The 70,594-nt window shown below is 47.1% G+C and overlaps 3 protein-coding genes and 5 pseudogenes across 4 annotated transcripts; 6 read left to right on the top strand and 2 right to left on the bottom strand.

Moving 5' to 3' along the window:
• The first annotated feature begins 11,501 nt into the window (after positions 1 to 11,501).
• LOC133283043 (olfactory receptor 5F1-like) lies at positions 11,502 to 12,443 on the top strand (annotated as a pseudogene).
• Positions 12,444 to 15,929: 3,486 nt separating this feature from the next.
• LOC133283026 (olfactory receptor 5J3-like) lies at positions 15,930 to 16,869 on the top strand (annotated as a pseudogene).
• Positions 16,870 to 22,041: 5,172 nt separating this feature from the next.
• On the top strand, positions 22,042 to 22,996 carry LOC133283030 (olfactory receptor 8U3-like; annotated as a pseudogene).
• Positions 22,997 to 32,421: 9,425 nt separating this feature from the next.
• LOC133283042 (olfactory receptor 5G25-like) lies at positions 32,422 to 33,349 on the top strand (annotated as a pseudogene).
• Positions 33,350 to 41,526: 8,177 nt separating this feature from the next.
• Positions 41,527 to 42,561, bottom strand: LOC133283041 (olfactory receptor 9G19-like; annotated as a pseudogene).
• A 3,172-nt stretch (positions 42,562 to 45,733) lies between these two features.
• Positions 45,734 to 48,925, top strand: LOC133283025 (olfactory receptor 5AR1-like). 2 transcript variants are annotated; one of them, XM_061479458.1, is made up of 2 exons: positions 45,734 to 45,760; positions 48,029 to 48,925. In XM_061479458.1, the coding sequence occupies exons 1-2, from the start codon at positions 45,734 to 45,736 to the stop codon at positions 48,923 to 48,925; spliced, it is 924 nt and encodes a 307-aa protein (XP_061335442.1). The 2 variants fall into 2 exon arrangements, with proteins under 2 accessions (XP_061335442.1, XP_061335443.1); XM_061479459.1 differs by lacking the exon at positions 45,734 to 45,760 and having other exon boundaries at positions 47,984 to 48,925.
• A 3,791-nt stretch (positions 48,926 to 52,716) lies between these two features.
• LOC133283040 (olfactory receptor 5AR1-like) lies at positions 52,717 to 53,646 on the top strand. Its single transcript, XM_061479471.1, has one exon. It carries the CDS (start codon positions 52,717 to 52,719, stop codon positions 53,644 to 53,646), a length of 930 nt encoding a protein of 309 aa, XP_061335455.1.
• Positions 53,647 to 56,111: 2,465 nt separating this feature from the next.
• LOC133283039 (olfactory receptor 8U3-like) lies at positions 56,112 to 59,851 on the bottom strand. The gene is made up of 2 exons (XM_061479470.1): positions 58,968 to 59,851; positions 56,112 to 56,277 (listed from the first exon to the last, which is right to left on the bottom strand). The coding sequence occupies exons 1-2, from the start codon at positions 59,849 to 59,851 to the stop codon at positions 56,112 to 56,114; spliced, it is 1,050 nt and encodes a 349-aa protein (XP_061335454.1).
• Positions 59,852 to 70,594: the final 10,743 nt, after the last annotated feature.

Below are 70,594 nucleotides of genomic sequence, written 5' to 3'. Positions count from 1 at the left end.
CTGCAAAGAACTGAGACTTTTGGACTGATGCAATGATCTTCTGATTGTACCTAGGAAGAAGCCTCAGCAGTGTAATGACATCACTTGCAATGACGCTGAACGTCTCCTCTCCTGCTAAAATGTGCTCAGTTGTGAATGTGTAAACTGAACTTCTGTATCTGACATCCCTCCTGTCCTGACCTGTCACTGCCTTTTTCTCCTCTGACGGTGCCCCATGCCCAGAGGCAGCAGATGTCCAACAGCAGCTCCATCACCCACTTCCTCCTCCTGCCATTCGCACACACGCGGGACCTGCAGCTCTGCCACTTCTGGCTCTTCCTGGGCATCTCCCTGGCTGCGCTCCTGGGCAACGGCCTCATCATCACCAGCACAGCCTGCGACCAGCGCCTCCACACCCCCATGTACTTCTTCCTCCTCAACCTCTCCCTGCTGGACCTGGGCTGCATCTCCACCACTGTCCCCAAATCCATGGCCAATTCCCTCTGGGGCACCAGGGCCATCTCCTACACAGGCTGTGCTGCACAGCTCTTTTTTGTTCTCTTTTTCATCTCAGCAGAGTATTCTCTCCTCACTGTCATGTCCTACGACCGCTACGTGGCCATCTGCAAGCCCCTGCACTATGGGACCCTCCTGGGCAGCAGAGCTTGTGTCCACATGGCAGCAGCTGCCTGGGGCACTGGGTTTCTCAGTGCTCTGCTGCACACGGCCAATACATTTTCACTGCCCCTGTGCCGAGGCAATGCTGTGGAGCAGTTCTTCTGTGAAATCCCCCAGATCCTCAAGCTCTCCTGCTCACACTCCTACCTCAGGGAAGTTGGGCTTCTTGTGGTTGGTGTCCTGATTACTGTTGGCTGTTTTGTTTTCATTGTGGGGTCCTATGTGCAGATCTTCAGGGCTGTGTTGAGGATGCCCTCTGAGCAGGGACGCCACAAAGCCTTTTCCATGTGCCTCCCTCACCTGGCCGTGCTTTCCCTCTTTGTCAACACTTCTGTCTTTGCTTACTTGAAGCCCCCCTCCGTCTCCTCCCCATCCCTAGATCTGGTGGTGTCAGTGCTGTACTCGGTGGTGCCTCCAGCAGTGAACCCCCTCATCTACAGCCTGAGGAACCGGGAGCTGAAGGATGCTGTGAGGAAGCTGGTGACCAGATGTGTTTCAGCAGATATACGCTGCTTGTTTTACCCTGGAAAGGGTTTCCAGTGTAGGTCATGACAGGCCATGCCTGTCTTTCCTGCTTTACATTTGTTTTCCTATTTCAATTTGTGATGATGTTGTGTTCATAGAAATGTCAGGTTTCATTTCCTAATTAAGTTGCCACTCGTGCTGTGTGACCCACAGACTTTGTGTCACTCTGGTCTCTGATTGTACTTAAGGGAAATAAATGATCCTGCAGCAACTTCTTCTCTGTGATACGTCCTCACATGTCAGGAATGAAGGGGAATGAAAGCAGCTTTCTGGCTGCTCCAGCTGTGGGATGGCTGCTCTGTGCCTGCAGCAGGAAGAGCTCTTGGGGAGCCCAATGAATGGGGCTGTTGTGCTGGTGTGGGGATATGGGAAGGCATGGGGGGGCTGCAGAGCTCTCAGTGTGTCCTGGGCAGGGGAGCAGGGGACACAGGGGTCCCTGCAGGGAACTCCCCTGCAATGGCACAGGCTGGGGCTGCCTGGCAGGGAGCAGCCCATGGGAAAGGTCTGCGTGGGCAGGAGCTGGACAGGAGGCAGCGTGTGCCCTGGCAGCAAGGGAGGACAGCAGCATCGTGGGCTGTATGAGCAGGAGCACGGCAGGAGAACAAGGGAAGGGATGATCTGGAATCCTCCATCCAGGTTTCACATTCCCAACTCAGGAACGCTATTGGCAAGCAGGAGTGGGTTTAGTAATGAGCCCTCAGGTCAGGAGATACTGGAGCACGGTGCCTGTGGGGAGAGGCTGGGGAAGCTGGGCTTGTCCATCCTGGAGAAGGGAAAGCTGATGGGGACCTGAGATCTTGGGAAGGGAAGGCTGTTGGGGACTGGCCTCCTGTAGCGGCAAGGAGGACATGGAGAATACAGAGCCAGGCTCCTCACCGTGGTGCCTGGTGGGAGGACAAAAGGCAGTGGGGGATAGTGACAGAGGAGAGGTTCAGCCAGGACAGAAGGAAACCTTGCTCCCATCGGCTCAGGCAAGTGCTGCATCAGGTCACCCAGAGAGGTTGTGCAGTCTCTGGCCTTGGGGATTTCCAACTCAGCCTGAATCAAGCCTTGAACCACTTGCTCTGACCCTCTTCATGATGGGTTGGACTTGAGACCTCCTGGGGTCCCTTCCAACATCTGTTCACTTCTGATCCTACAATGATGGGCTTAGGAAAGGTCACAAAGATGCTCTAAGGGCTGAAGAACGTCTCCAATGGAAACGGACTGAGAGATGTGGGTGTTCAACCTGGAGAAGAGAAGGCTCCAGGGAGATATCTTAGCAATCTCTCCATATCTAAGCAGGGCCTACAAGAAATGTGGAGAGGGGTTTTTGCAAGGGCCTGCAGTGACAGAACAAGGGGGAATGGCTTTATGCTGAAAAAAGGAAGATTCAGCTTGGACATTCAGATGAAGTTGTTCCCTTTGAGAGTGGTGCAACACTGGCACAGGGTGCCCAGAGAAGCTGTGTCTGCCCCATCCCTGGCAGTGGTCAAGGCCAGGTTGGATGGAAGTCAGCTTTGCTCTGAAGCAGTGCTTTGTCCACCTCTGATGTTCACAAGGAATGACAGATGAAATCCAACTTCATTGTAAAGTTCACTACTTGTACTCATGACTTGAGTGAGTCTGGGCTGCACAAGAGAGGCTCAGCATGGCCTTAGAGTCATTTGGACTGTGCTATGTATTTACTGGCATAACACTTTTTGGTGGGGGACAGGGCTATAAAACATTCTTTGTATGACATAAAATCAGAACAATATTGAAACAGGGAGAAGTTCTCAGCTCCTTATAGCTTAGTGCAGAGCAAGGAGGGCTGCAGTGTCCATCAGTCCTTTCCCATTTGCCCTGTGCTTACAGCACTTGTATATGATGCCTTCACACACAAATTGATCTTAAGAACCCCCACAAACACCTGTCCTGTGCTGAAAGCAGGGGAGCACGGTTTCAAAGAGAAGATCACGGAGCTCTCATGGGGAGAAGCAAAGGGCTGTGTGCAGCAGAGCACGGCCAGCAGCCACCTCCAGTGCCAGACCCCAAGTGAGCTGCCTGAACGCACCCTTCCCAGGGCTGGGCTGCACTTTCAACCCACTCCCTGCCCATCCATATCTCTGCTGCCTGGAGCCGTCCCTGCCAGGAGCTGCTGCTCTGTGCCCAGCTCTGCTCCTTCTTAGTGCTCCTGGAGCCCATGCCATGGGCTGTGTGCTCAGCTCTGCCCTGCACACCCCTCCTGGCAGCAGGGCTCTACCCAGGGGCATCTCTGCCTCTGCAGGAGCCTCACACCTGGCAATCAATGGATCCATCAATGGTGAATGGAGAAACATGGTCAGCCCCTGAGGAAAGCCTTGAGAGCTTCTTAACTCTTCAGTTAGTTACTGGTGGCAATGAGCAGTGTGTAGGGAGGTGAGAGAGATGGAGGGAAGTCAGAGAGGAGCAAGGTGGTGGTTCAGGGCTTTAACAAATCCTTACAAGCAGGACAGAGCCCAGCGATGGGGAGCAGTTGGTGTCTGTAGGTGGAGTAGGAGTAGGTGTTCCTGGAGCGTGGCTGCAGGCCCTGGACAAACCAGAGGCTATCTGAGAACTTTCCCTCATGGAACATGCCTCAGTGTGGCACATGGGGAACCCACTGCTGGGGGTGCCTGAACGCTGCTCATCATGCCCCATGAGCCCACCTTCCTGTCTCCCTCTCCTGCACTACCCAAACTTGCCTGGAATGCAGCATCCATCCCTGAGCCTGGGGATTGCAGGAACCTCCTGCAGTGAGGAGTCGCTGCTGCAGGGGAGGTGCAAAGCTTCTGTGAGACACTCGTGAGTGCGGGCAGAGAGCGGGGTGTGTGCAGCAGAGAGGGTGCTACAGGCAAGAAGGTGTCCCACATGAGGTGCCCTGTCCCCAGAGCATGGGGTACCTTGCACCCAAGGACACCACCTTTCCTTTTGGCTCTTGCCAAGAAGTTCTCAATCCAGACCATTGCCTTTTCCCGCTGCTCTCCCATGGTGCTTAGTTCTCTGTACTGATGGCATCACCCATTCCTCTAGAAGCCTCCTTTAGATCAGCTTGCAGAGGGATATTCAATGCATCTCTTGAATTGACACTGTAGTAGCAGCCTACAACTAGGTGAAATGTGGCTGCAGAGGTGATGGAGGTTTTCTTGCTAAGAGGAAGAGAAGGAAACCTCTGCAAAGTGCAGCCTGGAAGGTTCAGACTCAAAGTTAGGAAAGAGAAATGTCTCTCAAAAGGTGGACTTGTGGTGACTTGTGGTCACCCAGAGGGAGTCTGGCTCAGCCCATGGCTTTGTGTTTCAAGGAACAGACAGCAATGGGTGCAGAGATGGGACTGAAGGTACAGAAATGCCAGGTGAGAGCTAGGTGGGAAAGCAAGATGGGTGTCAACAGCCTGAAGGGAAAGAGGTGCAGGCATGGGCCAGTGTAGGACAGCCTGCAGCAGAGATGACAGGGTTCTGGCATGGCTGAAAGGCCCAAAAGAGCAAAAGGCCTCCGTGCCCTGGGCTATGGCAGTTGCCTCTTTCATCAAGGCCTATGAGGAGAACCTTCATTCTCAGGATTTCAGGCTCTTCCCTAAGGGCTGCAGTCAGGGCTTGGCCTTCTCACCATCAGACACCTGCACTTTGCCTTTGTCTCCCTGTAATCACAGCCTCCAGTTACTTGCTTTAACGAGTCCCTGGGGAAGCATCGTCAGTAACAGCCCTCAGTGGGGCCCATTAATGCTGAAGGCACTTGGGGCTTTGTTTCTGACTTGGACTTCCTGAGAGGTTTCCTCAGTCTCCTCTCAGCCCCTGAGGTTCACGGACTCAGCCCAAATACACCATGGGGCTCATTAAAACCTCTGCGTTTTGTCAAGTCTTTCAGGTTGCCCAGCACATTGGAGGTTTCTGAGTGCAGGAAGATTGCAAAGAGCAACTGATAAAACTTATTGACAAGTGTTTGTTTTCATACTTTTCAGTTTAGAAATTCCTGTGCCTTCTGGAATGCCCGGCACAGGGATCACAAGAACCTGCCAGGGCCCGGCCGCCTTCCGCAATGCCTGGTGAGCTTCTGTGATCCTTGCCAGAGCCAGGAAGGTCCCCTTGTGCTCAGCTCCCAGAGACAGCACCAGCAGCTGAAGTGCCCAGGGGCTGCTCCTGCCCTGACACCTTCTCAGCACCTCTGACACCAGCAGCTCCTGCACGCAGAAGGCTCCGGCTTCCACCCCAGCACCTCTTCAGGCAGAGCTGTGCTCCAAGCACATGAACAAGGCCAGTGCCTCCTCCTCACTCCTCCCCTGCTCCTACAGCTGGGATGGCACCAGCTCATCTCCTGACAGCTTCTCCTCCCTTCCCAGCACGCACCCACAATGTGTTTGAGGCCAACACTAAAACAGGATTGCAAAGTCAAAGAACACGGACCTGGATGCACAGGGCAGCCACGGCAGATGCAGCCTCCTGAGGGAGGGGTCTCCTCCACACTGGTTACTGCAGGGCTCTGGCAACTTAAAAAGCCCACGCTCACCGTGGGGGCCCCGTCACAATGGGCGTCTCCACAGTGACCGCCACGGCTTTGTGATGGCTGGAGAGTGTGGAACTGTCTGGGGACAGGTGAGCAGCCAACAGAGAGTTTGTGGGTGAGAGATAAAGGGAGAAAAGCGATGGGGGACATTACTGTGGGGACCTGTTACAGACTGCCTGATCAAGGAGAACCTGCGGATGAAGCACTCTATAGACTGATAGGAACAGCCTCACACTTACAGGCCCTTGTTCTCATGGGTGACTTCAACCACCCTGACATCTGTTGGAAGGAGGGTATGGCCCGGCACAAGCAATCCAGGAGGTTCCTCCATTGTGTAGAAGACAACTTCCTCCTGCAAGTAATAGAGGAGCTGACAAGGAGAGGTGCCATGCTTGACCTCGTGCTCACCAACAGGGAAGGGCTCGTTGGAAATGTGACGCTCCAGGGCAGCCTTGGATGCAGCGATCATGAGATGCTCGAATTTGAGATCCTCAGGACTGTGAGGAGAGTGTGCAGCAAGCTCACTACCCTGGACTTCAAAAGAGCAGACTTTGGCCTCTTCAGGAACCTGCTTAGGAAGGTTCCATGGGATCCAGCCCTAGAGGGCAGGGGGACCCAAGACTCTTGGTTGATATTCAAGGATCACCTGCTACAAGCTCAGGAGTGCTGCATCCCAACTAGAAGGAAGTGCAGCAGGAGGGCCAGGAGACCTCCTTGGATGGATAAGGAGCTCCTGGGGAAAATTCAAATGAAAAAAGAGGCTTATAATAAGTGGAAGCAAGGACAAGTGGCATGGGAAGAGTACAGGAATGTTGTTTGGGAAGCTAGGGACCAGGTTAGGAAAGCTAAGGCCCAGTTAGAATTAAACCTAGCTAGAGGTATTAAAGATAACAGGAAGGGATTCTACAAGTACATAGCAAATAAAAAACAGACTAGGGAAAATGTAGGCCCCCTCAGGAAGCTCTTGGGAGAACTGGCTACACAGGATTTGGAGAAGGCTGAGGTTCTGAATGACTTCTTTGCCTTGGTCTTCACTGGCAAAGGTTCTGACTGCACCACCCAAGTCTTGGAAGGCAGATGCAGGGACTGTGAAAATGAAGAACTTACACCACTGTAGGAGAGGAGCTGGTTCGAGACCATCTTAATAATCTGAATGAGCGTTTGACACTGTCCCACACAACATCCTTGTCTCTAAATTGGAGAGACATCGATTTGATGGATGGACCACTCGGTGGATAAAGAACTGGCTGGATGGCTGCATGCAAAGAGTTGTGGTGAATGGCTCAATGTCCAGCTGGAGACCAGTAACGAGTGGGGTCCCTCAGGGATCGGTATTGGGACTGGTCTTGTTTAACATCTCTTTCGCTGCCATGGACAGTGGGATTGAGCGCGCCCTCAGCAAGTTTGCCGATGCCACCGAGCTGTGTGGTTCGGTTGATACCCTGGAGGGAAGGAATGCCATCCAGAGGGACCTTGACACACTTGTGAGGTGGGCTGATGCCAACCTCATGGAGTTTAAGCATGCCAAGTGCAAGGCCCTACACCTGGGTGGGAGCAATCCCAGGCACAGCTACAGGTTGGGCAGAGAAGAGATTCAGAGCAGCCCAAGGAGAAGGACTTGGGGGTGTTGGTTGATGGGAAAATGAACATGGGCTCGCAGTGTGCGCTTGCAGCCCAGAAAGCAACCGTATCCTGGGCTGCATCCAAAGGAGCGTGACCAGCAGGTCGAAGGAGGTGATCCTGCCCCTCTGCTCTGCTCTTGTGAGACCTCACCTGGAGCATTGTGTGCAGTTCTGGGGTCCTCAACATAAAAAGGACATGGAACTGTTGGAACAAATACAGAGGAGGCCACGAGGATGATCAGGGGCTGGAGCGCCTCCCGTATGAAGACAGGCTGAGGAAGTTGGGGCTGTTCAGCCTGGAGAAGAGAAGGCTGCGTGGAGACCTCATAGCAGCCTTCCAGTATCTGAAGGGGGCCTATAGGGATGCTGGAGAGGGACTCTTCATTAAGGACTGTAGTAACAGGACAAGGGGTAACGGGTAAAACTTCAACAGGGGAAGTTTAAGTTCGATATAAGGAGGAAATTCTTTCCTGTGAGGGTGGTGAGGCCCTGGAATGGGTTGCCCAGGGAGGTTGTGAATGCTCCATCCCTGGCAGTGTTCAAGACCAGGTTGGACGAGGCCTTGGGTGATATGGTTTAGCATAAGGTGTCCCTGCCCACGGCAGGGGGGTTGGAACTGGATGATCTTAAGGTCCTTTCCAACCCTAATGATTCTATGATTCTATAAAACAAGCCAGGAGGTGAGAAAATCAGTTTTTTCTCAAGATAGAGATGATTCTGTGTAGTACAGTCATGCAGATCCACACATTGAGTCCAAGTCTGTTTGTGTCACATTATGTCTAATACCAGTTTTGTACATTTTATTTGTATTCCTCTGTCACACATACGTATATTTACACACATACACACATAGTACGCATATAGGAGGTGAGGGACAAGGTCAAGAATCTTGCAAGAAAAGTGTATATTTATCAGTGACAAAAGTGAGAATTGAATAAAGCTGATTGGTGTTTCCTGTGAGGAAAAAGAGGCCTGGGATAATTCAAGGTAATCTGTTCCTACACGCTGGTGGCTGAGAAGTGAAATGAAGTTTGAAGTTGCTGCTCCTCTTGGCGTCCTTCCTAGGAATATACGATGGGGGTTCTATTTCTCATTAAATGCTCTCATTGACTGTTGTGCAGGAACTGTGAAAGAACCTACATAAAGTCATGAGGATTAGTGGAAAATCCCATTAGTTTAGGCTTTCTCACTTGATGTATTCATGTCCTGCATGATACAAGTCTTGCATGTTGCCAGTGGTTGAACAACCTCCTCCTGCACTTCAGCAGAGGGCACTTCACCTCCTTGATCCTCAGGGTGTAGATGAATGGGTTTAGCATTGGGGTGTGATTTCCTCTCATGACCAGGTGTTACCTACCAAGGCAAAAGGAAGGAAAACGTCAAAATCATTGCAAACAGAAATTCACTTTTGGACCATATTTGTTGATGTTACAATGTACTTATTTATTAGTGACTATATTCTGCTGACAATCTGCAATGCTGCATTTCTTTATAACAAAATAAGATTAATCCTTATTTAACTCTTGAATAAATTGGTGCATCTTTCTTTTGCTGCCTATGTGAAAGAAAACAACCTGCATTCACCATTGCTCCCTCTAATTATAAAGAAAAAACACACTGGTAAGGTTGATTTCTGATGCAGCTTTCCCAAAGAGGACACAAGGACATGAAGAAGGAATACCACTGCTTCATTGAAGTTGAGGCTCTGCTTTGTGTTGGCATTACCTCCTGTGACTTCCTTCTGCCACCGAGTGATGGGAGCCACGGGTTAATCCACAACGCAGCAGAGAACATCTGTGTGCCAGCATCAGCTCTGTTAAGCACCTGATGTGAAGAGAGGTGAGCTCCTGCCAGACTCCAAGAGCCCAGCTTGTGGTGCTGGGGCTGTAAATACAGTTGCATGTGCTCTCCTGGGAGGAAGCCTCCAGGGCTGCTCATGCTTTACCAAAGGAAAACAAAGAGAAGGAAAAAGCAAAGGGTGTGAAATCACCTCTGAAAGGCATTGTGGTGCTTGGGCATCTGAGACATGATGTGGATGAGCCATTCCTGAGCGCAGCTACACAGCAGCAGTGATGAGCAGCTCATAGGATGCTTCTGACATACCTGTGGACCATACAAAGTTTTCAGTTTGACCTTGTCAACAGAATGAGAATGGGTTTAGAGACATTTCAGATCTTGCAGAGGGTCCCTAAATGCAACATGAAGTACAAGTGACTCCATCTATGGAGCTGCTGCTGCCCCTCTGCACACTTGAGTGCCCAATTTTCCATCCTCTGTGGGATTATCCACATGTAGTGCCTGAATGTCCAACACCTGAGCTGGTGCTTTAGGGCTTCCACTGTATTCAAGGGTGAGAAATGGGCATTTGAGGCAGTGATGAATTGTCCCAGGGTGAGCTAATAGGCCTTTATCCCCCTGAGCAGACTCAGCTGGGGCTCCACTCCCACCCTCGGCCCATTTGCCCCCATCTCTGTTTAAGCTCAGCCCAAGGTGGTTGGACTATATTTGAGTTTTTGTTTCCATTTTAGCAGGAGTTGTGCACATCTATGGAATACTTTGAGGGTGATCTGAGGTTTCTTATGGACTTTCCTAGCAATTGCTGGACCTAAACCTGACCAGGGGATTGACTTGACCTGTGTTGGCTTGGATTTGGACCTGCCTCATAGTCCCTAACTTGCTTGATGCTCTGGAATCTTGGCTGAACTTGGCCTAGGTCTCTGTTCCTGCTCTGTTTCTCTTGCTCAGGTACCGTGGGATGGTCCCTGCACACAGTGGTGTTCTCCTTTGGTTCAATTTTGATAGATTGAAGAGACAAACCCCTATGGCACTCCCCATGTTCCTGCAGAGTAGAACACATTACCCTCTGTCCCCAACAGCCCAGCCGCTGCTCACTGCTCTGGCAGTCCCTCTCCATCCAGACCATATCCCTGCATGGGCGCAATAGGAGATAGTCTATTCAGTGAGGGAATTAGAGTGATCAATTGAACTTTATACTCGAGTGTTATTCTCCAGTCATTATTATCACCTCCATTTTCCAAATATAATTGTAGAATAATGTTTTTGAGTAGGTGAGTAACACTGTGGTTTGGTAATGGGTTCTCAGTCTTAGTAAAAGCTCATAAAGCTGTCCAGCTTGAGGGTTTCTGTAGTTACAAGGTGCTGAGATGTCATCACTAAGAGATGCTCTTTGTCAATAACCTCACAGCAATTTCTGATTTCAGTGCATTCTGGCTCCCAGAAGACAGCCCATCTCAGGGGTTGAGGCAGTAATAGCTCCAGATGCCTGACTTGTGAAGTCCCTTAGGCAACTTTCCAATTATATTTAAAGGGGAGAGAAAACAAGACTGGAATGGGGTGATGTGCCCAATGAGACTGCTGGCAGCTTATGTCAACCATCTAAGCTGGAAAGCAATAAATAGTGAAGACAGGAGCCTCTGGGAGACACAGCCATACATGGACAGGCAACACCATGTAGAACTAAACAGGGAAGGAATGGAGACTTGGAGGATTTCATGGAATGGTGAAGCACAGCATCATAGAATCACAAATTTTCTTCTCTGAAGCTCTGGTATATAAAGCAAGCTGGGAGGTGGAAAAATACTATCAAGACAGAGATGTTTCTGTGTAATAGTCATGCAAATGGGCAAGGAAGATCTGCTTAGAGGCAATGCCGAAGGAATGTAGCAGTGATTGTCACAGGAGCTTAAATTGCCTTTTCTCTTTGCAAACATCTCCTTGCTTAGTGGTAATGGTTATACAGGGACAAATATAAACATGTACATAAGAAATGCCTAATATCTTATGTATTTACCCCCTCTCCTGACACAATCCTTTTTGGGGATGTATTTTATCCTATTTAAGAGATCAGCATAGACAATTTCAATAGGATATGCTCTATTTGTCTGCATTGTGGCCTTTCTAGTTCCCCTAAGCAATGATAAGGTGTAGGTTCTGTCTTTGAATGATTTCCTTGGAGAAAGGAATAAGAGGTAGGCACATACCAGTAGTCAATAGCAGTGACTCCCTGCATGGGCAGGTGGTTGTGCACCACCTAAGCATCCTGCCAAGGTGCCTGGCTGTGTTTCATTAGAGAATGTCTTCATTATCTACAGAGTACAGGATTAAACCCCACTAATAGTTCAGCAAGGGATTAAGCCATCATAACCAAGCCACAGAAACCACCCTGCTGCCTGGGAACTGGGAGCCTCTTGGACACTGATGGCCTGGGAAAACTGGACTACGGTGACAGAGTTTGTTTTCAAGGGGTTCACAGATTGCCTCGACTTCCAGGTTACCCTCTTTGTGCTTTTCCTGCTCATTTATGTCACCACCGTGATAGGAAACCTTGGCATCGTTGCTGCAGTCTGGCTCGATTCCCAGCTTCAGAGCCCCATGTACCTCTTCCTCAGCCACTTGTCCTTCTTGGATCTGTGCTACTCCTCCGTGGTGACACCCAAAATGCTGCTGAACCTCTTGTCTGAAAGGAAGACTATTTCTTTTGCTGGCTGCTTCCTGCAGCTCTATTTTTATGCTGCTTTTGCAATCACAGAGTGCTACCTCCTGGCTGGGATGGCGTATGACCGATATGTTGCCATCTGCAACCCCTTGCATTAACTCATCCTCATGTCCAAGAAGGTCTGTGTTTCCCTCTTAGCTGGGTCCTATGCAGTTGGGCTTTTTAATTCAGCCGTCTTCACAGGCTTTGCATTAAGGGTGTCTTTCTGTGGCCCCAATGTCATTGACCACTTCTTCTGCGATGGGCCACCGCTCTCAAAGTTGGCTTGCTCTGATACTTCCCTCAACCAAGTGTTGCTGTTTGATTTTGGGGGCTTCAGTGAGGTCACCACAATATCAGTCATCCTCATCTCCTATGGCCACATCCTCTTCACCGTCATGAGGACAGGCTCTGTGCTGGGCAAAGCTTTTGGTACCTGTGCATCCCACCTAGTGGCTGTCACCATCTTCTATGGGACCCTTATCTTCATGTACCTATGGCCCAGCTCCAGCTACAACGTGGGCAGGGACAAAATAGTTTCTGTCTTTTACACCACGGTGACCCCAGTGTTGAACCCTTTCATCTACAGTCTGAGGAACAAGGAGACAAAGAGTGCTCTGAAGAGAACAGTGGGGAGAACGATTATTTCCCTGCCAAAGTCGTAAATGGTTTGACACTTAATGATGGGAGTGGGTTTGGTGTTTTTGAGTCTTTTTGAGGTTGGAGAGAAGCTGTGATAATACTTCTGTATATTATTGTTCATTTTGTAGACCAGCTTTATCGATGTGGGAGTAATTTGCTATACATTTGCCTCTTGATAGTGTATTTCATAACAGGAGAAACACATACTCACTGAAGAGCCACCAAAGGTTGATTTGTGATGAAACATGCTAAAGTGTCCAACTTGTTCCTGAATATTTGAAGACAAGAATGTGTTGGGTTTTCCTATGTACCTGCCATTGCTTAAGCAACCCCAAATCGCTTCTTTCTTGAAGGGAAATATGATGACAAGGCTCGGTCCTGTTAAACTAACCCATTTATGAGATTTCTGCTGAGGACTTGGACTAGTTTCTCAGCTGTCTTTTCAAGAGCCCACTTGTGGTCTCTTACAGCTGGGACATCATTCACCAGTATGGTGGACACTCTACCAAGTGCTGTACCTCTTCCAGCCATGAGATGTGTTCTCTGGACTTAAGGTGAATTTCAGTGCTTCCAGGTAATCCCCATGACAGATGGGAGCATGCAGGAGAACACACAGAGCAGACCAAGGAGGCTTGGAGGAGAGAGGCGGAAGAAAAGTTCCCTAAAGCTGCAGGAAACAGGGAAGCTGGAGAGGAGCTTCTCGGAATTTTCTTCCCTGATCAACGACCCATCAAAGAATGTTCAAAGGTATTTGAAGATTTCCCTGCTGCGCTTTAATCCTTCAAAGTGCTTTTTATAGTGAAGAAATACTTCAAATGACTTTGTTAATATACAGAGCAAAGGATTGTACAGTGATGGTTCCTAAATGTGCTGTTGAGTGGAATTGTTTAGTACATATATTCAAACTTAATGTACATTAAAGCCATGCTGCATTAGTTGCAATAAAACACATTTTTACTGTTATTCTCTTTTTTTTTTTTTTCTCTAAGCATGTAGTTCTCTGTATCCACAAGAGCATTAGTTGTGGGATTTAACTGGCCAAAAGTGAAGTTTAATAAGTAGACATTATATCTGATCTCAGTCTCCCTCCTTAGAAGGAACTCAAATGGCTCAAGTGAATGATGGTGCATAAAGATATAATAAAGATATATAAAGATATCAGCTGCATATAGAATGTATATCATGATTCTGATATATTTAACTTCAGGACATCTGAATTTCAGGTGGATAAGGCCCACCCAGCCTATGGGTCATGGTACTTCCTTAGGTTAGATTTCAGTTCTACGTAACTTCAATGTATTTTTTATTTGAAACTCCCCCTTTCCATTACCACCTTCATTATAAGAGGAAAATTATTAGGCTCAAAACATCCTTAGACACAACAGAGCTGATACAAGACAAGGAATTTAGTGATAAACACTTTGAAGGTTTAGACCTAATAACCTGAAGACTGTCTACCTGCTTTCTACAAGTTGTTTTTCCTCCTTGTCATGCTGTTGTAAGAAGCAAAATAAGTTTATTCTGGCAATAACTGGAATATGTGTTTTTATTCACCTTTTCAGGGAAGGGGAGGGTGTTTTGAGCTGTACCTGAAGGATTGGTGATACAGTGGGAACAAACAGGAACCACTGGTGAAAGTGTTGGCACAGAAACTCCCCAAATATAAACCTTGCTGTTAAAATATTGCCATTTGTAGAAGCTAAACCCAACCAGGGGTCAACACAGCTGTCTGCATTGCTCTTCTCCATCCATATTTGGGTTTGTTGGTGCAAATTGTTGCTGGTTGTGCTGGTGACATTGATGCTTTCCTCCAGAAGCTCATGGGTTCCAGTGAGTCCTGCAGCATTTCTCAGCCATTCCTTTGGCCAACTGAATGGCACCACTGGAGTTCACAGACTGGAAGATAACCTGGGACACCTATAGCTCATGTGTTGGTCTGTATGTCACGCTGATGTGGAGCAAGGTGAGCCCAAACCCATCTCATTTGTCCATCTCTCAGCCAGTCCTCTAGGCTCTCAGTGATACAAATCAGTAGCTCAGTGACAGTCTCCCCAGGGAAGTGGTGGATTCCCTACCATTGGACACTTAAGCTTCAGCTGGAGAAGGTGCTGGAACATCTAGCTTAGATCAGGCTTTGCCTAGAAAGGTTGGACCAGATGATCCTTGAGGTCCCTTCCACCCTGGTGTTCTCTGGTTCTGATGGAGAACTTAGTCTGTCATGGGACCATGTGTGGGTCTTCTCTGGACATGGCAAATCCTCCTTTGGGCTACACAGACTCTATTGATCCATCCAATTCCCCCTGAGATATCATAGGATGTATGGACACAGGTCTGGCAGGCATGGCTTGTGTCCTTTAGGGTAGCCAGAGGGATGCATGGTAAGTCTCTGATAGTCCTGGACACCCACGTCTGAACAGCTGAGCCACCGCCTTCATTTCTCCTGACTGCAAAGAGACTCTTGGCAGTTAGCTCATATACCAATGCTTAATGCTGTTGGCAACTGATGGATGAATAAATCCCACTTATGGATCAAATCTGATCCAAATATGACTCTGTTCATGCTGTCAGTCTGATCTCAAAGCATGGGCTTCTAGTATTTAAAGGGAAAACTCAGCTATACTGAAAGAAACAGTGTGAATTGTAACACCCAAAAAAGTTCCAGGCACTGGAAAAATCTGGTGTCTATTGAGTGTGTTGAGCAGAGGCAAACGACACTGAAGTTACCATGAATATACTATCAATTTGCTGCTACACCCCTCCAAAAATGTTATAGAAAGAACTGGATTACCATCATCCCTTTTCAAAAGAGGTTGTAGTGGAATGGGTTTGGTCTTGCAATAGAGGTGGAGCAGTGGAATGACTTGTCTCTGTGCAAAAAGGAGTCAAGAATGGGTAGCTGAAACACTCTGGAAGTACCTGGAGCACAGTAAAAAGGTCTAATGGACCATCAGTCATGTTCTGACAAGTTGGTCCTAGATAGACCCCTGTGTTCCTAACCATCAGTAGCCTTTCAGGCTCATTTAGTGCTTGGAGGCTTGGGTCAGCCTTCATCTTCTATAATCCCAGCTGTCTTCTCCAGGCATCCGTCCAGAGGTAATTACCTAAGCTGCTTGCAGCAGGTGTTTAAGATAATTGACATAGACTGCCCTTTGGCTGCACCTTCTCACCTGCCCCTTGATTCTTCAAAAGGGCTTGTGAAGAACAACTTGTGCTTGCTTGGATCTCTGCTTTTCCTGTCCCTGGAGGCTGCTGAATGTTGTTACAGGTTAGAGATCTTTGTGACAACAATTAGAAGAGATTTTCCACCAGCCTGTGTGGGCAAGCTTGGAGCAAATGGCCACAGAGCAGTCCATTCCACTCTAGCTCCCTGGAAATGAATAGTGGGGATCCCTTGATGCACAGGGTGCTAATTGTCAAGTTATCCCATTCCAGTTCAAATAAAGGCATGGTTAACACTGTCCTTTGTTTTCCAGACTTTTTTCCTTCCTTGCCAGATACAAAAGCCCTGAATGGCAGAGCAGAATCACACCTCAGCAGCAGAGTTCATCCTCAAGGGTCTCAGTGACCAATTGGAGATGAAGGCAGCCCTTTTTGTGCTGCTGCTGCTCATCGACACCGTCACCCTTCTGGGCAACACAGGGATAACTGTAGCCATCCGAGGTCACCCACAGCTCCACACATCCATGTACTTCTTCCTGGGCAGCCTCTCCATTGTTCACATCTGCTTCTCCTCTGTGGTAGCCCCCAGGACTTTGGTCAACTTCCTATTGGAGAAGAAGACCATTTCCTTTGCTGGCTCTATGGGTCAAGCGTTCTTCTACATCGTCTTTGTGACAACTGAGTTTTTCCTGCTGGCTGTCATGGCCTATGACCGGTATGTGGCCATCTGCAACCCCCTTGCTCTACTCCTCTGTCATGACTCAGAGGTTATGTGTGGGGCTGGTGGTTGGGTGCTATATTGGGGGTGTCCTGAACTCCATCATTCAGATGACCTTCATCATCAGGCTTCCCTTCTGCAGCTCCAATGTCATCAACCACTTCTTCTGTGATGTTCCTCCTCTCCTGGCTCTGCCCTGTGCCAGCACGTACATCAGTGAGATGATCCTCTTCTCCTTGGCTGGTGTCATTGAGCTCAGCACCATCTCTGCCATTCTGGTCTCCTACCTCTTCATCTTCTTTGCCATCCTGAGGGTCCGTAATGCTGAGGGCAGGAAAAAAGCCTTTTCCACCTGCATGTCCCACCTGATTGTGGTGACCATGTTGTATGGAACAACCATCTTCATGTATTTACGCCCTAGCTCTAGTTACTTCCTGAACACTGACAAAGTGGTCTCTGTTTTCTACACGATGGTGATCCCCATGCTCAACCCCCTCATCTACAGCTTGAGGAACAAAGAGATGAAGGATGCTCTGTGGAGAACTGCAGAAAGAATCACCGTGAGGCTTTGAAAACCCTGATCCAGGGATGTGGGTAACATGAGGCTTTGTTCCAGAGGCTGTGGAGCCTCCACCCATGGCCATGTTCAGAAGCTGCCTGAATGAGGCCAGGAGCAACCTGATGCGGCCATGACTAGTCACTGATGTGACTATGACCAGCAGGACACAGTTATTGCTCAGAAAGGACATCTAGGAGGTCTCTGTTCCTATGACTGGCAAATTATACACATAAACATATATGTATATGTGTCTATATATACAAAAACACAATATTAAATGCGTCCTAAACTATATATTTATATATAACACAATATATTCTTATGTTAAATGTCAACACCAACACCCACGATACTGATTTTCCTTGCCTCAGTTTAGTTGGATTCTCAGTGGGTGGGGAGGGTCCATCTGCTGTGGGCTTTTCCCAGGAAGGATGGAAACCCAAGATCTAAATGGATGAACTGATCTTTTAATGCAGTTATGGAGCAATGGGATATTGTGCGTGAGCCAAGTGAGTGAAATGCAAATTCTACAACAGGTCTGTGTTTGGAACCAGGCTGCTGAGTTAAATCACAGTCAAATTGGGCTTTGCCACCTCTATTCCGGCAGCTGTAGAACTTCACCCTTTCAGTTTTCCTCCTCAAGTTCTGCCTTTCTCAACGCCTTTAAGAGAAGCTCTAAGGAGTTTTCTAATTTATACCCAGAGTGGTTTGTTAAAAACAAAGGCAAGAATGTTATCAGTAGAGTTTGCTGCAGGAGAGTTGCACTTTGGTTTGAGGCAATGGGGATTAAAGAAACCCAAAGCAAACATGGAAACACACCAACACTCTGAAACAGCCGGAAAATCGAAGGTAATTCCTTTTCCTATGTGATTTTTGTTCCTTCTTGGTACCTTTGCTCTCTGTGGTCACCTCCAAGAGGTGCAAAATGGTCACAGGAGTCCCTGTAGGTATCAAAAGGCAGTAGTTTTGAAATAAGTGGCTAGAAACTCATGGATCAGGATTTCTTATACAACACCACCATCTATTGGACGTTGCTGGGAATAGCCACTCCTTTTTCTTTAAGATAAAAACTTTTTCTTACGTGCTGGGAAGCTTTGGGTAGCCAAGTGGCTTGTTCTTACCCAAGAAACTGAGAAATAATAGATAAATAAACTAAGCCCATCATGTTGCCTCTACAGTTGGCTGATCCTATGTAGACAGTTTATTTCCTGACCCTGTTAAAGCAATGTCAGATAGTTTAAAAGCTTCAAACAAAGTCCCCTCACATTTAGAAATGATGCTTTAAAACCCACATTTCCTAATGCAGTTCTTGGCTGAGGCTTCAGGTTGTATGAAATGTAGATTATTGTAGAATCATAGAGTGGTTTAGGTTGGAAAGGAGCTTGGTTCCAACCCCCTGCCATGGTCAGGGACACTACACACTAGACCATGTCATCCAAGACCCTGTGTACAACCTGACCTAGAACATTGCCAGGCATGGGGCAGCCACAGCTTCTCTGGGCACCCTGTGCCAGCGCCTCAGCACCCTCACAGGGAACAGCTTCTGCTTTACATCCAACCTGAACTCCCCCTGTTTCACTTTGAACCCATCACTCCTTGTCTTGTCACTCCAGTCCCTGATGAAGAGTCCCTCTCCAGCATCCTTGTAGCCCCCTTCAGACACTGGAAGCTGCTCTGAGGTCTCCACACCGCTTCTTTTCTCCATGCTGCACAGCCCCAATGTTCTCAGCCTGGCTTCATACAGGAGCTGCTTCAGCCCCTAATCATCCTCATGGCCTCCTCTGCTCTTTATCCATGTCCTTCTGTTGTTGAGGATATCAAATTCACGCTGCCTTTTAAATGTTTTTTCCCTTAAATATTCTGTGCTATCCATACACAATTTGAAGTGCTAATTCATGGTGTTTTAAATGATTCCTTTCTCCATCAGTTGTTTCCTCTAGATCCACAGATCCCTCTCAGAAAGTGTCCCCATTGCACATCTTTACTCCTGACAAAGCCATCCCAGATTTTATAATGAAACAAACGAAAACACATCAGATCTCAAAACAGGTAAGGTCTCAACCTTTATCCCATGGAGGTGAAGGATTTAATTCCTTGCTGTTGATGTATGTAAATCACACCCATCACCACCTAAATAATCCCAGGGGAGCAGCTGGGCTTCTTTAGGTGCTCTCTGATGCTGAATTAAATGGGTGAGGATGCCTATACAGTAACCAAGTTCCTGGGCTACTGGTGGATCCATCCTGGTAACCTGCAGGGGGTTGGAAACCCATCTTTTGTTACAGAGCATTAAGTTCTAGGCAGGAATAGCCAGGGTCATTCCCTACTAAGGCTTTCGGGGAGTAAAGTGGTGACTTCTGTCCTTTCCTGGAAGGCCCTGCAGCCCTCTCTTATCTTTGGGAGCACAGTAAGGGAAGTATTTCTGATTGAAAAGTAAAGGCAGCTGCATCAAAATGAAAAGGAAGTTGTGCTTTTATATTTTCATTCTAAGTAGCAGCATGAACTGAGATAAAGGAGAGCTGGATTGTAACTACACTGAGGGTTGAACGCATCTGAGAGTGCTTCCCAAGAGGTAATCTTGTTTTTGAATACGGATATGAGACAGTACATACTGCTATGTACTAAAAAACTACCTTTGCGGATGTTTGAAGGCTGGATAAAACTCTTAAAGGCAACGATTTTGGGCTGGTATTGTTCAAATAAGACCTTCTGGTGCCATTAATTTTAAAACCTGTTGGGTGTATCCTGACCTGGCTCTTGGGAGCCCTTTGGGCTGACCCTTGCCTGGTCTGACAGCTCCCCCGCAGTTAATGTGTAATCCCCTGACTTGTTTCACCCCTGGCTCTGTGAATACCACAAAGGACAAGGCTCTGGAAGGACGGGTAGATGCTGCATGGGGGAAGACAGAGCAGCATTACCCTTCTAGCTGGAGCCTGGAGAAGCTGGGAGTATTAAAACCCATTTCAAGTGGATCTGAGAGCAAAGAGGAAGAAATCCCTGATATGAAAACCCTGCTTTGTCCTGTGGCATCCACAGGATCCACAGGCCTTGTAGCAAAGCTTAACACCTCTGCTTTATATCAGGGCAGCAGAAACCATCCCCTTGAGGAACCAGAGGGATGCTGGTGCTGTGAGCATGGGGCTCTTTTGCTTCCTATTTTAAACGATCCTTTTCTTCACTCATTTGATAGTTTCTGCTGTATGACTCTCGAAAGAGCAGCTAACCAGTGCGTTATAACTTTATATATCTGGCACCTTCCCCTTGTGCCTGTACTGAAATCTTGAGGATAACATCCACCATGATGGCTTTGGACTGCCTGAGGGGAGACTGAGATGAGCTCTTAGGCAGAAGCTCTTCCCTGGGAGGGTGCTGAGGCGCTGTCACAGGGTGCCCAGAGAAGCTGTGGCTGCCCCATCCCTGGCAGTGTTCAAGGCCAGGTTGGACACAGGGGCTTGGAGCAAGCTGCTCTAGTGGAAGGGGTCCCTGCCCGTGGCAGGGGCTGGTGCTGGATGAGCCTTAAGTTCCCTTCCAAAACAAACCTCTCTTGGATTCTATGGTTCTATGAGAACAAGCTCACTGCTACCTAACCAGGAGGTTGTGCTGCAAGGTTTTTCTTTGCTGTAGGATCTCAACAGCAGTCGGTTGTTCCCTTATCCATGTCAAGAGTTACATCTTGGATAACACTAGCAACAGTCTGCTTGGTGAGTCCTAGGGCAGCTTGTTGAAAGCTTGGCCAAAAAGCAAGATGTTGCCAAATCGGAGTAGGAAAGCCACAAATGGAGCTCCTTTCCCCAGGAATACAGGGATAAATATTCAGTTAACTCTTCAGCAGAGTGTGGACCCACAACCTGCATGGATAATATCTAAACGAAGGCAGCAAGGTATGGGTTTTCAGATTAATTTATCTCCATTCCAGTGAATGTGCTCAAGCTGCAGGGAGATGTGATTGCTGGGGGAAGCTGTCGTGTATAGCACAAGCTGCAGCCTTAGAAACATCCCAGCTTTCATATCTGCACCTTGGATCACTTCAGACCAAGCACTTGGTTTGTCAAGCAAGAAAAAGCGAGGGTGAGCCTTTGTTAATTGTGAGCTTCAGGTCAATTGTCCCCTGGCAGGAGATGTGTGTGTCTGGGCAGGTGGATGCTGCCTCAGGGGGAGGATTGAGCCCCAGACCCAAACAGTTCGATTTTCATTACTTGGGTCACATTTTCCAGCTCCGTGGTGATGTTTCAGGAGCTGCTTTGCCTCCGGCATGTCTACGTGAGCAGTGAAAAGCAGCTCTAAATCCCAATTAATAACACCAGGAGACCACATGCGTTGCTCACAGGACATCTGAAATGAGGAGACTGGCTCTGGAGGTGGACCTCACCCCTTCAGCAAAGGGCCATCGAATAATGATGACTCTTAAGCATTGGTCTGCTTGTCAGATACCAGCCACGCGCACTCCTGCTTTTCTCTCTGGTGTAACTCTGTCAGGTGATGATTAATGTTAGGCAAGATAAATCAATGAGGTTTTATTCTGCCTGTTGTAAGCTGTGATATTAGGAGCTGCTGATTTCTCCCTGGGAGAATTTATCTTTGCTCAACCCTTAATTTATCATTTGTCTCCAAGTTAGGCATTGTGTCTAAAGCAAAGTGAGGCGAGAAATCCTGGCTCTGCACCATCCTACCCTAAGGAAAACCACATTTGCTCTCAAAGAGCTCCTCCTGGGTCACAGAGAACAGCTATTTATTCCTCATGTACTCACCCTGGACTGGCAGCACCCAAAAGATGAGAAATAATTCCCTTTTCCCAGCAGTTACTGGGGAATTCAAGGACTTCCATGTGTCAACGGCTTGAGAGGAACTATGAGGAACCCTGCAGTTTATTCGTTCTGGTGTTGCCCTCCCTCCTTGCCTTAAAATATCTACTTGCTTCCAAGTGTGTTGGTGGTGGTTGTGGTGTTCAGCCAAGACTGGCCTTGGGAACTTGGTGTTTTCCTCTCTCAAAAAGAATTTACCTCCTATTGACTTATATATATGTATGTGTGTGTATATATATGTATATATACACACTATACTTACTTAAAGTGGTGTAACTGACTGATAGACAAAACATGACATTCTTAATATTATTGAGGGATTTGGGCCTCTTCCACATGTCAATTTAAAAACAGAAAGCAGGTAATCTGCTTATAGGTCCAATATGGTTGAAGATAATTATATGTCCCCCTCTGAGTTTATTCTCCTGGGCTTCACAAACAGGGAAGACCTGTGGGTGATGTGCTTTGTCTTATTCCTTGCCATCTCTGTGGTTACCTTCATAGGAAACCTGCAATAAATTGCATTAATCAGAATGGATTCCTGCCTACACACCCCCATGTACTTCTTCCTAAGCCACTTGTCTCTCCTGGATGTCTGCTACTCCTCTACCATCATCCCTCAAGGCTTGCTCAATGTTCTAGTGGAGAAGAAGGTGATTTCCTTCATTAGATGTGCCACTCAGCTCTTCTGCTTTGCAACCTGTGCCACCACCGAGTGCTACGTACTGGCTGCTATGGCTTACGATTGCTACATGGCCATTTGTAACCCCCTTCTCCTACTCCATGGTCATGTCTCAAAGGCTTTGCATTGGGTTGTTGGCTGGTGCCTACTTAGCTGGCATGATCAGCTCTACCATACACACGGTTTCCATATCTCGTCTCCCGTTCTGTCGGTCCAAGACGATCAATCACTTCTTCTGTGATGGACCACCACTGCTAGCCCTCTCCTGCTCTGACACCCCTGCCATCGAGGTGATGGCTGCTGCCGTGGTGGGGTTCAAGGTACTGAGCACCGCGGTCTTCATTCTCATCTCCTACTTTTTGGTCCTTTCCATTGTCATGCGGATGCAGTCTATGGTTGGTCAACGCAAAGCTTTCTCCACCTGTGCCTCTCACTTCATCTCCATTGCTTTGTACTACGGCAGCTCCCTCTTCATGTACCTGCACCCCAGCTCCAGCCAGTCCTCAAAGCATGATGAGGTGGTCTCCATGCTGTACTCTGTGGCTGTCCCCATGCTGAACCCACTCATCTACAGCCTAAGAAATGCAAATATGAAGAACGCCATGAGGAAAGCAAAAAGTAGAGTCCTCTGCTCTTTGTCCATTCATGGTTCCTAGTCAGCTGAAAGGAGAGGGCTACCCTGCCCTGGTGAGAAGCAGCAGGCTGGATATTGCACCTTCAAGGATGGCTGGATATTGGGCGTTGAGGAGCCTGGTTGGATGTAGCATCTTCAAGGATGGGTGGATATAGCACCTTCACAAAGAAGGGACTAAACATACTTGGAAGCATGACAGCTGGAAAACACGCTTCTCCTTAAACCAAGGCTACATTCTGTGCTGGCATGGACAGGACTTTCTCTGGCTGCAGCCTGAGACCTGACAGTGACTGTGTACTGGAAAGAAAGTTGTTGTCCAAAGTCATTGTTACTTAAATATTACTTGAAGTTAATATATTTTATTATTTAAACGTTATTAGACATAGCAATAAACTTTATTTCAGGCTTCAGAGTGCAAAAGGGAGAAGGTAGGTGGCGGCTTTGCCCTGCTGGCATCAAACCAGCAGATATCTAAGCTCATGTTTTATATTAACAAATGATTTCTGGTGTTATTTCTGGTTTTAAGGAAATATTAACTGATATTTCCAGGTACTTCAACTCCAGCCCACAAGGTTTGGTCACGTGAAATGACAGAGGGGATTTTGAGATGAGCTCTTAGGCAAAAGCTCTTCCCTGGGAGGATGCTGAGGCAGTGGCAAAGGGTGCCCAGAGAAGCTGTGGCTGCCCCGTTGCTGGCAGTGTTCAAGGCCAGGTTGGACACAGGGGCTTGGAGCAAGCTTACCTAGTACAAGGTGTCCCTGCCCGTGGCAGGGGTTGGAACTGGAGGGCCTTTAAGGTCCCTTCCAACATAAACCAGGCTGAAATTCTAAGAAATAAAGCTGTCAGTCTCTTGAAGTCAAAGCCCTTGTGGGAAATGCGGACAAGTCATATCTGAGCCTCTGCTCTGCTATGAATTTAAGTAGGGTTGTAAAAAACCTGAGTGCTGTTAGGAGGGAGGATTTGGGGTCCTCCTCCCCCCTGAAAAGCCAAGGTTCTGCTGGGCTGGGTCCCCTGACAAAGCTGATGGAGCAAGTGCAGTACCCAGCTGTCTGCATATGGGACTTCAAGCTGCGTTATTCACCCTGCACAAGTGCACCCAGGCATTCTTAGTGGCCTTTCTTGCCTTCATGTTGTTCCTTTAAATGATCTTTGAATTATATATTTTTCTTCTTTCCAGAAATTGATTGAAAGTTATTTCTCTCTCTGTTATATTGATTTTCCCACTTCATAAGCCTTTGCTTTAGCCCAGTACCCAATGGGGAAGAAAGACATTCAAAACCACTCAGAAATCCTTTTCTGCCCTCCTCCAGTCCATCTCCTGGACTGTCAGTCTGTTGCTTTCTAGCAGAAAACAAGGTTTGCATTGAAAACATTTAAAGCGACCTGTTTGCCCCATCCTTTGTGTTTTCTAAATGTCTGGGACAAGGTTATCAGTTAATTTTTCTACCAAGGGTTTCATAATATCTCTTCATGTAGGAGAAGCATTCAGGACACACCAGCACTCAGGATTCTTCAGATGAAGACTGGGAAATCTGACTTCATCCTGATAGATCCTCAAAGCAGCCACGTTTTGAGCCAACGCTTTTGACCAAAGTGTTGTACAATCACTAGTCAAGTGTATGGAAATAAAGCTGTCTTTTGGAAACTAATCCCCATGAGCACCTCAAACCATCCAGAGAGGATGCTTTGTTGTGTTTGTTTTCAGCTCCCTTCAATGCAATATTAGATGATCTCTGTGGAAGTAAAGGGAAACACTGAAAGGAAGAGGTATGTGATAGATGGGGAAAGACAGAGCAAACTGTCCTGGGCCTGTCTTCCTGGGTAGGTCTCTGCAGGAGAACTGGTCTTGGAGGTGTTGATGCAGCCAGAAGGAGTTTGGGGAGAGAGGACTTGAGAGGTTGTTTTGCTGATCAAGTCAAACTAATTATCCGATGGAGGAGGGTCCTTTGGGAGAACAGTTTGCACAACACAAGCCTCTGAGGTAATGCCGCCTGTGAGATAAAACCCCTCCACCAGCCAGCCTGGAGCATCCTGCTCCCAGGCATCTCTCCTTCAACCCATCGCATGGTCTCCAGGAGGAGCTGCAGGCACTGCATCCACCACCACCTTCCTCTTTAACCAAGCAGGTACAAAAGGGTTTGATGGGTGGTGGGTCCAGTTTGACCCTGGTCATGCTACCTCTCCCATGCTTTGATGGCATGTTGAATTTCACTGTTCTTCAGGGACTGTATTGATAGGGCAAGGGGTGATGGGTTTAAACTGAAACAGGGAAATTCAGGTTGGAGATAAGGAAGAAGTTCTTCCCTGTGAGGGTGCTGAGGCGTTGGCACAGGGTGCCCAGAGAAGCTGTGCCTGCCCCATCCCTGGCAGTGTTCAAGGCCAGGTTGGACACAGGGGCTTGGAGCAAGCTGCTCTAGTGGAAGGTGTGCCTGCCTGTGTCAGGGTTTGGAGCTGTGTGAGCTTTAATTTCCCTTCAACCCAAACCATTCTATGATAACCCATGGTGTGAATAAAAGTGCCCTAGTATGCCTAGTAGGTTTGCTTCAAAAACACCAATATTCCTGACCCCATCTACAACTGATTTAGCGATATTTTAGCATGAGAATATCCAAGCTAAAGCCTTAAAATTTAGGTTTATATATGGTATGTTTTGTATTTTACACCCTTAGGTGGATATTTGGGTTGGTCATAGGAAGCTCACTGCGACCACAGCAAAGCTCTGCTGGAGCCAAGTCCACTGCTTTCCCTTAACATTATGCAGGGTGGGGGTTCTTCAAAAGCAGATAAACTTAGAACTTAAAAGAAATTTCAAGTACATGGCTTTGTGTGGTGTTGAAAAGGATGCAGCACAAGTAATGAATCTACAGAAGAGCACTGATCCACTCTGAAAAATACAAAAAAGGGAGAAAAATAATCCTTAAAATTCCCAGAAATCAGTGAAGAAAATACATCTTTTCTGTTTTCCACATTTTGTGATGTACTTATTTGGTTTTATTGTATTACGTTTGGATAGACATGATGTTTCTCACTGTTTCATTAGTGATGTGTATATCAATCATTGTAGAATTATTCTCTTTTAATTTCAGGCTGTGTAATGAGCTCCTTCACCTCTTTGACTTCAGATCTTGAGTTACAGACAGAAATACACCATTACAAATATACCTTTTTCTATTGCATTTACTTTGTGGATTAAACTCCAACTAAACGTCCACATAATTTCTCTTGTAGGGATGTATTTCAGTGGTTCCTTTCATTTCAATCCAAATCCATCAACTTGTTGAAATGACAGATACAGGAAACCTCACAGTTCTCTCCGGCTTCATCCTTCTGGGTTTCTCTGATGCCCCAGCGCTACAAACCACCATCTTCACAGTCTTCTTATCCCTCTATTTTTTCATGGTGCTGGGGAACCTGACGATGATCCTGCTGATCAATACTGACCCCCACCTCAACATCCCCATGTACTTCTTCCTGAGCCACTTATCTTGCATGGATGTTTGCCTTTCCTCTGCTATCATCCCAAAAGCTCTGGAGACCTTCCTGCTGGGGAGAAGCCACATCTCCTTTTGGGGTTGCTTTGCCCAGATGTATATTTTCGTGGCTCTGGCTGTCTGTGAGACCTTCCTGCTTGGGGTAATGGCTTACGACCGATACACGGCTGTGTGCAAGCCCCTGCTCTACACCACTACCATGACCAGGGCGCGTTGCTATGGCATGATGGTGCTGGTGTACACCATCGGGTTCCTCACCTCCCTGGTGCACATCACACTGGCAGGGAGGTTGTCCTTCTGTCAGGCCAGGAGCATCAACCACTTCTTCTGTGAGCTGCCCACCCTCCTGCAACTCTCCTGCTCAGACACAAGCACAAATGAGGTCTTGCAGGTTTACAGCACTGTGTTTATTGCCATGGTCTCTCCTGATGATCCTGGTGTCCTACACCTACATCCTCCACACCGTCCTGCAGATCCCTTTGGCCACGAGGAGGCTGAAGGTCTTCTCTACCTGCACCTCCCACTTGGCTGCCATCACCATCTTCTACGCACCCGCGATCCTCACCTACGTCCAGCCTCATGAGGCATCCTCATGGGATCAGGCAAAGCTGGTGTCGCTGTGTTACTCCATCCTCACTCCAACCCTCAACCCCCTCATTTACAGCCTGAGGAACAAGGAGGTGAAGGGGGCTCTGAGGAGGCTGTGGGAGCGAAAGCTGCTGCCACATCTATGCAGGGTTTGAAAGCACATTTGGAGCCCTTCAGTACTGTGGAGGTAAGGAAGGAATATGTGGAATATGTGATTATGGAATTGAGCATTACTGGCCATTATTGGTCATTATTGTTCACTACTGGTCATTATTAGAGACAAGGAGATCACACAGCAAGTGCAGTGTATGGAGAACCAGCATAACTAATGGCTCCTTCAAACAGCTTCAGGTGATTTTAGGCAAGGCCTGAGCCTTCAGCAATTCATCCAAATAAGTATCAGCTCTTCAATAGCAGGCCTGAGACAGCACCATGTGTTTTGTGTTTAAATTGTGCTAAATGAAAAGTAGTTCCCACAAAAAGGAGGCTCAGCCTTGAGGTAAGGCAGTGACCATTGTCTCCATTGCCTACTTCATAAGCATCTTCTCAATGATGAACTGACGGTAGGACCAAAGGGTTTGATACAGCTCTGGTGTCCCCAACACAAGGAGGACATGGAGCTGCTGGAGTGAGTCCAGAGGAGGCAACGAGGATGGTCAGGCTGGAGCACCTCCCATATGGAGCCAGTCTGAGAACATTGGGTCTATTCATCCTGGAGAAGAGGAGCTGCTTGGAGACCTCAGAGCAGCTTCCAGTGTCTGAAGGGAGGTACAAGAAACCTGGAGAGGGGCTTAGGACAAAGGTCTCTGCAGGAGAGTGGGTCTTGGAGGTGTTGATGCAGCCAGATGGAGTCTGGGTGATGAATGGTTTACTTCAAAGAGGTTCAGGTGATTTTAAGCATGGACTGAGTCTTCGATAATTCATCCAAATAAGTATTAGTTATTTAATAACAGGACTGAGACAGCACCATGGTGTTTTGTGTTCAAATTGTGCTAAATGAAAGTAGTTCCTACAAAAAGGAGGCTCAGCCTTGAGGTAAGGCAGTGACCACTGTCTCCATTGCCTGCTTCATAATTGTTCATCCCAAGCGAGCTTGAAGATCTGAGGAAAGGACCAAAGGTTCAATACAGCTCTGGTGTCCCCAGCAGTTCTGATACAGTTTTGGTGTCCCCAGCAGTTCTGATACAGATTTTTCTAGAATCCTAGAATCATAGAATAGTTAGGGTTGGAAAGGACCTTAAGATCATCTTGTTCCAACCCCCCTGCCATGGGCAGGGACACCTCACACTAAACTAGCTCACCCAAGGCTCTGTCCAACCTGGTCTTGAACACTGCCAGGGATGGAGCATTCACAACCTCCCTGGGCAATCCATTCCAGTGCCTCACCACCCTATCAGGAACCTAAACTTCTCCTCTTTAAGTTTTAACCCATTGCCCCTTGTCCTATCACTACAGTCCCTAATGAAGAGTTCCTCCCCAGCATGGAAAGGGGAGGCTGCTCTGAGGTCTCCATGCAGCCTTCTCCAGGCTGAACAGACCCATCTTTCTTAGCCTGTCTTCATATGGGAGGTGCTCCAGTCCCCTGATCATCCTCGTGGCCTCCTCTGGACTTGTTCCAACAGTTCCATGTCCTTTTTATGTTGAGGACACCAGAACTGCACACAATGCTCCAGGTGAGATCTCACAAGAGCAGAGTAGAGGGACAGGATCACCTGCTTCGACCTGCTGGTCACGCTCCTTTGGATGCAGCCCAGTATACGCTTGGCTTTCTGGGCTGCAAGTGCACACTGAAGCTGGCTCATGTTCATTTTCTCATCGCCCAGCACCCCCAAGTCCTTGTCTGCAGGGAACATAAGAAGGCCATGGAGCTGCTGGAGTAAGTCCAGAGGAGGCCACGAGGATGCTCAGGGGCTGGAGCAGCTCCCGTATGGCGCCAGGCTGGGAACACTGGGGCTGTTGAGACTGGAGAAGCTGCTTGGAGACCTCAGAGCAGCTTCCAGTGTCTGAAGGGGGCTACAAGGATGCAGGAGAAGGACTCTTCATCAGGGACTGTAGGGATAGGACAAGGGGTAATGGGTTCAGACTGAAACAGGGGGGATCCAGATTTTATGTAAGGAAGGAATTCTTTACTATGAGGGTGCCGAGGTGCTGGCACAAGGTGCCCAGAGAAGCTGTGGCTGCCCCATCCCTGGCAGTGTTCAAGGCCAGGCTGGACACAGGGGCTTGGAGCAAATTGCTCTAGTGGAAGGGGTCCCTGCACATGTCAGGGGTTGGAAGTGGAGAGCTTTTAGTTCCCTTCCAACATAAACCTGTCTGGGATTCTGTGATACCTGATATGAGCATCCAATACATTTATCCCGTGTAAGTGAGCTGGAGCAGTGCTAAGGACTTGTGATAGGCACACATAGGTTAGCATGTGGCCAGAAGTGTGTCCCAACTAAAATCTTCCTGGGATGTGTGGTCTTTACATCTTTTCCTTTCTGGATGCTCAGTACCAGGTTTCTGCTTTGTGGATTTGACCATGTCACATCCCCTTCTGTATGTCATCACATTATTGAGGGGGAAGATGCTCTAAATGAAACAGTAGATGGAGGGGTTTTAACATTTAATCCAAACACACCATTTCTGTTTAATGAACTGTACAACTGCTGGAAGAACAAGTACTTGTATAATGACAAAATGAATAAATTTGTGGTTTAAAATAAGCACCTTTGGAAACCGTGGTCTTCTGCAAAGAACTGTGATGAATAATGAATGAATGCAATGGCAACCAGTCAAAATCTAATTTAAGTTGGTGTGAAGTGAAATGCTCACTTTATAAGCTTTTAATCAAAGTTTCTGATGGAGTTTTCATGAAAAATAGAGACATTTGGACAATTCCCTCAAGAAAAGAGAACACAACATGTGAAGCAACTTACTCAGATAGAATAAGAGAGGGACTCTTCATCAGGACCTGTAGGGACAGGCCAAGGGGAATGGCTTGAACCTGCCCGAGGGGAGATTGAGATGAGCTCTTAGGCAGAAGCTCTTCCCTGTGAGGGTGCTGAGGCGCTGGCACAGGGTGCCCAGAGAAGCTGTGGCTGCCCCATCCCTGGCAGTGTTCAAGGCCAGGTTGGACACAGGGGCTTGGAGAAAGCTGCTCCAGTGGAAGGGGTCCCTGCCTATGGCAGGGGTTGGAACTGGATGAGCTTTAAGGTCCTTTCCAACACAAACCTCTCTGGGATTCTGTGATGGGCTTGGGAGCATTCATCAGAGCCACCAGTGACAAGGGCAACCCTAAAGCACCCTTCAGAAGGGCCTTTTTCCCCTGGTGCTGCCCATTTCAGTCCTTTACCACACTCCTCACTGTTCCTCCCCATCTCCTTCATTCCACTTTTGGGCACCGCTCCCTCAGGCTCTCCTTTGTCTCTTGTGCTTCCAGCATGATGGGTGGAAGAAGGTGAATGTCATCATCAGGGAGAGCACAAGGACTGGGGCTGCCTGTGTCCCCCATGGGATTAAGAACCAAATACCCCAGGAAGCCCTGTCCAGGCAGAGGAAGGACAGGAGGGTGACCATGAGCAGCCAGCAGGGAGGTACCAAGGCCAAGTCATTCCTGACCAACCTGCGTGCCTTGGGTGATGTGAGCATTGATGTTTGCTTGGACAAGAAGTAGAGGACAGCATTTACCTCATCATTAGCAAGGTCACCACGATCTTCTGTTGGCTCCTTTGCAGCCAAACTTGTGAGCTATGGTTTGAGTACAAGGAACTGAAAATGGGTGGAAAGCTGGTTCATTGCCTGTGGTGCCTGACATTGCTTATGGACCCTGGTACCAGCTCCCATTAGAGAGATTCCCCTCATCTTCCTGCCATGGTAATGTCAACCATGGCCCTTGTGAAGCTGTAACTGCCTCAGAAATGCTTCAAAAGTGGATTTGAAAGGTTGGGTTGTTCTGTGGTTTGCTCTAAGGGAGCCCAAAGCCCTGTTGCTTGCTCAAGCTGAGGTCATCTCCTCTGTGTATATTTCTTCTCCGAACTAATCAACACAGAGAAGAGATAATGACCTGCTTTGGGCTTTGTCACCTCCTGGGGCCCAAAGAGATTCACAGTCCCACATCCCCACGTCACTTGAAATAGGAAGGGGGTTTGCTGATGCTGGTTCATTCCCAGGCTCCCTGCACAGCTCCAGGCACGTTCATCTTCACATCCATCTCCGAGAGCATGAGGAGGGCAGCAGAGACAGAGCTGAGATGTAAGTGAGGGGCAGCATCTTTCAGCCCATCATTCTCCTGTGGTTCTCTCTTGCCAACAAGCAGCAGCTCCTGTCTTCATCTCCTGCCCTACTGCAGGGTCCTGGGCTTCTTGATGATGCTCTGGGCTTCCCAAGGAACTGCTTGTGCTGTGTGCTCCCCATGCAGCTGCTGAGAAGGCAGGTTTGGAGATCACCCTGGTGGAGAGCACCCTCAGGAGACTTCCACTCCTCTGAGCACAAAGGACTCCCGGATGAGCACCAGAAGCTTTCCTGTACAGGACATTCAGGGTGCTCCCCATTGCTGAGATGAGGCAGCTCCAAAAGATGACTTTTTTCCCCAAAAACGTGTTTGAGAAGAGATTGCTGAGCTCTGGGGATTGCCCACTTCTATTGGAGACTCAAGGAACAGGTTAAAGAACCATGAAAAGGTTTTAGATCTGACAGAGTGTGCCAGAAGGGAGGGGAAACTGATATTAACCACTGTGTAAGGTTGCATAGGATCATAGTATGGTTTGTGTTGAAAGAGATCTTAAATCTCACTCAATTCCAACCGCCTGTGATGGCCAGGGACACCTTCCACTAGAGCAGGTTGCCCTGTCCAACGTGCACTTTCCATAGGTCAGGAATTCATTCAAGTTAGGAAGAAGCCAAAGCAGAGAGGGAAGAAGCGGGTGGTTGGCGAATGCCCATGAGAGGATGAAGGATCAACTCTGCACTGTGAAAGCACCACACTTCTCTATGTTCCAGGTTGAGCTGGATGGTCTCCAAGCCCCAGGCTCAGCACTAACGAAGGCGATGAGGTGCAGCACTAAGGTAAATCTACTCGGGTAAGTGGAACCTCCCCACTGATTTCCAAAGTGGTCATTGCTCAACATCTCAAGGTGAGCCAGAGGAGCACACACCACGTTGTGCCATGGTGTTCAACTGCTTGAGCACCCCTTTGTTCTACCTGTGCTGGCACAGGACTTTCACCAACCTGTTCCTCATTGAGCTGTGCCTGAACTCTCCCTTTCCATCCTGCAGGACTGTCTCTGAGCAGCTCCCACCACACAGAGGCTTTTCCACCTGGGACATCCCTGCCTCTTGGAGAAGAAAGCCCCAGCCAGGAGCTCACACACAAAGCACCATCCAGCCCATGGCACAAAGCAATTGCACCCAAGTAACCAAGTTCAGCCTGGTGGGGTTCACAGAGGACTCGGTGTCTCAGGTCTACTTGTTCCTGCTCTTCCTGCTCACCTACGTTGTCACCATTGTGGGCAACCTGGGCATCATCATCTTAATCAGGGCCAGCCCCCACCTCCACTCCCCCATGTATCATTTCCTGGGCAGCCTGGCCTTTGTAGACCTCTGTTCTTCCACTGTCATCACCCCCAAGATGTTGGTTGACTTGATGTCAGAGAAGAAGAGCATTGCTTATGCTGGGTGTGTGGCTCAGGTCTTCCTCTTTGATTTTTTTTGGGATAACTGAATGCTTCCTGCTGGCTGCAATGGCCTATGACCGTTACGTGGCCATTTGCCATCCCCTGCTGTACCCCCTTGTCATGTCCCCAAAGTGCTGTTTCCAGCTGGTGACTGCCTCGTACCTCGTGGGGCTGACCAATGGTGTGGGACAGACCATCAGCATGTCCACCCTGTCCTTCTGCAGCTCCAGCGTCATCAACCTCTTCTTCTGTGACATTTCCCCTCTCATCTCGCTCTCCACCTCTGACACCACCCTCAGCCACACCATCCTGACCACTGCAGCATCTCTCTTTGGTGTGTCCAGCAGCCTGGTTATCCTGCTCTCCTGCGTGGCCATCATCCCCACCATCCTGAGCATCAATTCAGCCGAGGGCAAGCGCAAAGCCTTCTCCACCTGCACCTCCCACCTCACCACTGTCAGCATCTTCTATGGGGCATGCTTTTTTATGTATTTATTCCCCAGCTCAGACAGCTCAAGGGCAGCAGATAAATGGGCTGTGGTGCTCTACACCGTGGTGACTCCCATGCTGAACTCCTTGATCTACAGCCTGAGGAATAATGAGGTGAAGGAGGCTTTGAGGAGGCTCACAAAAATAAGATGATCTTGAATGGTGCAAGCTTAAGGCCAGACAGAATGGAGATGTGGGGTAGATGCTCAGGTATTGGTTAAGTATGGACAACATGTTGGGGGTCTTCTGCACACAGAATGCACTGATTGATATGATTGAGAATACAAATAATTTCACTCTCTGAATTTTGGTAATTATATTTAGTAGTGAATTTCACCTAATTAGTTAATTTGTACTTTATTTCACCTAACGAAGACACAGGTAGACAACTACAAGCATGCTCTCCTCTTCATCTCAGGAAAAGGGGGGACCTGATCGCTGCCTACACCTGCCTGAAAGGAGGATGGATCCAGGAGGGGGCTAGGCTCTGCTCCCAGGGAACAAGGGATGGGACAAGAGGAAACGGCCTCAAGCTGCACCAGGTCATGTTTAGATGGAGCTGAGGAATAATTCCTGCCCCAGAGGGTGCTCAGGCATTGGAACAGGCTGCCCAGGGCAGGGCTGCAGTCACCAGCCCTGCAAGTGTTCACAAACCCTATAGACAAGGCCCTCAGTGCCATGGGTTAGGGGTGGCCTTGACAGGGCAAGGGAACACTTGGAGTGCATGAACTTAAAGCTCTTTTCTTTTTTGCTCTCCCTTTTGCTTGGCAGATGAGAATAAACTGTGAATTCTACCGTTCCACTGGATCAAACTTCATTTCATAACGGTGTTGTTAAATCATTAAGGGCCTTAAGAAAAGGACAAAAACACCTTCAGCAAGAAAAACAGAAATGATAGCAAATAAGTGTGATGCCATGCAGTCAGTATTATTAGGTTTTGATGGACAAAATGATTTCCAGCACCATTCACCTCATTTCATTTTAGACAGCAAAGAATTTAAGTGAAATAAGGTACTTGTGTGACCTCTGTTATGACCGAATGCGTTTTGAAAGCGTTTTAAGAAGTGATAGTGATGAATCCACACCAAAGGGCAGAAACTTTCAAGGAATCCCCATCCACTGCTCCACACCTTTGCTTTCCATTCCCCTGTTGGCAGCAATAGAAGCTGTTGCAGAATGGCTCCGAGAGCAAGGCCATGAATCCTTGGAGGCCTTGTGCGAGCAAAGCAAAGTGTAGGCCTCACATGTACGTGACTTAAGCTGAAGGACACACTGTCCTTGAGCTCTGGGGAAAGTACCGAGAACTGAATTGCAGCTGATGTAATGAGGAAGATCCTTGAAAACAGAAACCGGATGTGGGAGGAGAATGTAAATGAAACCGTTTAGAACTAGCCAATGTTGTTGTGACTAGTAGGCATAATTAACACTATGAGGATATAAGCGACTTGCGACACGAATAAAGTAGAAGCTTGCTTATCACTCATATTGGGTTGTTGTGTCTTGCTTCTCCTCGAAGTCAGCAGAAGCCATGGTCTCCATGGCAGCCTGATCACAGCAGAGCACAGGAGCTGTGGTGCTGTCCAGCAGCCTTCAGACCAGATACGTGGCAGCCACATTAAGGTCTCTGTGGTGCCTTCTACAACAATGTTCAATGACTTTATGTCCAGCTGCTCTCTCCTTCACCATCACCAAGTGTTTAAACACGAACATGAGCTCTTAGTGTCTTAAAACACAAGTCTGTGGCTACAACCCTATTGCTCTGCTCATTGTGGCTTCACATTGGAGCTGGTGCTCTCAAATCCAAAAGCTTTTTGCTCCTTGTTGTGTTTGTTTAAGCAAATCAGTAGTTTGCTGTGTCTAAGGGCTGCCACTGCCTTCAATGGGGTAATCATCTGACCAGGAGAGCAGAAGAAACACCACATGAGGTTCTAGGAAGCAGAAGCAGCAGCCAGCATTGCAATGCATCTTCCTGCTGGGTCATGATGAGCAGGCAATGAGGTGCCTGGTTTCTGGCATTCCTGCTGATGAGCTCCTAATGGCTTTAGCTCCCCACTCTCAGGTGGAGCTGCTTTCATTGTGGTTAAATCTGGTTTAAAGGCAGCTGAGCAAATGCTGGGTAGGAGCTACATCCTTTTCTTTGGGTACTTAGTGATTGGATTTAGGAATCATCTCCTATATCCTTGGGCAAGCACTTATCTCCTTACATTTGAATGCACCATGTCACCTCTATGTGTTTACTGGGTCCACCAACTCCCTTTATTGCTGAGGGAGATTTGGTGGGGTTCATGCCTCTCACTGCAAGGCAGACACCAGCATTGCTCCAGCTGAAGAGACTTGAATGAGCTCTGCTATTGCATTGGCCTGAGTCTCATCTGGTGTAATTGGACTTCGGCTCATAAATAGATAAGGAGAGACTCTCATGTTTGGCTTGTAATGTAAGTCATCAATATTTAGCCACCTGCAGTGTCAGCATGTGTGTGTAAAGCAGAGACCACAGAGGAAAGCATGCTTCTGTGTTTGATAAGATGTGGGTATTTGATGTGGGATGGGTGATGTTTTGCCCTTGTTTAGACAAGCTGTGGTATTGAGAATGGCTGGTTTCAGTAGTGTTAGATGCAAGGTGTGTGTTTGAGATGTCTACTCTTTATGTATCTGCAACTTACTTATGTAAGTACTACACAAGGGGAAGGAGGAGAATGAGGATGAGGAGATGGCCATTGAGTGTGTGAGCCCTTAGCAATGGGAAACAGCAACTATCTTCATCCTCCTGCCTGAGGTGGGTGTAGACACCTTCAGCTGGATCTTCTGAACCCATTTAAAGGTGTTAAAGCCCTGTCTGCTGTCAGCTGCTTTTTCCTACAAGGAACAAGTCCCACTCTTGGTTTCGTTTCCTCCTTTTGCAAGCAGTTAAAAAGCCACCCTGAGGTTATTTAAATTTGGAGGCATATAATGCAAAATGTTGTTTCAAAGGCCAGTTTTGGGTCCAAAATGGGCAGGTGGAATCAGACAGACTTCAAAAAGAGAAAAAGCTGAGTCCTGCCTATGAGGAGGACTTGCTCTAAGCACTAAGACAGGTTGGGGGGCACCTTATCAGAGAGGGACAAGGCTCTTGTGGTGTCCACTGTGTTGAAATGAGCCATCAATGTGTCCTTGCAGCAAAGGCACCCACCAGCAACATGAGAAGAGTACTGGTGGTGAGTCAAGGGACTTTGTGCAATGAACATCTGAGCACAGGCTGGGGAATGGGGAAGTAAAAGCTACTTTGGGAAGGGTGGAGGGAGAAGATGAATCGTACTGAAGAAATGGTCATCTTGCTTGAAAAGGGGCTGATGGAAAGAGTGAAGTAGTAGGGGAAGGAGGAGGAATGCTCATTTCTCAACAGGCAACATATTTATTTGAAGGTCATCTCCTCATCTTTTTAAGGCCTGCATATTTCAGGTTAACATGAACAGCAGTCATCTTGTGTACATCTATATATACACACATGTTCTTTAAATATAAGGAAGAACAGAGGAAGAAATATATGGAAGAATAATTCAGATGAGAAGGGGGTGGTTTTTCCCTTGAAGCTACAAGTACATGGAATTGCATTCAGGGATTCTGGTCTCACTTTAATTGACTCAAACATCACTACAGAGTCAGAAAATCAATCCAATTTGATTTCTTATCTATTTAATGCAACACTAATTCTTGTGGCAGATTAAGGCATGATATTATTGTATTTACTTGTCCTTAAATAAGAACAACTCCCACAGACAGCAAAGAAATCATCCCAAACAAGCCTCCTCCTTAAAAAGAATTTGGATGCTTATGGGAAAATGCTTATGTTTTGCAGGACCAATTCTTCCCCTAGCAGGCCAGCCAGAGCTTTAGGATTTAAGCTGTAAGATTATTTTTTTTCCATATAGGAACTATTGCCTATTATTTTATCAAGGTATTATTTTTCAGTATATTATTTAGGACCTTCAACCATCATGGTTTTCTCTCCCAGGAATTGGGTGCAGTCCTAAAGGAAACCCCAAATCCTGCATTAACCTCATGCCCTGTGTGCTCCTGTGAGCTGGGAGAAGTGATTCAACCTCTTCCCATGTTTCTTTGTCTCCTGCTGCCAAGAGAGTGGCTGGAGGAAAGCACTTGAGTGTGACCATGTTTGTCCTCTTGGGCTTCCCCAACGTGTAGAAGCTGCTCTTTGGGACTGTTTTACTCATCTCCATCAGCATGGTGGTGGGGAACCTTATGAAGACCAGCTCTCAGCTTCATGTGCCCATCTACTTATTTCATCATAGGAAACATACTTATTTCCTCCATAGGATGTATCTGGGTGTCTTGCTTTCCTGGATTGGCCTGCTTCATGGAAAGCTGCCACCATGCTGACCTCGAAACAGAGTGTAACTTCATTCCCTGTGATAAGCAGTCACACAACTTGGTTCGGGAACAGCCTTTCAAGGCACTGTCTGAGGAGGGTTGGATTTTCCTTGGATGCCATCTGGTGCTGATGACACAGATGCTCCATGCTTCTGGCCATATGTTGTATGCAGATGTGCCCAACGTGTTTCATGGCTCAAAGACTCTCAGTGTTGTCCGGAACTACCCTATCACTTCTTCATTTCCTTACGTCTGTCCATCCAGGCCAAGCTTATTTTCCATCCCAGCTGCAGCTTACTCATGATTTCTCATGCCAGGGTTTGATGGTTGAGTCACATCGGTCAAAGGAGCAATAGTATCTAATTGTAGGTTTCCACATCTGAATTAGTCACAGAAGGTTCCCCTTATGGAGACAAGGATGCATCTGGGGGCTTTGATTCAGCTTGGATCTATTTTAAACATCCATATTGGAGGTTTCTTCTGGAAAAAGTGGATGGTTCTGCTGCCTTTGCAGTGAAGGGTGCTGGGCAGACACAGCTACAATGTGGGTTGTGTTCAGAGCAAACACAGGCCATCGCCTGAAGAGTCAGTTTAAGTCTAATGGGAAACATCAGCTCACTGTGCTGATGTGTTGGGGTCCTTCAGAAACCCCACTCAAAAGTGAGGAGGTGAAAGCAGCTTTTCATACAACCATGGAATGGTTTGGGTTGGAAGGGAGCTTAAAACTCACCCAGTTCCAGCCCCCTGCCACAGGCAGAAACAACTTCCAGTAGAGCAGGTTGCTGCAATCACCATCCAACCTGTCCTCAATCATTTCTCTTGGTCAATAATGTCTAATGCAGTAGAGCCTCAAAGCTCAGCATGCATAAATTGCTTCCTGGACCGAATAGGAAAGCAAAATGGATGTCGGCAGTGTCTTGGCTGTGTGTTTGCTTTTATAAAGGTTGCTAGTAGCAGATAGTAACTTCCTGATGAGGGGTTTCTATTCTGCATGGATGGATAGGAAATTATTGCCTAGAAGATACTAGTGTTGGTTTGCTCTGTTTAGAGCCATAAGAAAGGAACTTTTCTCCATAAACCTGTGCCTAAAGGGGTTTCAGGAAACATGGAGAGGGGCTTAGGACAGGTGCCTGCAGGAAAAGGCCAAGGGGAATGGCTTTAACCTGTCAGAGGGGAGACTGAGGTGAGCTCTTAGGCAGAAGCTCTTCCCTGTGAGGGTGCTGAGGCGCTGGCACAGGGTGCCCAGAGAAGCTGTGGCTGCCCCATCGCTGGCAGTGTTCAAGGCCAGGTTGGGCACAGGGGCTTGGAGCAAGCTGCTCCAGTGGAAGGTGTCCCTGCCCGTGGCAGGGGTTGGAGCTGGAGGAGCTTTAAGGGCCCTTTCAACACAAACCAGGCTGGGATTCTATGATCCAGGCCCATGAAATTGTCCTTAATACACAAACATGCCAACACACTGACCCTCCAACTCCTTGGCTTTGGACATGAGCCATCTCTGTCAAGCAAGGCAGCTGTAGAAGTGAACTTTGCTGTTAACAAAGAAGAAAGTTTCTTTCTTGTTATCCCCAGCTAATTAATCTCTGATGGCTTGTTATGAAGAATGAGGGAAGTCACATCCAAGTTTTCTGAGAAGCTTTTGTGGTGATGAGGAAGCTTCCTTGGTAAACCCCAGAAGGTCTTGTTAAAGCTGATGACTCCTGGAAGGGTGCTTGGTCCCCAAGGACCACTTCTTGCTTTTGCAAAGTGAGCAGCATCACTTGTGATGGAAATAGCTGTGAGTGCTTGTATTGTGAAAGCCTGGATTTTGGGCCTGCTGGAGGGCTTTCTGTGCCCATGCAAGCTTGGTCCTACTCTCTCTTTAAAGACACATCCCTGTCTTCATGACATGTGCAGATCATGTGGTTCTTGCTAATGGGGTGCTTTGTCCCTTCCTGCTTTTGACCCCTAATAAAGGGAGCTGGGGAAGCTCATTGCATTTCTCTTCACTTTTGGGCCTCCTCAAAGACACCTCATACTTTAAACTTCTTGTCATTATTTGCCTTGGGATAGATTTGCTTGCGCCTCTTAAGCTGTGAGGCAAGTTGAAGTCCACTACATCCATCCTCCATGCCTGACTGGCCTTCATAAATGTGGTTTTCCTACCATTATGAATTTGGGATTGGAGAATAAGCATGGGAATGGGGTCACCTGACTCAGCATCTAAAATTCATTGCCTCGTTATGTGCCAGTCAGGTCCCTTCTAGAATGGATAGAAATAAGAGGATGTTTTATTACATCCTAGGACAGCTGGTGAGGATGGATGTTGTCCAGAGCAGGTCTGAACATCAGAAGAACTTGTACTGTGCACCCTCTCTCCATGGTATATGCATCTCAGAATAGCTTTCTCTGGATTAATCTAATTCCAGTCAGGATGTGAAGGCCTCCTGGAGGTCAAACTGGATCAGCTGCCCCCCTCAAACCTATTTTCAGTTAGTTTTAATCCACAAGACAGCACATAGAGGAAATGGCCTCAAGCTGCACCAGGGCAGGTTAGATGCAGCTGGGGAACAATTCCTGCCCCAAAGGGTGCTCAGGCATTGGAACAGGCTGCCCAGGGCAGGGCTGCAGGCACCTGCCCTGCAAGTGTTCACACACTGTGGAGACAAGGCCTCAGTGCCATGGGTTATTGGTGGCCTTGGCTGTGCTGGGGAATGGTTGGACTGGATGCGCCTGAAGGGCTTTTCCAACCTGGTTGATCCAATGAGTCTAAAAGGAGCCCAGTTCATGCAGCCTGACCCTAACCTCTGATGGGGATGGAAGCACAGCGAGAGGAGAGAGCTCTTTGTGTGTTTGTGTCTTCAAACTTGAACTCTTGAAACTGCTCTCTTATCAACAAATACTAAAGATACAGAAACACACCTTCACTAAGCATAGATGGAGACACAAAGTTCTGATTTAATTACTCAACTTTTACTTATCTGAATTTGAAGAAGATGCAATTCCTTCAGATCTCCTAATCCCTCCTCCTGACAGTCTTAAAATATTTTAGTTTTCCTTTCAGTTGCACTAAAACCTCATAGAGGGGGAAAAAATGTAAGATAATTGAAGGACTAAGAAACCGCTTTCTTTGCATGTTTTCCTATGAGTGGTGGCGAAAACTATCATTTTAGTTGCAGGGAAGGAGACGGATGCAGTGAAATGCCCCAGGTCTGGTTCAGTTGCCCTCATATAGAAATGTGGTGCCATTTGCTCTGTCCTGAAGGGCCCAGGTCACTGACTTGCACTTGACATGTACAACATGCAACCTTCGAAGGGTTGGGTCGTTCTGGAGCAACATCTGAAAGCTCAGAGGGAGACCCAGGGTCATCTCCAGGGTGTTAATAGTCAATGTTCAGGCAACTGAACTCAAACCCAGATGCCTGTGTGCTTCTTGACATTGGTTTATCCAGTCTGATCTGCTCTACCCATGCTCATGTATATGTTTCATTGGGATAATAGTCTAGGACTATGGAATTACGTCTGTGTGGTTCAATACAGCATCATGAAGATATAACTGGGACAGCCCAGGAACAGGCACACGTTACTTCATGACTTCTGGTTGCCCAAGTACGTGGTAAATGCTCCACCCCTGGTAGTGTACATGGCCAGGTTGGACACAGGGACTTGGAGCAAGCTGCTCTAGTGGAAGGTGTCCCTGCCCGTGGCAGGGGGGTGGAACTGGATGATCTTAAGGTACTTTCGAACCCAAAGCACTCTATCGTTCTCTGACACATGGAGCTTTAGCTGAGCTACTGATTTGAGCATAAGTAATGAATGTTTAATTCAGATAAAGCCCAGTGTGAAGGTGATGTTCAACCGACTCAGCTACTGCTATAATCTCATTTTATAGCAAATATCAGTTGTATATGGGGAGAGGTGGGAAGCAGAGGAAGTCTGTCAGCACAGTGACACCTCATGTCCACCATGAAGCACTTCAGGATCAGGAGAGCTTATGCTCCTTCATGGACTGTGAAAAGTGACAAAGGAAGGCACAGGCAAGACAAGGTCTGTGCGCTTCTTGCTGTGTGCATCATTAGGGACATAACCCCTGGGTTTCTCCTGTTAGGAAGCTGTCTCTTCATCAGTGTCTTCAGTGCCTCCTTCACCTCCTGGCTCCTCAGGCTGTAGATTAAGGGGTTCAGCATGGGAGTCACCACCGTGTAAAGCACAGAGACCACCTTGTCCCTCTCCAGCACATAGGAGGGGCTGGGCCGAGTGTAAATGAAGAGGATGGAGCCATAGTAAAGGGTGATGGTGGTGAGGTGGGTGGCAGAGGTGGAGAAAGCTTTGCCCTGCCCCTCGCTTGAGCACATCCTCAGGATAACAGCCAGGATGGAGATGTAGGACCTGAGGATGAGTGCAGAAGGGAGGATGGTGTTGAAGGTCATGATGAAGTAGAGGAGGGACTGGGAACTCTATCACATCACAGGAGAGCTTCACCAGTGGAGCAGGTCGCAGAAGTCATTGACGTTGGAGTCACAAAAGATGGGGGTGAACATGTAGCTGGCAATGAGGGTAGAGTTGGCAAAGCCACTGAGGTAGGAGGTGGCCACCAGTCCTATGCAGAGCTTCTTGGTCATGGCTGCAGCATGGAGCAGTGGGTTGGAGATGGCCACGTACCTGTCATAGGCCATGGCTGCCAGCAGGTAGCTCTCGGTGCAGGCCAAGCCACCGGAGACAAAGAACTGAGCAGCACACCCAACAAATGAGGTGCTCTTGTCCTCAGAGATGCAGTTCAGAAGGATCTTGGGGGTGTAGACAGAGGAATACCAGAGGTCCAGGAAGAACAAATTGCCAGTGAAAAAGTACATTGGGGTATGAAGGCGTGAGCTACGGCATATCACCGCTATGAGGGTGATGTTGCTCATGAGGGTGGTGATGTAGGCTAAGGTGAACATGATGAACAAGAGAAGCCGCAGCTTTGGGTCAGTGGTGAGCCCCAGGAGGATGAAGCTGGTGACTGAACTGTGGTTCCTCTCTTACATGGTGAAGCAACTGGAGACATGGATTCCAGTGGCTATTTCATAGCTGCAGTGTGGGGTCTTGATCATGGGTTAAGAGAAGGGCTTCCGTGGTGCTGGCATTGCTCTCTGTATCATAGCACAGCTGTACACACGAAAGAGAAAAGCAGAGTAAATTTTACATTGAGAGTGATAGGGGGCCTGAATTAATAACCCAACGTTAAACCTATGTTATTCTTCTGATAATCTTCAATCTCTTCAGTTAACAATAAGTGTTTGTCTAAAAGTGCAGCTGGTGTTTAATGTAAACTTGTGTAAGAAAGGAAAGAACATCAGGTAAGGGGAACTGGTGGTCAAAGTTTCTGCTTGCAACACCATACACGTGGTGAAGATCCGGCTGAGACTGGAACTACAGTTTGAACCTAAGCCAAGGGACTAGTAAACATGTGTACAAAACGAAGGTGAAAAGCTCAAGAGTGAGGAAGACTCGTTTACTTTCTCTCGAGACCCCTCCCCACCACCACCAGGAGGCGCTGCGCAGGGGTGAAGGAAGCTTTAGCTCATTATAATATGAAGCAGGAAAAGGATATGAATATGTATAGGCGTATCATGTAACCTACTGCATATGTAACACTATAGAGAATAAATGTAGAGGGAAAATGATGCTGGGGTGCGCATGCCTTTGGAGGAACTATCCCCCATGCGCCTCAGCTGAATAAAGCATACCTACTTCACAACTTTAACAAGTTGTGGAGTCAATCCGTGCATCAAGAGAATCTGCACTGCTATGGTTTGGTCGTGCTATTTTATCGGAGAATGATGGAATGGTTTGGAAAGGACCCTAAAGCTCATCCAGTTCCAACCCCCTGTCCAAGGCAGGGCACCTTCTATTAGAGCATGTTGCTCCAAACCCCATCCAAGCTGGCCTTGAAGGCATTCTTGCATTCCCTGACTTCTATGAATATGAGATCTCAATCTGGGTGTCACATTAAAATGCTCATACATTAAGACTCTTTAAATTGAATTTCACATGGAGAAACTGGAGATAGAGGCTGATTACAAAAGCTCATCCAGTTCCTACCCCCTGCCCAAGAGAGGGACACCTACTAGAGCAGATTGCTCCAAGTCCCATCCAAGTCAGCCTTGAACACTTCCTTGCATTCCCTGGCTTCTATAAATATGAAATGTCAGTCTCTTTGTCACACTTAATTGTTTGTACAGTAAGACTCTTTAATTTGTCTTTCATGTGGTGGAACTGGAGGTAGAGGCTGAAGACAAACGCATGTAGGGTCACTATCTGCTACAGCCCAACACAGTTTGATTAGATTCATTGTCATCAGTCCTACCACTAAAAGCATTGTCTCATTGAGTTTTCTCTTTTGCATGAGCAAACACTGAAGGGTTGGAGGTGCACCTAAAAGCCTTAATTACAAGTGTATGTATGTTAGGACCTCTGGCTTTAGGCACATTATTGAAAGCAGCAGTTATTCAGTGCTAGTGTGTGTTTGCACAGCTGAGTACAGGCACAGAAGCTGGAATTCATCTCACCCAACGTTGCCAGCCTAAAAATGAATGACTTCAGCTCTTCCGTAGCCAATGGAAGTGATAGACTCTTTCACAGGAAGACCAGAAAATGAGCTGCGGCTTGCTGCTTCTTTGTAACTTCATCTATGCTCCAGGCTTGAAGGATCCTCTCTCAATTGCCTCTTGTGCTGGCTGCTCCTCAATGGGCTTGATGATTTTCTTATCTGGCCTCATATGTTGATTCTAATGTTTGTCATCAGGTACCACAAGGGGTGGGCAGAGAGATGAGGAGACAAAGAAAAGAAAGATGACTCCCCTTGAAGATGATTTTCTTGGCTACTGTGATGCTGTATCCCTTGTTGACCCTTTTTATCTGAGAATACTCACTCATGGTCTTGTCCAGCAAGATCCCATGTGTCTCATGGAGCCTTTGGCTAGAACATATCACCACCATGAGGGTCCAACGTGGAATCACAAGTTTAGAGACCACAAGAACAAAAGCACGCTGAAGATCTCTGTTTGACAGCCCCACACCAGCTCATCTCCCAGGGCAAAGCAAGCAGGTACGGCCTCTCCTGTCCCAGCATTGCCTGTGGCGTGTGGTTGGGCATATTTCTCCATTGCTTCATTCTGTATTTCCTTTTGTACCAGGTCCCTGAAGCAGATACTCAGTGTGGCCTTTGCCCCCAGTGAAGTGTTGCGGCACAGTTGTGCATCCCTCAGAGATGCCTTCAGTTACTCCCTGCACCAAGAAAGACAATTTCAGAGCTTTCATAGCTCTCCATGTTACGGGCTCACTGTTTCCATCTTGGTAGCTCCAGAGCAAAAGCGCAATCTCAAAAACATCCATGTTCTTTACATTGAGCTGATTATAACTTTTTATCAGTCTGAATGTGGGAGGAAACAAGAACTCTTCCTGGGGGCTTCCCCAGAGCATCCTTCAGCTCTGTGCTCCTGCAGATGTGGATCTGGGCTCTCAGCATGGGGATTATCAAGGTGAAGTCAACAGGCACCAGGCTGGACAGAGTCTTGGGCAACTTGGTGTAGTGTGAGGCATCCCTGCCCATGGCAGGGGGTTGGGCTTTCAGGTCTTTTTCCAACCCAAACCATTCCATGATTCTATGGCACCCCTTTCTCCTGGTTCAGGGAATAACTTGAGCTCTGCAGTCAACAGTGAGAAGTGGGAATTTCTGGGTAGTACTCAGTTCAGCTATTCAGGGTGGTTGTTTTGGAGTAAGGTGAATTACTTCTTAGAGGACCTGGCAACAACAGGGTGAGAACGGTCAGATGAAGGACCAAGCCTGTAGATGACAACATTCAGCTAAATCATGCTCAGATTTAGCTGGTACGCTCAGTATAAGCACTGAGTTAGTTATAAATGATCTGTCAAAGAAAAACCCAAGCAGAGCAACCCCAAATGTTCTTTCCAATTGAATTTTGACATTTCTTCCTGGAGTCCTGCAGGCTGAGAGGCACCAGGAGAAATACCATCCTAATGCATTGGACTGGCCTGTGCATTACATGCTAAAGCCACTGAATGATTCATTTAATCCCCTTTTAGACAACTCAGTGCCCATCAAATCAGTGTTGAAACAATATAGGTAAGAGTGGAATGAAATGAAGCTTCAAGTGCAGCTGATGAGCATTTTCTTATGCATTTGCATTTGTCTGGATGTCTTCTCTCATTCTCATGACAAATGTTTGGGAGTTATGGACCCAAAATGGATCTATTTAGGGAAAGAAGCCACACAGACTCAATAGACTTATTTTTGGGGGTAGGTTTTTCTTTGCGCATCCCTTTACAGTAAGCTTCACTGGAGGATTTTGGAATCATGGCAAACTTGAGCACAGATTGTCTTTTTACATAGCTCCTGAGTGACTAAGATTTAATGAATGGAATAAGGAGAATGATTAAAACCAACAACCCAGACACAATCAGGCAGACATCATGATGCCTCAAGCTGATGATGCTTTTCCTACCTTAGATACCTGCCAGAAAATGTTGCTCTTGTCCTTTTAGTCTTAAGTTGTGCTGGAAAGCTGGGCACATCATTGTGTGTAAGTGAGCTGTGAATATGGGATGAGGTTGACCCCTCTGTGTTGAGACACTGTGAGGGCAGTGTTCAAGGCCAGGTTGGACACAGGGGCTTGGAGCAAGCTGCTCTAGTGGAAGGTGTCCCTGCCTGTGGCAGGGATTGGAGCTGGATGAGCTTTAAACTCCCTTCCAAGACAAACCAGGCCGGGGTTCTATGAAACAAACTAATAAGCGGGACATCTCCAGCTCCATAAACTAAAATCTCTTGAAGAAAGTAGACAGGGCGGTGTTTCATGAATCCATGCACCAAGACCACAGTGTGGTGGGTAATATGTGTCACAACACTTCAACCTACTGGACAGATATCAGTGAGATGAATTCTGTTTAGGTACTACTGCAGTTCTGGTATTGATTTGAGTTCAGGTGGTTGCTGTTTCCTTGCTCTTCTCATCAATGCTCATAGCAAAATGGAAGAAAAACTCCAGTGAAATGATAAAAACCTGGTGTGGGGACAATGACTCTCTTAGTCAAGTCAGCAAAGGCAAAAATCAACATTTGGAGTGGGTTTTACAGGAAGATGTTAACAAGGGGCAATGGTGAGAGTAGGAATGGTTCCAGGAACTGTTCTTTGCATTGCCGAAATCCTGTTTATGTAGCATTAGGAAAGCCAGTTGAGAAAGTTATGAGAATAATCGGGGTGAACCATGTAGACATTCTCTTGTCATTCACTCCCTCTCCTCAATGTGGGAGTAGGGGGAAGACATCTCCTTAAATCCATATATTTACATCAAATTGTTCCTGGGCTTTATTAGTGCACCTGGAGATGAAGAGATTGATGCTCTGGGTGGATTTTGCTTGTTGTCAAGCTTCTATTCCCCATGGAGTGGAATGCCTCTGAGGTCTCAGAAATCAGTATAAATATATCTTGAACACTAGAAATTACAGAGGGTACTTGTCTGCCCTTGCAAAACGCAGCAGCAAATCACCCTCAGTGCAGCTTCTAAGGAAAGACTTCTAAACCCATTCTCAACATCTGCTTGAAGATGAATGTGGCTTCAGTCATCATCTGGAGGAACACCCAAACTCATCCCAGGTGCTGAAGGAGCTGCATGGACCCTCCAAGTTTCTCCATCATCACTGTGCCACCTTAAATTTAATTTCTTATGGACCGTGTCTGCTGAAAACTGTGTGTTCATCTCAGCTTTAAAATTCCCACACTTCTGCTCTGCATTGCTTTGCAAAGGGAAAGGAAAGTCAACAGGAAAAAGATTTCTTCAAGTGGAATTGTTCCATGTTGGTTTTAGAAAACAGCAATTATTTTCCAAACGTACCTGTCATTTCCTAAGGAAAACCCAAAATGCATTCAATGGCTGTGCTGGTTTGGCCTGGGATAGAGCACATTGTCTTCATAGTAACAACTGTGGTGCTACGGTTTGGATTGGTTCTGAAATGGTGTTGATAATTCAAGGGTGTTTTAGTTATTGCTGAGCTGTGTGGGGCTTAGTTGCCATCTGTGGTTAAACCTCGACCGTAGAATAGTTAGGGTTGGAAAGGACCTTAAGATCATCCAGTTCCAACCCAGCTTCCAAGAATTGCCCAGTTATTGACCTTCCTCCTGTGTTGAATGCGCCCAGGAAGGCAGAAAGAGGAGCGATGAAATGCTGAGCTAAACCCAGGTGGGTGCTCTCACTGTTGAGCTTGAGGGTTTGGTTTTAAGACCCTCTTGTAGCCACTAGATGGAGGCTTGGCTCTTCCAAGAGCTATCCAGAGTCCAACTGACCCTCTAGCAGGATGGGTTCTGCTTCCCTTTGTTGACACCGAGGAAGCTGAGGGTCCTCTTGAGCTGCCCATATCATTGTCTGTTTTGCTTATCTCCTGCAGGTTGATGCATTACAGAGGATGACACCTGTCAATCACACTGATGTGCATGAGTTCATTCTTTTGGGGCTGACCACCCACCCAGACCTCCAGGTCCCCCTTTTCATGGCTTTCCTGGCCATGTACATGGTGACCCTTTTGGGGAACTTTGGGATCATTGTATTGATCAGGACTGATCTTCACCTTCACACCCCCATGTACTATTTCCTCAGCCACTTGGCTTTTGTCGACATCTGCTACTCCTCCGTCATCATCCCCAAAATGCTGGTGCAGATTTTGACGCTGGAGAAAACTATCAGCTTCTCGGGGTGCGCAGCCCAGCTCTGCTTCTTTGTCACTTTTGGGGTCACCGAGTGCCTCTTGCTGGCTGTGATGGCCTATGACAGGTACGTGGCCATCTGCAAACCCCTCCTGTACCCCACCATCATGTGTGGATGGATGTGCTGGTGGCTTGTGGCTGGTTCCTATGTTGTTGGTGTCTTCCATGCGGTGACCCACACCACTTTCATCTTTACCTTGTCCTTCTGCCACTCCGATGTTATCAACCACTACTTCTGTGACATTGCCCCACTCTTAGCTCTCTCCTGCTCCAACAGCCACCCCTACAAGGGGGTCATCCTTGCTCTCGTCAGCATAAACTGCCTCAGCACCATGACCATCATCTTTATCTCCTATGCTTACATCCTCCCCTCTGTCCTGAGGATACGCTCAAAGGAGAGCAGGAGAAAAGCCTTCTCCACTTGCACATCCCACCTGATGGTCGTCACCACGTTCTATGGGGCAATCTTGTTCATGTACCTGCGCCCCAGCTCCACCTTTGCGTTGGATGAGAACAAAACTGCCACGTTGTTCTACACCATCATGACCCCCACGTTGAACCCCTTGATCTACAGCCTGAGGAACAGGGAGGTGAAGGCTGCCCTCCTGAGAGCAGTTGGGAGAAGGCAGTGAATGGAGGAAGCTGGTGACCAGGAGGGTGTTTCCTTGTTGCTGTTACTGAGCAGGACTCATTGCAGCACGGAGGTCTCTGTGAAGGTGTATTTAGGTGATTACTCTGTAATTTCTCTCTCATTTATAAGGTATCTGACACTGATTTGTCTTGTAACACCTGCCTAGATGAAGGTGGGTGAGATGAAGCCCAACCTCATTCATCACCAATGGTCAATGAGCACAAACAGCTCCTCCAAACACCTTGATTCATCCTGTTCATCACATTGCTCTGTTCAGTCACTACAGAGACAGCATGGACTATCCCGGGCATGGGTTTCCAGGTTGCCAAGGTTCAGAGGTGAACTCAAAAGAAAAGCCAGAAACCCTCTTCTTCTGGAGTGTCTCTGAAACCCAGTGCCTACCAGCCTGGGTGAGAATGGAATGGACCCAAAGGACCACAGGACATCATATAATCAGTTAATAACTCAATCACACAAGTCTCCACTGTACTTTCTCATGATAAGGCTTGTGGCACTCTTAAATAAAGCTTTCCCACCCAAACCTTGGTTCCTACAAGTGAAATTGCAGGTTAAGCTGGAGGTGTTTTGTGCTTCAAAATGTCACAGTCAGTGTTGGTGCTACTTTACCTGGAAGCCTTTGGGCAATTTGAGCCTTGTCTTTGCTACTCTTTTGCAGACGGTGTGGAAATGTAAAGAACTTAATCACAAGTTTGGTCAATATCCATTGTTTCAGTAGTGATTGAATCATCAGTGTTGGATTTCCCAGCTCTTGAAGCTGATTCAGAAGTAGGCCTTTTACATAATTCACCAGTAAGTTAAAGAATGGAGATTGATGTGGATATCCTGAAGGGCTCCCTGTTAAAGAAGCAAACCCAGATAAAAAATACAAGTAAACAACTTTAAAGTTGGGATAAACTATGTTCTTGCTCAAGTAAATCTTTCAACGAGTGGGTATTTCTCCCCACCCATAAGAAACAGGCACCTTTATGTGTAATTCACTCTGTTGTAACTCCAGTCTCTAAAGCAAATCACATGAATCACAGCCCAGAAATGCCTGTTTGTGTCCCAGCAATGGAAATCTGTGTGCATGTGTGTATTTATATGGATATCTAGGATCACGAGATGAATCCTGGAATCCCAGAGTGGTTTGGGCTGGAAGGGACCTTAAAGCTCATCCAGCTCCAACCCCTGCCATGGGCAGGGACCCCTTCCACTGGAGCAGCTTACTTCAAGCCCCTGTGTCCAACCTGGCCTTGAACACTGCCAGGGATGGGGCAGCCACAGCTTCTCTGGGCACCCTGTGCCAGCGCCTCAGCACCCTCACAGGGAAGAGCTTCTGCCTCAGAGCTCATCTCAGTCTCCCCTCGGGCAGGTTAAAGCCTGTCCCCTTGGCCTGTCACTACAGGCCTTGGTCCAAAGCCCCTCTCCAAGGAGAAGGATCCATGCAGGAAGACCAGCTTTATTTCAATTTGGTTTGGTTTAGTTTAGTTTTCAGTTTAGTTTTTATTTATTTTAATATTTCATATTATTTTATTTCAATTTATTATTCTAGTCTATTCTTTATTTTAGCTAAGTTAATTTATTTTAATATACATTTTTGTTTGCTTTTTATGTTTAATTTTAAAGTTATATTTTATTTGTATTATTTTTAATTCTTAATCATTTTATTTTTTTATTCCATTTTTTAATTTATTTTATATTTTATTTTCATATTCCTCTGTCATCCATCTATGCACCCCCCCCATGCACACACATATATGTATGACAGAGTAATATAATAATAATTGCACTTCTCCCAAAGGAAGTTCTGCAAAACACTTCTCAGCCAAAGCACCTCAGAGGTCTCAGTGGATTAGAGAGAAGGGTTATAAAGCAATTACACCATCAGGGGGGACAGAGAGAGCATATAAGTGTCCTCGTCATCTGTCGTAACTTAATGTGAAGCAAGGAAGAAGAACCAAGCTGCCACTGGTAAGGACAAGGGGACATCCAGATTTGTTTTATTGCTGGAGCTAGGAGGTAGTTTATAATTTTAAGGGGCTATATAGTATCATAGAATCCCAGAATTGTTTGTGTTGGAAGGGTGCTTAAAGCTCATCCAGTTCAAACCCCTGCCAAGAGCAGGGACCCCTTCCACTGGAGCAGCTTGCTCCAAGCCCCTGTGTCCAACCTGGCCCTGAACACTGCCAGGGATGGGGCAGCCACAGCTTCTCTGGGCACCCTGTGCCAGTGTCTCCTTGTGCAATACAATGCATAATTCCTTGCAGGAAGCAGGAGGGCAGGAGAATGGTTTCATCCTTTAGAGATGAGGTCTGTAGAGAGGAATTTGATTGTTCTGGGTTGTATCTTTATTAGACAGACCATTAGGAGCTGTTTATTTCATGGCAGAGCAAGAGAACACCAGAAGAAGGAAGATCACAGAGCACGTGGATTTTGTGAAGGGTGTTGAACCAGTTATAATGGTTTGGTTATTTTTTAATAGCAGTAGATAGCAGCTAAAATACCAGTTATAATAAATCCTTTATCACTGCAATGCCGGTGATCCCACCCTGATTAATTCTGTCATGCTGCAGGTTGTACATAGAGCTAAACCCCATGTGCTTCTTCCATAGGGATAAATGGTTTATCTGATTTTCCTTTCTGAATATAAGCCAGGCTCTTTGATACCAGTTTTACAGGGATTGCTGATAGGAAAGCTGTGCTCATTGCACTGCAGAGATTTGCTGACAGTGACGCACACCCCATGAGCAGCACAGTGCTTTCCATGATCTTAGGCTAATATTGATCTGCTATTCCCAGCAGTTTTCCTCTCTCTTTTCTTGGTCTCTTCCAAGTGTTTATGTTACAGTGGTTCCTTGTGGACCCCTGTGGAGGCTGCTCCATATCCCTCCCTGATTCTGTGATTAAAAGGCAGGATGCCATGGTGTATTTTCATAGAACTCTTAAATATGGATTTTAGAAAGAGGAGGTGTAGGAAAAGTTGATAAAAAGGAAAAGATTTGTTGTGCCATTTTTTGGTTTTAATGGTTTCTTTTCTCCCTCATGATGGCACTTCACCATTTCTATATACCCAATAGAAGAATAACCCTGAAATAGCAAAACAGATGAAAAGTTACTGAAGAATAAATGGGGTTTTCCTGTTTCATCTACAGTGTGCAAGCAAAATCACCTTTAAGGAAAACCTCTATGGGGAAGGCTTCCTAAGATGCCAAACGTTCTATTCTTCTTCAAAGGTTGGATTTGATGATCTGAAAGGTCTTTTCCAACTCAGTTGATTCTGTGATTCTAAGTCCTAGAATTACAGAATCACAGACTGGTTTGGGTTGGAAAGCACCTGAAGTTCAGCTAGTTCCAACCTCTCAGGCTTGGGCAGGGACATCTCACACTAGACCGTGTCACCTCTAAAAAGACATGGTCTAGTGTGAGATTTTCATTATTGATGTCAGTAATTCTTTACAGGAAGCACTGAACCCCTTCTTTTACACTTTCTTTGTTAGAACTTGGGAGGGTTACCCTGGAGTGTGATATATACCATGAGTATACATCAGGGAGATGTGTTTTATAATGAATGGAATAGGAAACACTTGGCAGAGTGACTGCTACCAGAATAAAACATTCATTGCTTTGCTAAACTGCTTTTTGATGAATGTTGATGCAAATGAAGCAGATCTCTGATAAGGAGAGGGTTTGCCATCCAAACCCTGGGGATTGATGGGCTTTTTAGGTGCTGAGTGTCTCCATTAACTGTTTATTATGGCTCTATGAATACAACTTACAGTGCTTTAGGAGAAGATGGCTGAGGAAAACCAAAGCAAGCAAGTGACAGAGCTGACTCTTGTCGGACTGACGGACAACCCACAACTGCAAGCGCCTTTGTTCATCCTGTTCCTCCTCATTTACTTCATCACGCTGGTGGGGAACCTGGGCATGGTTGTGCTCATCAGGAGCAGCGCTCAGTTGCAGACCCCCATGTACTTTTTCCTTAGCAACTTATCTCTCCTCGATGCTTGCTACTCATCGGTGGTGGCACCGAGGACATTAATGAACCTTCTGATGGAGAAGCAAACAATCTCTGTCATCGGCTGCGCAACTCAGCTTTACTTCTTCATAGCCTTTGGCACCACCGAGTGCTTCCTCCTGGCTGCGATGGCGTACGACCGCTACATGGCCATCTGCAAGCCCTTGCTGTACTCGGCCATCATGTCCCACCGGCTCTGCATGCTACTGGTGGCCAGTTCCTATGTGCTTGGCCTGCTGAACTCCTGGGTGCACACAGAGTTTGCCTTCAGCCTACCTTTATGCCAGCCAGCCAAGGTCAACCACTTCTACTGTGAAATCATGCCTGTTCTGGCCCTCTCCTGCTCTGACACACGTGTCAATAGGTGTCTGATATTTGTCCTTGGTGGGCTGGTGGAGATGGTGACCATCTTGGCCGTCCTGGTCTCCTACGCCTTCATCCTCGCTGCTGTCTCAAGGATCAGCTCTGCTCGGGGCCGGTACAAAGCCTTCTCCACGTGCACCTCTCACCTGGCTGGAGTCACCATCTTCCACGGGTCCATCCTCGCCCTGAACTTCCGACCAGGGTCTGGCAGCAGCCTGAGCACGGATAAGGTCTTTGCTGTGTTCTACTCGCTGGTGGTGCCCATGCTGAACCCCCTGATCTACAGCCTCAGGAACAGGGAGGTGAAGAACGCCCTGAGGGACTTTGTCAGCTGGAAGTAGCTTTGGCACGATGTTTAGCTGCTGGTTTTGTGACAAAGGTCTCCAGAGCTTCAGTTGACACCAAGGACTTTTGTTTTGCCACCCTATTCCTTCACCTTAAAGATCTGGTTTGGAACCATTTCCAAGTCTGTCTTTCTTCCTATGACTGGCTTGTGCACAACACCACAATCTGATTTATCTGCTCTATTTTACTGCCTTTATTTCCCCCCCCTCTTTTTTTTTGTCTTATCAGATGGGCACTGAACATTAGTTCTGGGCTCCTTGATAGCCCTGTGAAAATGCTCTTCCATGGCCATCAGCATCTCCCAGTTGATGGCTTAAAACCTGCCTTACGACCTCTTCTCATTTTCAGGGTCTTTCTCCCCTATCATTAAAGGGCAACGTATTTTTTTTCTGTACAAGTGCAGGAAATGAACTCAAAATAATGAATGAAGTACATTTATTTTAAGAGAAAAACTGGCATTAACCTCACCTAATTAGGCACTGCTCTGAGATCTCTATCTTCTCTATTATCTATGGATAAAGCTAGATATGGTATCTAAAGATGAGATTTGTTAACTAATTGTTAGGTAGATAAGGCTGTTGAATAATATCGTCTTTTATGCTCATTTCAATGTAGTCCAGGTTTTGAATCATCTCCAGAGAATCCAATATTCTCCTCCAAAATATTCAGGCTGGTCTAACAGCACCTGCAGAACAGGGTAAAGAGGCCCATGTCCAGCTCTTCCTGCCAAAAGGTGATTTCTTTTTGAGGTATCAGAAGTACTTAATGAGAGGACCTCTGTCATGTATTTGATGTGAGAAGTTTGTGTCTACAGCCAGGGCTTTCTGCGTTTTGTAGATCCCTTCTCTGCAAAGATTGAAGCAGAATCATGCAATGAAGCTCTGAGTATAAAATGTATTTCCAAAACCTCAAGCCTGTTTCTTATATTGCTGGAATTCACAATTGTGCTTCCCCTGCACGTTAGACTGAGGTTCCTATTGCCAGTTCACTGAGTCGGATCCACCATACACAGGACTATGGCATTCAAGACTTCCCTTGGAAAGGTAGCACCAAGTGTAGGTAAACCTTTGACTATTTTAGTTGTCTCTGCTTTGGAAACTTTCTTAAACCCAAGAGGAAATAAGGACACCAGAGTGGGCTAATTCATCAGACAGTGATGAGCCCTCCACATGACACTGCTCATCTAGACTCCTGTTTCCACAAAAGCTCAGATCAGATAATATTTTGAGGTCCAGCTTGGGCTTTCTGTGGCTCTATGATTCTATATGTATAGTCTAAGCCAAAATAGCCAACAAAATGGTAGAAAACAAGGTGTGTTGAAGGTTTTGAAGGAAGCTGTCCGATCAAAAGTCTCTGTCCTGCCAACACGTTCCCCCACACGTAAGACAATGTGTTCTCTTAATACTGTTGTTTTTCAGTGCACATAAACAGTGTGTTCATTATAAACATACTTTCCAAATAGAAGTTAATTCCTACTCACATCAGCTAAAGAATTTTTCCCCCATCAGTGTGTTTTGGCTTCTTTGAGACCCAGATAGCTCTCAATTACCATTGATTCTGTATTCAGGATTGTCTTTCTTCAACAGAAACTTCCCACAGGCTTAATTCTTATATGAAATCCACTGTTTGGTGTTTCCCAGTGTGCTTGAGCATCAGCTGGGCATGGACATGGGATGTGGGTGCCAATCTCCAGCTGGAATTCCATTTCTCTCACCATTTATGTAAAAGGTCATGTCAAATGAGTATAAAATACCCCTTAAAATGAATGGGAGGAGACCTGATGTGCCCAAATTTTCCTTTACACTGGGTGGTCTCAGCACAGCTCATCATCCTGTGTTATGAATGATATTGTCTACAATTTTTTCCTTTATGTATAATCTATTGTAAAGCTTCAGCCTGGGGAGGGATTCACCCTGATATTCAAAAGTGCAACTTGAGAGCTTGATTCCCACCAACTTCTTCTCTTTGAAAGGCACAAACAAATGCAATGAATCTTTTGAAACCTTTTCTGTGACTCTTTTTCAGCAAGCAAATGTAAAACAACACTTGCTCTTCCCTCCCACCCCAGCAGCTTTAATAAAGAGCTCGCAGGTAAGAGTGAGGAATTTTATTGGAGCAGAGAACAAGGTCAACAATCTTGTAAGAAAAATAGATAATTACGAGTGACAAAAGTTATAAATGAATAAAGCTGATTGGTGTTTCCTGTGAGGAAAAGGAGCCTGGGATAATTGAGGGTAATTTCTCCCTACAGACTGGTGCCTACAAACTGAATTGAAGTTTGAGGTTCCTTCTCCTCTTGATTTCCTTCCAAGGAGCATGTGATGGCTGGGTCTCTTTCTCATTACATACTGTTATTGACTTCTGTGCAGGATCTGTGGAAGAACATAAATAAAGTCATGTGGAATAGGGAAAATCTCATTGTTTTAGTGCATCGCAGTCTTCCTCAGTTAAGATGAACTGTTCATGTCCTGGATGACAGAGCTCTTTTGTGTAGCCAGTGGTTGAAGAACCTCCTTGTGCACTTGACCAGAGCCGCCTTCACGTCCTTGTTCCTCAGGCTGTAGATTAATGGGTTGAGCATGGGGGTGATCATGGTGTAGAAGACGGAGGCCACCTTATCCAGTCTCCTGTGGCTAGATAGCGGTTGTAGGTACATGAAAAACGTTGTATCATAGAATAAGTCAACAACCATCAAATGGGATGCACAGGTGTGGAAGGCTCTGGCCCTGCTCTGTGCTGAGCACATCCTTTATGTGGAATCCTTTGATGAAGACCTGCTGAGCTGGTGACTCTGGGCTTCCACTGTATTCAAGGATGAGAAACGGGCATTTTGAGGCAATGATCAATTATCCCAGGGTGAAGTAACAGGCCTTTATCCCCCTGAGCAGCCTCAGCTGGGCCTCCATCCCCACCCTCTGCCCATTTGTCCCCCTTCTCTATTTAATCTCAGCCCAGGGAGGTTGAACTTCATAAGAGGAGTTCCGGTTCCCAGTTTGGCAGGAGGTGTGCACACCTGTGGAATCCTTTGATGAAGACCTAGGTTTACTCATAGACTTTCCTAGCAATTGCTGGACCTGACCGTGGTTCAGGGCCTGATTTGATCTGACTTGGCCTGCTCTCGTACCTCTCTTGTCATCACCAACTTGCCTGATGATTTGGAGTCTTGGCTGAACTTGGCCCAGGTCTCTGTTCCTGCCCTGCTTCTCTTGCTCAGGTACTGTGGGGTGGTCCCTGCACCCCATGGTGTTCCCCTTTGGCTCTGTTTCAAGAGATTAAAGAGAGAAACCCCTGTGGTACTGGCCAGGTTTCTGCAAACCATCCTTGAGTGGCATGGTTTAGTGTGAGGTGTCCCTGCCCATGGTAAGGGGGTTGGAACTGGATGATCTTAAGGTCCTTTCCAACCCTGACTCTTCTATGAAATTAGAACTTTTCTCTGGCTGCACCCAATAGCCCAGCCAGGGCTCACTGCTCTGGCACACACTCTCCATTCAGACCATGTCCCTGCTTGGATGAATTAGGAGATAGTCTTCTCAGTGAGGAAAATAGAGTAATCAACTGAGCATTCCATTCAGTGTTATTCTCTGGTCATTAGTATCTCCTCCATTTCAAAATATGATATTAGAATTATGGTCTTTAGTAGATAGGCAGCACTTTTATTTGGAAATGGGTTTCAAGTCTTAGTGAAGACTCTTTAATCTTTCCAGCTTCAATGTTTCTTTGCTTTGAAGATGCTGAGGTGCCATCTCTAAGAAATGCTCTTTCTCAGTAACTTCAGGACAGTTTCCGATCTTGTTCTATTCTGTCCCCCAGAAGACAACTCATCTCAAAGGTTGAGGAATTAACAGCTTCAGATTTTTAACTTACGAAATCACTAAGGAAATTTTTCAGCTAAAGCTGAAGGGGAGAGAAAGCAAGATTGCCAAAGGTGATGTGCCCAATGAGGCTGCTGGCATCGTATCCCAACCATCTAAGATAGAAAGTAATAACAGGTAAAGACAGGAGTCTGCGGTAGATGCAGCCAAACATTGACACCCAACACCCTGTAGAACTGAACAGAGAAAAAAAGGAGACTTGGAGGATTTACTTCTCTGAAGCTCTGATTTATAAAGCAAGCCAGGAGGTGAGAAAATCAGTTTTTTTCTCAAGATAGAGATGATTCTGTGCAGTACAGTCATGCAGATCCATACATTGAGTCCAAGTGGAATTGTCATGGGAAATGTCATGGGAATTCTAAATACAACTGGCTCTGTCAGCTTCCTTTGATCTCGCTGCCTCCTCAAAGGGCCCGTATGCTTGTGCAAAGGAAACCGAAGGTAGTAGTAAAAAGATTAGAAAGTAAGAAATCACTTTCTTGGGGAAAAATAGAAACAACGACAGTATGAATTTATAAAATGAGCTTAAATACTGGAGTCCAGTGGAAAAATCAGTGGGAAAAACCCCTATACAGTTATATCCAGTGTAGATGCCAGGTATGTTTTCCCCAGGGCTGATCAAAAGCCAGCATATCCCCATAGCCAAACACTGCAGCAGGCTTCCAGCAAATCCCTCTTGCTGAAGGATCACTGCTACCACCTTCCATTTGGACAGTACCCTCCCAGTCAGCTGACTTTAGTAAATATCTAAAAGGCTGCTCAGGCATTGGAATAGGCTGCCTGGGGCAGAGCTGGGGTCACCATTCCTACAAGTGTCCCAAACTGTGTAGACAAGGCCCTTAGTGCCATGGGTTAGTGGTGGCCTTGGCAGTGCTGGGGAATGGCTGGACTGGATGATCTTAAAGGTCTTTTCCAACCTAAACAATTCTGTGATTCTCTAAGTCTATATGTGTCACTTTATTTGTAATACCAGTTTTATACATTTTATTTGTATTCCTCTGTCACACATATATATATTTACACACATAAACACATATTACACATATTGGAGCTGAGGGACAAGGTCAAGAATCTTGCAAGAAAAGTGGATATTTATCAGTGACAAAAGTGAGAATTGAATAAAGCTAATTGGTGTTTCCTGTGAGGAAAAAGAAGCCTGGGATAATTCAAGGTAATCTCTTCCTACACACTGGCGGCTGAGAAGTGAAATGAAGTTTGAGGTTCCTGCTCCTCTTGGTTTCCTTCCAAGAAAGATGCGATGGGGGTTCTATTTCTCATTAAATACTCTGACTATTGTGCAGGAACTGTGAAAGAACCTACATAAAGTCAGGAGGATTAGTGGAAAATCCCATTAGTTTAGGCATTCTCACTTGATGTAGAGTATTCATGTCCTGCATGATACAAGTCTTGCGTGTTGCCAGTGGTTGAACAACCTTGTCCCGCACTTCAGCAGAGCCCCCTTTACCTCCTTGTTCCTCAGGGTGTAGATGAAGGGGTTGAGCATTGGGGTAACCACGGTGTAAAAGATGGAGGCCACTTTATCCAGGCTCCTACGGCTAGAAGAAAGTTGTAGGTACATGAAGAATCCTTTCCCAAAGAATATAGAAACAGCCATCAAATGGGAAGCACAGGTGTGGAAGGCTCTGATCCTGCTCTGTGCTGAGCACATCCTCAGCACGGTGCGGATGATAGAGATGTAGGAGAGTAAAATGACCACGCTCGTGCCCACTAAGTTGATGGTGACGAAGGCAAAAATGATCATCTCGCTGCTGTGGGTGTTGGAGCACAGGAGCTTTACTACAGGAACTTTGTCACAGAAGAAGTGGTCGATGCGGTTGGGACCACAGAAGGAACCTCCAAACACACACCATGTGTAGACGATGGCACTGAGGAAGGCGAATAGGTAGGATGATGCTACCACCTGCCAGCAGACACGGCTGGAGATGATGGTCACATAAAGCAGGGGCTGGCAGATAGCAACATGGCGATCATAGGCCATCATGGCCAGGAGGTGACACTCAATAGTGGCAAAGAAAGCAAAGGTGAGGAACTGCATCATGCAGCCAGTGAAAGAAATGGTTTTGTCTGCCAGCATCCTGGGGCAGATGACTGTGGAATAGCAGATGTCAGTGAAGGCAAAATGGGTGAGAAAGAAGTACATGGGGGTGTGGAGGCTGGGAGACACCCGCACCAAGATGATAATGCCAAAGTTCCCCACCAAAGTGACAATGTAAATCAATAGAAACAAGACTAAAAGAGGGGTCTGCGCACATGGGCTGTCTGTAATTCCCAACAGGATGAATTTAGTCTGCGTGTGATTTCCTCTCATGACCAGGTGGTACCTACCAAGGCAAAAGGAAGGAAAACATCAAAATCATTGCAAACAGAAATTCACTTTTGGACCATATTTAACTACAATCGATCACCAGTTTAACTGCCATGTTTTGGTGGAATTAATATTTTGTATTGCATTTTTTAAACCCAAATTATATGATTTTGTTTTTCATTTGAGGTATTTGGAAAAGAACAGAGAGTGCAATGAAGCAAAAACTGCCATTTTTGTTCTTCTATGCTGAGAAACATAAACTATGGATTTATTCAAGCACCTGATTTTTCAGGTTTGAGTGAAGAATCAGATCTTTACTCACTTTCAGATTGGAGGCAGTTTGCGTCAGAAGACAGCTTAGAGGAACCTCATAGGAGCACACATAAACCTTGAGCAAGAGAAAGTCACATTCCCATTGAAATGATAGCTTACACATTAATGACCTCCAGAATTTTCCTTTGGTTTTTAGTTCTAATGCCAGTCTTCAGATTGCATTTATCAAAGTGTTATACATAATTCAAAAAGGATAAAATTCACATTGCTAAAGTCATGATTTATACATTTCTGAGTTCCAGCATGCTGAAGCACCCTCACACCTATGGGCATTATGTTGCTTGACCTAAAAAAGAGTTGATGTTATAAGAGGCTGAATCCAAAGGCTGATTTGTTAGTGACCATATTCTGTTGACGATCTGAAATGCTGCATTTCTTTATAACAGAATAAGATTCTCTTGAATAAATCAGCTTTACCTAAGAGGATGAGAGAACATGAAGAATCAAACCCACTACCTCACTGCAGGTGAGGCTCTGCTTTGTGTTGGTGTTACCTCCTGTGCCTTCCCTCTGCCACCGAATGATGGGAGCCAAGGATTTATCCCCAGTGCAGCAAAGAACATCTATGTACCGGCATCACTTCTGTTAAGCACCTGATGTGAAGAGAGGGGAGCTCCTGCCAGACTCCAAGAGCCCAGCTTGTGATGCTGGGGCTGTAAATACAGTTGCATGTGCTCTCCTGGGAGGAAGCCTCCAGGGCTGCTCGTGCTTTTGCAGAGGAAAACAAAGAAAAGGAAAAGCAAAGGGTGTGAAATCACCTCTGAAAGGCATTGTGGTGCTTGGGCACCTGAGAGTCATGGAGTGCATGAGGTGTCCCTGAGCACAGCTACACAGCAGCACCAGTGATGAGCAGCTCTTGGGATGCTTCTGGCATATTTATGCACCATGCCAAGCATTCTGCCTGTCGTTGCCAACAGAATGAGAATGGGTTTAGAGACATTTCAGATCTTGTAGAGGGTGCCTAAATGCGACAGGAACCACAAGTGACTCTTTCTCTGGAGCTGCTGCTGCTATCCCTCTGTGCACACTTGCGTGCCCAGTTTTCCAGACCCAATGGGATTATCCACATGTAGTGCCTGGATGGCCAACACCTGAGCTGGTGCTTTAGGGCTTCCACTGTATTGCAGGGTGAGAAATGGGCGTTTGAGGCAGTGATGAATTGTCCCAGGGTGAACTAGTAAGCCTTTATCCCCCTGAGCAACCTCAGCTGGGGCTTCATCCCCACCCTCCACCCATTTGCCCCCCACCTCTATTTAAGCTCAGCCCAGGGAAGTTGGGCTATTTTTGAGTTTTTTGTTTCCATTTTAGCAGGAGTTGTGCACATCTATGGGATCCTTTGATGGTGACCAAAGCTTGCTCATGTATCTTCCTAGCAATTGCTGAACCTGACTGTGATCAGGGGATTGATTTGACCTGTGTTGGCTTGGTTTGGCTTGGTCTTGGACCTGCCTCATAATCCCTTACTTGCTTGACACCCTGGAATCTTGGCTGACCTTGGCCCAGGTCTCTGTTCCTGCCCTACTGCTCTTGCTCAGATACTGTGGGATGGGTCCTGCACCCCATGGTGTTCTCTTTTGGTTCTGTTTAGACAGATTTAGGAGACAAACCCCTGTGGCAGTCTCCAGGCTCCTGCAGACTAGAATCTGTCACCCTCTGCACCCAACAGCCCAGCCAGTGCTCACTGTTCTGCCGGTCCCTCTCTGCCCAGATCCTATCCCTACATGGGAAACTTATAGATAGCCTATTCAGTGAAGGAAATTAGAGTGAGAAATCGAACATTACATTCAAGTGTTATTTTCTGGTCTGATTTCAAAGGCCTCTGTCCTTCCTAACTTTTCAGCATTTAATTGCATTGATTGTGGCTCCTTTGTTGACCACAAGTAGAAGACACTTTTCCCCCGACCTAAGTCACCATCAACAGGCTTAATTTGTAAGTGGCATAGACTGTTTGGTTTTCCCTGGTGTGCTTTAGCATGAGCTGGTCATGGACATGGCATGTGGGTGCTTATTTCCATTTATCTCACCATTTAAGTAAATAGGACTTAAGATGAATGTACAACACCCCTTAATATGAATGGGATGAGCCCTTGATGTGCCCAAATTCTCCTTACCACTGGGTGGTCTCAGCACAGTTCATCATTCTCAGTTATGAATTCCATTGCTTACAATTCCCTTCTTTGAAGTGAAATCTCTTGTGAAGCTGCAGCCCTGGGGAGGGATTCCCCCTCATATTCAAAGGTGAATGAGGCCAGGAGCAACCTGATGTTACCATGAAGACCGCAGGACATAGTTATTGTTCAGAAAGGACATCTAGGAGGTCACTGTTCTTATGTTGAATGCTGTAACAGGTTAGACATCTTTGTGACAATAATTAGAAGAGATATTCCATCAGCCTGTGTGCATAGAATCATAGAATCATAGAACAGTTAGGGTTGGAAAGAACCTTAAGATCATCAAGTTCCAGCCCCCCTGCCATGGGCAGGGACACCTCACACTAAACCATGGCACCCAAGGCCTCATCCAACCTGGTCTTGAACACTGCCAGGGATGGAGCAATCACAACCTCCCTGGGCACCCTATTCCAGTGCCTCACCACACTAACAGGAAAGAATTTCCTCCTTAGATCCAATCTAAAGCTAAGCCTTTATTAGCAGTTTAGGCTGTTGTGACTCATGGGTTCTCATTCAGGGGCCAGCAATATAAAACCAAGGTTCATGTATCTTAGAGCCCTGAACTGTCGCCAAAACTGTGACAAACACTTGTTCCCCAAGTGTTTGTGTCTGTTGCCTGCAAAGACCTGCAGGGAGAGATATAAAAGCGACACATTGGTGCAAGTGAAGAACTTCATCTGATGAAAATAGGCTGGAAGCTCTTGAAGGTTCAGGAGAGACATTCTTGTGTGGAAGCCAGGAGGATGCCTTCAAGAGATAATCCCCTTGATTTGCTGTGCAGATATCCAGTGTCATCTAATGTGGAAGAGAATTTACAGCTGTAAGAGGTGACCCCCTTCCACAGGTATGTGAGACCATACCATGAAAGGTCCAGGTTAGCCCTGCTCTGGTAGAAATCACTGCAGCAACTGGGGAGGCTGCTCAGAATAGTGCCAGGTAAAGATTTGCTCCTCTGTGTTGGTTTTAAAGAGATGAAATATTCCTGCTGGGATGTACTCATAGAATCCGAGCCTGCTTTGGGTTGGAAGGGAGTTTAAAGCTCATCCAGCTCCAACCCCTGCCACGGGCAGGGACACCTTCCACTAGAGCAGCTTGCTCCACCCCCCTGTGTCCAACCTGGCCTTGAACACTGCCAGGGATGGGGCAGCCACAGCTTCTCTGGGCACCCTGTGCCAGTGCCTCAGCACCTTCCCAGGGAAGAGCTTCTGCCTAAGAGCTCATCTCAGTCTCCCCTCTGGCAGGTTCAAGTCATTCTCCTTGGCCTGTCCCTACAGTCCCCTGTCCGAAGCCCTTCTCCATCTTTCTTGTAGCCCATTTAGGCACTGGTGCTTATCATGGTGCTTATGGTATGTTTAAGGAGCCTTGGGAAATAAGAGACAAGAAAACTCACAAGGACAGATGAACCTAGCCACTGGCCCTGAAAGAGTGGCTTGGTTTGTATCACATCAATCCTTCTCTGCTGCTGTAGCCATTGGCCTCATCAAACTGTAGGTACCTGTCGTGGTTTAAACCCAGTCAGGTAACTCGTTCGCTCACTTCCAGTGAGTGGTGCCGAGCTGACAACAATCGAAGTCCGTGTCCGTCTCCCCCCCCCGCCCCGCACCGGGGCTCTCCCCTTCCCCGCTCCCAGAGGAACGGGGAGGAGGATCGAGAGAGTGCAACTCCTACGGGTTGAGACAAGAACAGTCCAGCAACAAATCAACACCGCTACTATCAGCTAAAACAATGATAAGGGAAAATAACAAGAGAAGAGAATACGATACCACCGGCCAAGAAAGCGAGTTCCACCCGGAAGCCCCTGTCCTTCCGGGTAACTCCCAGTTACCCCCCACCCCAGGCATGACGTGCTGTGGTATGGAATACCTCCCCGGCTAGCCCGGGTCAGGCGCCCCGTCTCTGCTTCCTCACAGCTTCCCCTCCTCCCTGGCAGAGCATGAGCCTCACAGAGTCCTTGGTCAGGGTAAACATCACTTAGCAACAACCGAAAACAGCAGCTTCACCAACACTGTTCTCAAGCTAGAAGTCAAAACACAGCACTGCACCAGTTAACACAAAGGAAAAACATGACTGCTACTGCTGAACCCAGGACATTATCCACCCCTTATTCCATACCATTCACGTCGTGCTCAGATCCCACATTTTCAATATACCATCGCTCTCCCACATATATACATCCATATACATACAGGCCAAGAGGAAAAAATCATTTTCCTAGTGCATGGACCAATCCCTATAATGCTGCCGAGTCCATTCGGTCCATGATGTTCCAAGTTCATTCTCTGTTGGGATGATGGCTGGAGGGAAGTCAGGGCCAGTCGCTGGTGACCTGGAGACATCTAGTTGATGGGCTATAAAAGCATTACACAGCAGGCAACGGCATACAATTGAGTTCACTGGCTGTTTTCCCCTAAAATCAAATCCCCTTGAGGTATACATCGGACTTCCCCATCTTCCCGCATTACCCACCAAGTATATCCAGGTCCCTGAGCAAAAGCAATCCCACGAGTGGGTTTGCCTTTACCTGAAGCAGGAATAACCCAGACTGTCTTCCCCAGCAAATTCTTCATATGCACCACGGGAACTTTGTCCCCCTCTACAAGATGTAAAAGTTCTGACTGGGCTGGGCCGGCCCTGTTGGCAGATCCTCTGGTGTTGACAAACCAGGTGGCCTTTGGTAAATGTGTATCCCAATGCTTGAAAGTTCCCCCACCCATCGCTCTCAGTGTAGTTTTTAACAGCCCATTGTACCGTTCGATTTTCCCAGAGGCTGGTGCATGGTAGGGGATGTGATATACCCACTCAATGCCATGCTCTTTGGCCCAAATATCTATAAGGTTATTCCGGAAATGAGTCCCATTGTCTGACTCAATTCTCTCTGGGGTGCCGTGTCGCCACAGAATCTGTTTCTCAAGGCCCAGGATGGTGTTCCGGGCAGTGGCATGGGGCACAGCGTATGTTTCCAGCCACCCGGTGGTTGCTTCCACCATAGCAAGCAAATGGCGCTTGCCTTGGCGGGTTGGTGGCAGTGTGATATAGTCAATCTGCCAGGCCTCCCCATATTTATACTTCAACCATCGTCCTCCATACCAAAGAGGCTTTAACCGCTTGGCTTGTTTAATTGCAGCACATGTTTCACACTCATGAATAACCTGGGCAATAGTGTCCATTGTTAAGTGCACCCCTCGATCACGGGCCCATCTATATGTTGCATCTCTGCCCTGATGGCCTGAAGTGTCATGGGCCCACCGGGCCAAAAATAATTCACCTTTATGTTGCCAATCTAAGTCCATCTGAGCCACTTCAATCTTAGCCGCTTTATCCACTTGTTGGTTGTTCTGGTGTTCCTCAGTGGCCCGACTCTTGGGTACACGGGCATCTACATGACGTACCTTCACCACCAGGTTCTGCACCCTGGCAGCAATATCTTTCCACAGTGCAGCAGCCCAGATGGGTTTACCTCTGCGTTGCCAGTTGCTCTGCTTCCATTGCTTCAACCACCCCCACAGGGCATTTGCCACCATCCATGAGTCAGTATAGAGATAAAGTACTGGCCACTTTTCTCGTTCAGCAATGTCCAGGGCCAGCTGGATGGCTTTCACCTCGGCAAATTGACTCGATTCACCCTCTCCTTCAGCAGTTTCTGCAACTTGTCGTCCAGGACTCCACACAGCTGCCTTCCATCTCCGATGCTTTCCCACAATACGGCAAGAGCCATCAGTAAACAAGGCATACTGCTTTTCACTTTCTGACAGTTTATTATATGGTGGGGCCTCTTCAGCACGCACCACCTCCTCCTCTGGTGACATTCCGAAATCTTTGCCCTCTGGCCAGTCCATGATGACTTCTAGAATGCCTGGACGACTGGGATTTCCTATTCGAGTTCGTTGTGTAATTAGTGCAGCCCATTTACTCCATGTAGCATCAGTTGCATGATGTGTAGAGGAGACCCTGCCTTTGAACATCCAGCCCAGCACGGGCAACCGGGGTGCCAGGAGGAGCTGTGCTTCAGTGCCAATCACTTCCGAAGCAGATCGAACCCCTTCATAGACTGCCAGTATCTCTTTCTCAGTTGGGGTATAGCTGGCCTCAGATCCTTTGTATCCCCGACTCCAAAAGCCGAGGGGTCGACCTCGAGTCTCCCCTGGAGCTTTCTGCCAGAGGCTCCAGGCAGGACCGTTCTCCCCAGCTGCAGTGTACAGCACATTTTTTACATCTGGCCCGGTCCGGACTGGTCCAAGGGCTACTGCATGAACTATCTCACGTTTAATTTGCTCAAAGGCTTGTTGCTGCTCAGGGCCCCATTTAAAATCATTCTTCTTCCGGGTCACATGATAGAGAGGGCTTACAATCGAACTGTAATTTGGGATGTGCATTCTCCAGAACCCCACTGCACCCAAGAAAGCTTGCGTTTCTTTCTTATTAGTTGGTGGAGACATTGCTGTTATCTTGTTGATCACATCTGTGGGGATCTGTCTACGTCCATCTTGCCATTTTATTCCCCAAAATTGAATCTCCTGTGCAGGTCCCTTGACCTTACTCCGTTTTATGGCAAAACCGGCTTTCAGCAGGATTTGGATTATTTTCCTCCCTTTCTCAAAGACTTCTTCCGCTGTATCGCCCCACACAATAATGTCATCAATGTATTGCAGGTGTTCTGGAGCTTGCCCCTGTTCCAGTGCAGTCTGGATCAGTCCGTGGCAAATGGTAGGGCTGTGTTTCCACCCCTGGGGCAGTCGGTTCCAAGTGAACTGGACACCCCTCCAAGTAAAAGCAAACTGTGGCCTGCACTCTGCTGCCAAAGGAATGGAGAAAAATGCATTGGCAATATCAATCGTGGCATACCACTTGGCTGCCTTTGACTCTAGTTCATACTGAAGTTCTAGCATGTCCGGTACGGCAGCACTCAATGGTGGTGTGACTTCATTCAGGCCACGATAGTCTACTGTTAGTCTCCATTCTCCATTAGACTTTCGCACTGGCCATATGGGGCTATTGAAGGGTGAGCGGGTCCTGCTGATCACCCCCTGACTCTCCAGTCTACGGATCAGCTGATGGATGGGAATCATATTGGTACGAACTGGTCCTCTGGTTTGGCTGCAGTGATTATCACTGTGGTTTGAGTAGCGACTGTACTTGTTGCTGGGGGTGGCGTAGCTACCGTGCTTGGAGCTGGGGTAACCGCGCTGTCTGTTGCAGTTGAAGTTTGAGCAGCTGCTGTACTTGCCACTGGGGTAGCTGCGCAGTTCATTGAGGCCAAAGTTTGAGTAGCGACTGTCACTTTGCCCTCAAATCCGCCGACATTCTTTTCCTTTTGAAGGTGCTGGATAGTGTTGAACAAGGCCCTGTAAGCATAGGCCAAGCCCCAGCACGTTGCCGTGATTTGTCCATCTCTGGTATGGCCAGAATGACCACACACCTCATTTAAGTGTTTTACTAATTCTTCTGGATTTTGCAGTTGTTCGGTAGTGAAATTCCAAAATACTGGAGGGGCCCACTGACCTAGATACTTGCCCATACTATCCCACACACCCTGCCACTCATGGCTGTCCAGCCTCTGGGAAAATCTCTCGGTCCTCCTACATCGTCGTTTGACCCCAGACAAGACCCAAACCTGAATCTACTTAACTCTTGAAATCAGTAGTGGGCAAAACACACTCTGTATGCGTGTTAGCATGGTGATTCCCATCACCATCAGCAAACAAGTCTCAACAGCATTAAAAGGCCATTTAAAAAATTCAAAACTCTCAAATGTAAATGGTCTCGGGGGACGACTAGGAGGGTAAAAGGATGTCTCCTTCACAGGTTGAGCACCTGAGAAGGAGAAAAAAGATGTGTAATTGCTAAGCACCTCCATCATATACCTCCCAAAGTATAAAGGTGGTGACCACACTGGGAACGTAAGCCAGATCAGTTTCATGATCAATGATTCTATTGTATTACAAGTCATTACCATAAAGTACAATGGGATAAAAACCTTAGCCCAAGCCCCACACTTGAAAAACACTAATACAGCCAATACCGGATGGACGTAAGATATGATATACTGAAACTGTGAGATCAAGAGGAAAAACCTTGAGAGCCAATAGATCAGCATTGTGACGAGTGACTATCAATCCAGTCAGATCTGTTATTATCTCAACCCCTCGTGCCCCACGTTGGGCGCCGAAAGGAACTGTCATGGTTTAAACCCTAGCCAGACAGCTTGTTCACTCACTCCCAGTGAGTGGTGCCGGGCTGACAGCAATCAAGGTCCGTGTCCGTCTCCCTTCAAAAGGAAAAGAATGTCGGTGGATCTGAGGGCAAACAACAGTCAGCGCAGCTACTTCAGCTCCAGGCACAGCAGCTTCGCCACCCCCAGCGACAAGTACAGTTGCTACTCAAACTTTGGCTGCAATGAACAGCGCAGCTACCCCAGTGGCAAGTACAGCAGCTGCTCAAACTTCAACTGCAACAGACAGCGCGGTTACCCCAGCTCAAAGTACAGCAGCCACACCACCCGCAGCAACAAGTACAGTCACTACTCAAACCACAGTGATAATCACTGCAGCCAAACCAGAGGACCAATTCGTACCAATATCGGTTGCTCCTGTACACAAGAGAACAAGCAAAAAGGAGGCAAGAAGGGTGAAGCGAGATGAAGAAACAATGAATTCACCACCCGGTCCAGAATTTGATCAGGAGTCATCATCACACGATGAAGATGAAGAAGAAGAAGAAGAAGAGGTAACTTCTCGACCTCGGACCTCAACCGAGCTGTGGAATATGCGAAAAGATTTTACCCGTTGACCAGGGGAGCACATCATCACCTGGTTACTCCGATGCTGGGACAATGGGGCCGATGGTCACGAACTAGAAGGTACAGAAGCCAAGCAGCTGGGATCACTTGCTAGAGAAGGGGGAATTGACAAAGTAATTGCAAGAGGGAAAAAGTCCTTCAGCCTTTGGAGGCGGGTCTTGGCAGCTGTGAAAGAAAAGTTTCCGTAGAAGGACGATGTTACGAGTCGTTCGGCCAAGTGGACTACTATAGACAAAGGCATCCAGTCTCTGAGGGAATCGGCCATCGTAGAGATGATCTATCACATCAAGCCGAATAACGGGGATACACCCATAGATCCAGATGAAGTTGAATGTACACGACCCATGTGGCGAAAACTTACATGGAATGCACCGTCATCATATGCCCATTCATTGGCAACAGTAACCTGGAATGACATAGTACCACTAACAGTGGATGAAATGGTTCATAAACTCCGAGAGTTCGAAGACAATCTCACTCCTTCCATCATCTCAGCTGTGGAAAAACTGTCCCAGGACCTCAAACAATTGAGGGACGATGTATCTGATTTATCCAGCTCCTCACGTGTACCAACACACGTCTCAGCTATTAACAAAAGGCGTCCTATTGTTCAAGAGAGGAGATACAGGAGGTATACGCCACGGGGTACCCTATGGTTTTACCTGCTGGATCACGGAGAAGACATGACAAAGTGGGATGGAAAATCTACTTCAGCTTTGGAGGAACGGGTGAGTGAACTGAAGAGGGGAGCAAGGGCCAAGACTGATCGTCCCATGAGATCTACGGCTTCAGTCTCTGGTGAGCAGTTTCCCAGATGCAATGGAAGAGCTGATTTTACTCCAGCTCTTGTGATAACGAAGAATAATCCCTTTTACCCCGACTTAAGTGTCCAATGCTGTGATGACCATTAGAGGGGCCCTGCCTCCAGCCAGGTGGAGGTAGGGGACAATCGGATTTACTGGACTGTGTGGATCAGATGTCCTGGCACATCAGTCCCACACAAGTATAAGGCTCTAGTAGATACCGGTGCACAGTGTACCCTGATGCCATCAAGCTGTCAAGGGGTGGAACCCATCTATATTTCTGGAGTGACAGGAGGATCCCAAGAGTTGACTGTGCTGAAGGCTGAAATCAGCCTGACTGGGAGGGAATGGCAAAAACACCCTATTGTGACTGGTCCAGAGGCTCCATGCATCCTCGGCATAGACTACCTCAAGAGAGGGTACTTCAAAGACCCAAAAGGGTACCGGTGGGCTTTTGGTATTGCTGCTTTGGAGACTGAGGAAATTGAGCAGCTGGGGAGAACGGTCCTACCTGGAGCCTCTGGCAGAAAGCTCCAGGGGAGACTCGAGGTCGACCCCTCGGCTTTTGAAGTCGGGGATATAAAGGATCTGAGGCCAGCTATACCCCAACTGAGAAAGAGATACTGGCAGCCTATGAAGGGGT

The sequence above is a fragment of the Pezoporus flaviventris genome, unplaced genomic scaffold (genome assembly GCF_033815535.1).
Source record: "Pezoporus flaviventris isolate CSIRO_AGI_PZ_B2104156 unplaced genomic scaffold, CSIRO_AGI_Pfla_v1 ptg000149l, whole genome shotgun sequence".
NCBI lineage: Eukaryota > Metazoa > Chordata > Aves > Psittaciformes > Psittacidae > Pezoporus > Pezoporus flaviventris.
The sequence above is the reverse complement of the archived record's forward strand: the minus strand, read 5'-3'. Positions and strand labels throughout refer to the sequence as shown.

Coding starts and splice junctions, on each gene's coding strand:
- LOC133283025 (XM_061479459.1), top strand. CDS start 47,996: ATGACACCTGTCAATCACACTGATGTGCATGAGTTCATTCTTTTGGGG.
- LOC133283040 (XM_061479471.1), top strand. CDS start 52,717: ATGGCTGAGGAAAACCAAAGCAAGCAAGTGACAGAGCTGACTCTTGTC.
- LOC133283039 (XM_061479470.1), bottom strand. CDS start 59,851: ATGAGAGGAAATCACACGCAGACTAAATTCATCCTGTTGGGAATTACA. Junction 56,278..58,967: donor GTAAAGGGGGCTCTGCTGAA/GTGCGGGACAAG, acceptor ATCTAGCCACAG/GAGACTGGATAAGGTGGCCT.